We start from the raw sequence: 54,582 nt of genomic DNA on the forward strand, positions 1-54,582 counted from the left end.
TAATCTAGTCTCAAATCACTTGGCATGATCTCTTTATCCTTCATTCTTCATGCATTTCACCCATTTAGACTTAGGTTTTGGGTTTTCTTGAAATTTTTCGGGGGTTTTTGAAAATTGATAAGTATTTGATGAAATTTTTGGGTTGGGAGTTATGTTTTTGATGTAATATGATCATGCATTGCATCCCATTTGCATTTTCACAATGTTTCATTTATTTAGATGTGTTTATATGTTGTAAACTTGTGTGTTGTTAGGATTGGATTGGGTTGACCCCATGATGCAGATTTTGTTTGCACGTCATATGCTCAAGCACATTTCATGCATACGTACCTTTTCTTTTCTATCTTTTGGTACTCTCTATAATGGTGCTTTTCTATTTGTCTCTGTCTCTGTCTCTGTCTCTGTCTGTCTCTCTCTCTCTCTCTCTCTCTCTCTCTCTCTCTCTCTCTCTCTCAAATAGACTGTGTATGGCACCCTAGCGCAAATTCACTCCATCTCGGAACCCTCTTCGTTCCGGGACATCTTCTTCTAACCCCACTCCTTTTCACGTTCGGTTTCATGATGAGAAGGCCCTTCAGGACTTCTTGGAGAACTTCTCCAAACGTGGTGTTCATTCGAAATGTCGCGTGATTCTATTGGATTTTTCTGATACTACTCTACCCACTGTCATTCACAGTTGGGGATGGGAATCTCTATGTGAGATACCTGTGAGTTGTCCCATCGTGATCATACAAAAATTCTACTCTAATATGCATGGTTTTGATACCTCTATACCTCAGTTTATTACACATATTCAAGGCACAAGTATTGTAGTTATTCCAGATCTTATATCTAAGGCACTACACGTTCCACGGGTGTCGTTTCCTAACCACCCCAATTGTCCACGTCTGAGGACTGTGTCCAAGGATAAACTTCTGTCTCTCTTTTGTGAGACACCTTCTTCGTGGGGTGATCGCCAAAACACCTCATGCTCGGGCTTTGCAAAAGGTCCAAGGTTCCTTAATATGGTGATGATATTTGTTCTCCATCCCTTGTCTCACTATAACTCCATTACTGAGCCTTGTGCTCGCCTTTTGCTTTCCCTTATTGAGGACCTCTTTATAAACTTTCCCTCTTATTTTATTCTCTCTCTTATAGATGTCTAGAAGGATATGACGACATGTGATAAGCTTATATTTCCTTCCGCTATCATGAGGATCATTCACCATTCTTCTATCCCTATTCCTGATTCTCCTCTCTATACCGTCATAGGTGCCATTAGTGCAGCGTTTGTTCGATGGAGCGAGGCCCAGCTTTGACTGAAGCTGCCACAGACTGAGATGACGACTCCTCCAGCCCTTTCTATTCCATCCACCTCCGCTCCTTCTTCTTCTTCTTCTGTGGGTGGTGTGACGCTTAAGGCCTTCATGGCACAGCTTGAGCACATGGATGCTCGCCTACATACACTCACTACTGAGTTGTATCAGGTAAATACCCGTTTTAGCCGTATTGCACAATGACAGGCTTGCATGGGTGGCTTTACCGCGTCTCCATCTCCCTCTCCTTCTCCAGAGACTTCAAAGGACGAGGACGATGATGATGGCTCTGGTGATGATTATGATGATAATGATGAGGATGAGGATGAGGATGCTAGCTCTTCTAGTGATAAGGAGATGACTGCTTCTCAGTGAGTTACCCTTTGTCATTCGTGACACAAAGGGGAAGTAATTTTGGGATGAAAGTAGTCATGTACTTAGGGGTAGAGTTAGCATAGGACTTTTTGATAGGGGGAGTGTTTATATTTTGAGGGATGTAGTAAGGATTTATGTATTTTTTTCTTTTCTTTCTTTTTAGATACATTATCCTTTTTGTACATTGATCTTGTGACCATTTATTGATAGCAAACGTTGTACTTATTTATCTCATATATATGATGTTGTTATCATTTCACCTATCTCTCCACGTGTTGCTTCTTTTCTCTCTTTATACACATGTTTATTTATGTATGCAATCTTTTTATTTTTGTTTCACACTAAGATGCCTTGATAAGTTTTGTTTAAAGTGTTTCAAAAAAACAGGTTGTCAAAATCTATCATATCATGAACTCTCTTCTTGAAAAGTTTTTCAAGAGTTTGTGTTAGGATTAAATTTTATTGTACTTGATAAGTGGTTATAAGTTTAGTGATTTATGACTTATCTCATACTTTATTTGTTTGTTGTGGTTTTGTCACGGATTGCCAAATGAGGAGACTGTTAGGACATATGTGGATCTTGTTAGATCATATGTTACTGTAAATTAGCTAATCCTTTGACAAAACGCATTTTGCTTGTAATTGGGTAGATATAGGATGAGTTTAATACTTCAAGGAACAAGAGTTGAAATCTAGTATTGAAGCCATGCAAATCTATCCAAGAAACAAATGAAGAAGTGCAGTTCATTAAAGCTCGACAGATATCTCGACAGATAAATCTATCGAGGTTTAATGTTTAATTCTCGATAGCTCTCGACAGAAGTTGTATCTATCGAGAATTACGAAATTCAGATTTCCAGATTTGTTTTTCACGCATATCCAAGTTATTTGTGTAGGGTTTCTTTTCTCACAACCCTAGACATATATAAGGATTCTTTTAAAGACCCTCTCACTTGATGCAAAGGTTGTTGCAATTGTTGTTGCACTCATATTGTGACTGGAGACAAATATTGCCCTAATTCATCATCTTTCTTGTAGAAGCTGTTGTGTCTTTGTGCCAAAGGTTTTGTAACCAAGGGGCTTCTTGATCTTCATCGTCTGGATAAACTGAAGAACTTTGCAGCCAACATCTTTCTCAAGTTGGTGTGTTAGTCACGTACTTGGATCTGTGCATCGATTGGTTAGTCACGTACTTGGAGCCGTGCATTGAAAGGAGAGATTGTTACTACATTATAAGTCCAATTGTGTATTGGGGTAAGGGTTCAACTGTGGGTTGGTATTAGGTACTGAGATTCTTTTTACTTGTAACCGCTTGTTTTGATAATAGTGGATTCTTAAGAGTGGTGACCTTAAATTCACCAGGTGGAATTTTGCCTTGGTGGTTTTTCCCATTCGTAAACAAATCACCCATGTCAAATTTATTTTCCGTTGCATTTAACTTAGGAAAAATTATTAGGTACTCCCGGAGTATCATAAATGCGTACTCCCCCCTCTCACATGAATGGTGGTTCCCACCATGAATTTAATTAGTGGGACCCACCATTCATGTGAGAAGAGGGAGTACGCATTTATGGTACTCCGAGAGTACACAATAATTTTCCTTAACTTAGTTGGTTATTTGTTTATGCTACCACACTTATTACATTTAATTGAATCTAATTAATTTCACTTGGCTAATTAATTAATTAATTTACCAAATGGGTGAATACGTTCTTGGCCTATCAAGACTTATGGTAAATTGGTAGTGAGGATGTTTTTAGTAATATGTGGGTTTAATTTGTGTGTCTCTCAACTGGGTTCTTTTTAACTTTCAAAAACCAAATAAAATAGTAAAAGTTCTGGAAATTACATTACATATTGGTTCATAAAGCCCCACAACGTTTTGAACTTCATTATTTGCCATGTAAGGTGGTTGAGATGTTCACGAACGTGTGTTTTTAGTTGAGTGAGTCATAGCCTAAATGCTTGTTGAAAATAGTGATTTGAAGGAATGTGGTTGGGATTCGCTAACTTGCGATCGTTTAATTGATGGAATAGGCATCAGGGAGTTAAAACATGAAAATACTACATTGATATAAAACAGTAATCCAATTTTTACATACTTCTAATTGCAACAAAGGATAATTGAACCTAATCTACGAACTTTGACCAACTTCAAGATACTCTACTAGTTTTTTATACTGCAACAGGCACACACTTAGGCGGGTGCATGATTCCGAATATGAATGCATGAATGGAGTCTATGCTTAATCACATGAATCCAAGCATTGTCACCTACGACAATGAAGGCACATATAAGACTCACCCAGACAAAAAAACCTTAGGCTAGTGCATGATTCTGAATATGAAAAGGAAAAAGGTATTTAAGATTCAGAATCATGAATTTAAGCACTAAAGACGACGCCACAAGGCAAAAGAAAATGCTATAGGAAAGAGCCCTTCTATCTCATGCATCCAACACCATTTGAGCTAAGACTTAATTGGCTCAAGCCCTTGCAAACCATTTATCTACAAATGCTCAAACTAATTTTACAAAAACAGATTGACAATAGTGACATACTAACCAAACATTAATAAAAATAAAGGAACAATTTCTCTCCTCATTAGCTTATAACCATTGTTTTGACTTCTTGATCAAATAATAAAAGAACATAATTCGAAAAAGCTTTTTTGAAAAAGAATTATAATAAAAGACCAAAATTTTAATAACTGAAAAAAGAAGATGATAAACAAGCAAACTGAAAACCAAAATTTGGCACCATAAGAAAGCTAAGTTAGAATTACTTATAAGTGCTATAGCTTACCCCTTTTTTTCACTGCAGTGTCTCCATAGGTCATACATACGTTTAAAACCAATAATAAACAAGCAAATTAGGTAGATGATGAAGATGATAAAATGTTTCCTCCTTCATGTTTATTAAATTGAATATGAGGCTTGATTTGTTATATACAGTACTAAAGAAGATTGGGAATAATGCAAGCAACAGGTCACACCCTAAAGGTAATAATTGCACACACTTTTCCCAGTACTCTAACAGGGTCAGTGTAATTAAAGGCAGCAACTTTCATCATCAGAACTCATCCTCCCTAGTTTCTTTAACACATTAAAGAATCTGTGCAAACACTTATGCAAATATGGCAAGCAAAGTGTTCAATACACAAGAAATCATTAATTTAAGCCAGAACTAGCTGGCAATTGATAGAACTCAGAAGAAGCAAGCATGGAAGTATAGTAAAAGAATGTAGATTTGAGCTAAAGGTTAGCCAAATGGAAATGGATAAGAAGCTATGTACTGACCATCATGAAATGAAAAAAGAATGGAGTTGAAGCACAAGGCTTGAATTGAAGGTGATTATGGGCCCGTTTGTTTAGGCGTTTACATTGCACAGAACGGCAGTTTCGTAGATCGCAATTCTGGGATTGTGTTTGGCTAGGCGATATCTGTGGGATTGCGTTTTCAATTCTGCAGATTTTGGCGATTCCAAAAATGAAATTTTCTACTGCTTTTTCAGCATCGCGCGGTTGGGATGATTGGAAAAGCGCTAATTGTTTAGCGCGGTTTAGGATATTTTTACCGAAATCCCAGCGTATCCCTTCTCCATATATATGTTCTCATCAGTCTTGGTTCTCTCCTCGTCATATTCTCCTTATTCACTTCTTTCTTCTCTGTTATTGCTCAGTTGCTCTCTCCGATTGCCGTCGCTGTTCTGCATCACGATTTCCAGGTAAACATTCTCATATCTCATCAGTCTTGGTTCTCTCCTCATCAATTTCACGATATTCACTGATTTCTTCTCTGTTATTGCTCAGTTGCTCTCTCCAATTGCTGTCATTGTTCTACATCACGATTTCCAGGTAAACATTCTCCATTACCCATCTCTGAAATAATTATATTGATTTGGGTTTTGCATGTTAGTTTAGATGACTGAATAAACTCAAAATATTAGAACTTACAAGTCTAAGTGATTTGTTGTTGCTGCTGTTGTTTCTTTACTGCTTGTGACGTTTTTAAAACAATTTCAGACAGATGAGTTTGATCAAAACCATTTGGATTGGATGGGATTTGTTTTTTCTTGTTGAAAAGTATATGAGTTTGAAGAATATTACAGGTTGTTGTTGCTGCTGTTCATTTACTGGTTATGAAGAAAAAAAAATACAAATAGTTTATTGTGTGAAATTGTTTGCTTTGGGCAGCTAGTTTATCTACTTGGCACTATTGTTGCTACTGCTGTTTGCTTTGAGCAGCTAGTTTGTTGTTTTGTTGTTTCTTTTCAATTTTACGATTCAGCCAAATAAAGAATAAAAAACAAAGATTGGTTGTGAAGAAAAAAAAAACAAAGATTGTTGTTTCTTTTCCACAGCTTTTTCGTGCTAGTAAGCCTTCTCTTCTTCATTTTCATCGCCTTGCCGTTTTGTTTCTCTCAAACAAACTCTTTCTAGCTTAGTTCCTTCTTATCATTGGTTGTAGAGCTATTAATATGTTTATCATTAAATGAAACAAACTTTTGGTAATAGGAAATAGCAAATTGAAGACCAAAATATGTGAAGGATGAAACTCATATTATATATATACACTATATAGAGGACTATCACCATGATTGTCAAAACTCAAATATAGCAGAACCCTTATGAAAACATGGCTTATGTGACCAGAAATATAAAGTGGCCAATTGTATAAAATTAACTAGGATTAATTTAGAGGGGCTTTCCACTGTATATAGAATCACTGGAAATTTACTATAGGGTTGAGGCATAAAAGAATTGAAGTAAGAAAATTAACAAAGAGATAAGCTTTCTATGATACAAATGATATATTTGAAAGACTTAATTTTCAAATAGACTGTTTATACCTACTAACTGCTTAAACAAAGAGATAAGTTTATAGACTGTTTGAACAGCTTAATTTTCAGCTTTTTTGAAAACTAGGTAGCTTGAAAATTTGTACCTTGAAAAAACCAGAATTTAAAAAATTGTACTTTGAAAAAGTGTGGTTTGAAACCATTTTACCAAACGGGCAAGGGACACACAGAAAACAGCTTCACAATTAAAGGAAGTGACTATATTCATGTAAACTGTTATACTTTTCAAAAGGACTTGTATCGATAACTACTAACATTGCCATGGCATTGTTGTTTGGTTTCCCCTGAAAAACTCCCACCCCTGCCTCCTAGTCCCAAAGAAAAGTTGTACCATCAACAATAACCTCTGGTCCCAAATATTAGAGTTTGCTAAATGATGTCATTATTTGTTATTCATTATTTTTTGGTCCTTTAAATGCTTCTCTTTCATGGAATTTCAAATACAGGAGTGCTAGATAGATTTTGCACATATATGTCACTTTTTAATTCATTTGTCAATGATATTTGTATAGACACGATTCTTCTTTTTTTGTCCTTTCCATGGCTGGTACCATGTCATTCAATGTGATTTTGATTTTAGCTCAGGTGACTTAGTTTGACATCAACAAGAATGTTCCCATAAATGCTTTCCATTTTTTGTAATTTTTTTTTAAACAATTGGATTTGAACTCTAGCATCTGGTCCATAATGGCTAAAACTATCCATTCGGTCCAGGCTTTAAAATATCTAAGGTGAGTTTTAAATATGCATAGATGAGGTCATTAACAAGATTCCCTTGGAATTTGAGTTGGGTTTGATTCAGCTGCGTAAAAGCTGATTACAAAATAAACACATATTAGGAATGGAATGTGCATACATAAACATAAACCCTTCTAGAAAAAATAATAATAATAATTATTGTGTGAAATTGTTTGCTTTGGATAGCTAGTTTATTTACTTGGCACTATTGTTGCTGCTGCTGTTTGCTTTGGGTAGCTAGTTCATTGTTTTGTTGTTTCTTTTCAATTTTACGATTAAGCCAAATAAAGAATTAAAAACAAAGATTGGTTGTGAAGAAAAAAAAAAATTCAGATAGTTTATTGTGTGAAATTGTTTGCTTTGGGCAGCTAGTTTATTTACTTGGCACTATTGTTGCTGCTGCTGTTTGCTTTGGGTAGCTAGTTTATTGTTTTGTTGTTTCTTTTCAATTTTACGATTTAGACAAATAAAGAATTAAAAACAAAGATTAGTTCTGCCGTTTACTAATTCTGAACTAAAATGTATTGCTAGTTTATTATGTGTGAAATTGTTTTACCTATAACAGAGTATTGTTTTTAAGAGCATTGGAATTTTTACATATTTGGTTGAACATTGTTATTAATAAACATATATTTTGTTTAGATGGTTAAGAACAAGGATACTTCAAATCCCGACACCAAACAATCCTAAAATAGCTCAAATGTTAGAGTTCAATGGCCATCAAGAGTAACGACTATCTTTTGTGAAGCTTGTGTGGATGAGGTATTTAAGGGTAATCGATCTAATACCCACTTTAGTAAAAAGGGTTGGGCGAATATTATAGCAACTTTTGAAAAGAAAACTGGAAAGGAATATCCTAGGGCGAAGTATAAGCATAAATGGGATAGTTTGAAGAAAGTTTGGGTACTTTGGAATAAGTTGAAGGGAAGTGAAATTGGATTGGGATGGGATGCAGCCAAAGGAACAATAGCTGCAACTGATGAGTGGTGGGAGAGGAAACTAATGGTATGTTTTGTATAACCCATTGCACATATTTTGTATTAGTAGATAAACCATGCTATTTGAGTTATTAATGAAAATATTCAAAATTGTAGGAGGTTCCCGAAGCTGCAAAATTCCGAGAGAAAAGTTTGGAGAATGTTGACTTATTAGACATTATGTTTAAGGACATTGCGGCCACAGGAGATTTAGCATGGGCCCCCATTTCAGGTGTGTGACCTGATGATCTTGAGACACCTAAGGAGGGGTTAGGTGATACTTCTGCTGACTCGTTTTTTCCAAATGATGATGATAACGTTCATGAAGATGAGACTCCTAACCTCACACAACCACCTAACCCAAAACAAAACAAAGGAAAGAAGCGACTTTTACCATCATCCACATGGAGCAAAGGGAAGAAAGGAGGAACGGCATTACAGTTGACACAATAGCTTAGTCGTATCTGTGATGTTGTGGAGTTAAGGAACTCAGTTTTTTCAGTGGAGCCAAGTAGTACTATTCGTAATGTCATGGAACACGTGTGCACCTTAGATGGAATTGAGAAGGGTTCCGAACTCTACCTCATGGCAGCACGTATTTTTCAGAAACGAGAGAAGAGAGAGATGTTTGTCGTGATGGAAGAACCGTATTTACAACTTCAGTTTTTGCAAGAGGAGGCAAGATTGTTAAGAGGGCACTACTTTGGCACTTAGGGTGTTTTATGTTTTATCCTTTGAATAATGTTTTATGGAAGAGAGAAATGTTTTTCATTCTATTGTTGTTTTATCCTTTGAATAATGTGGTTGTTAGGGTGTTTTAACTTGTTGGGTTGTTAGGGTGTTTTATCACCTTATTAGGATTTTAGTTTACTAGTCTAATTAGGAGTTTGTTTACTAGTCGTAGTAGGATTCTAGTTATCTTAAAAAAAGATAAGATCTAGAGTCTTATGCATCGTATTGTACTGAGTTGATTAATAAAAATATTGAGCATTTTGAGTATTAAGGCACACTGACCTTATTGTTCATTTGCTTCTTTTCTCTTCTCTTTTCTTATTATCTTTCTTGCATTACTATTCACGAGTACTGCTGATATAGCCCTGAAGAGTATAGATTTCTCACTTTCCCTTCTTCCTTAGTAGAACATAATGTATTGGAAAAAAGTTTCGCTTAGCTTATGTCTACGGTAATCTAAGACAATGTAGTGTCATTCACAAACCAATCCCTTGGTCCAGTGAACAATTGTCATGGTTTATGCCCTATGTCAGGGTTTAAAATAACTTAAAACAAAAACCAAGCATCCTACATCTTTTGGCTTCGTTAGGGCTCATATCTTTTGGGCTGTGTTAGGAACTCAAAGCAAGCTTCCACAAAATTACTAAATTAGTGTTACTAACCAAAGGAGGACAGTCTATAGTGTACTGATTTTTGTTTTAGATTTTAATTTAAAATTTAGTACTATTTGTGTCAAGATTTTATACGATATTGATTTAAGAGTGTGCTTCACAATGGAGTGTTTCTAATAAACTCCATTTGTAATTGTGCATGTTCCTGACCATCATTTGACAATATATATACAATTTATCTTTTAAATATGTGCCTTGAGATTCATTTCTGCTAGATAAATGTGCAGCTTTCAACCATGTGCAGACATAGTCATAAATTGCCCATTAAGTAACAAGACCTCAATGCTCAATCTTTTCTTGAGTTTTTTTGTTCTGTCCTTGATTTTCATTTCTCTCATCTTCTTCGATTTATTATAAAATGTTTTGATATATTATATGAAGTAACAATACAATGACTGTATTTTTTTTATATATATATAAATTATATAGAAAATCAACAATTCAATTACCAAAATTGGTTTTGCTTACTTGATACATGATGGAATTCCATGACTGGACAGACAGTTACTAAATCCCTTCTCCTTTGATTTGCTAACCTATACCTGCTACAACAGTGGCTTCATTGCAAGCAAAGCTTCCAATAAATTCTCAATTGTTCTCAATTGTTTCAGCAATTCTCAATTGTGTGAGTAAAATATAAATTTAATGGGGATGCTTTCATGGAATGGAGATAGAGGCCATTGAAGGAGCATACTATGGACAAACACACACACACACAAAGGATGTATACTTAATCTTGTAGCTATGAGTTTCCTAGTTTCTTTTAGCTATCATTTGTGTTAGTATTCAACAGAATAGAATATTTTAACTTCCTAAGGCAAAGCATAGCAAGATGAAAGTTCTGGTGAGACACAACAGTGGCTGAAAGCCAAGATGGTATGTTTTCTAAGTGTAAGTTGTTGGCATTTTTTTTTGGTAGCAGATTTTGACTGCTGAGAAGCATTTGGGACTTGACAATGAGAATGATAAAGACTATTATGAAGAGGAGAATGTAGCATATGAGCCTATTGTATAAGGTATTATTATTGGGAGGCTCTACCTAGGGGTTTTTGTCACAGACTAACTATGGGCAGTCATGACTATTAAGTAAATATTTTTGTGGGCTTTTGTTGTATGGTAGATACTTATTTTGATTTATCCAATTACATAATTTTAAATGTTTACTCATTTTCTTTTTATTGTGATTTATCTAATTTATTGCTATAATATTTTAGGTGATATTCCTATGGATTACAATGATCATATTGATAATAATGATGAAGATTATTCTTATGATGTGGAAAACGATAAATATGATGATGAGGAATTATATGATCTTGCTGTTGCTGGATGTCATGTTGCAGTGACATATTATATGAAATATATAGATAAACAACCTTGTAGAGATTCTGAACAAACTGGCTATATGTGGTTGATGGATTGTTTGACGGGTAATGAAACGAAATGTTACGAAATGTTTAGAATGAAGCCACATGTTTTCCTTCAATTGTGTAATGTTTTACAACATACATATGGACTTCAACACACAAGGCATATTAGGCTTGAGGAGTCAGTAGGTATATGCTTAATGATACTTGGACAAGGAGCTTGTTATAGGATGGTTCAAGAAAGATTCCAACATTCTGGGGAGACTATACACTAACATTTTCATAGAGTTCTGAAACGCCTTAACATAATGTCAATGGATATCTTCAAGCCTTCTGACCCTACATTTAGTGTAGTTCCAAAACATATACAGAAGAATCCATTGTACATGCCACACTTTCAGGTATTCATTTCATAAATTCTAATTTGTTTCTAATATTTGTTAGGATTATTTTCTAAGTAACTAAAATTTATATTCTATTTTAGGACTGCATTGGTGCCATTGACGGTATACATATCCAAGTTGTTGTTGGAGACGACAAGAAAGCTCCATATTATAATAGAAAGGGTGTGACGTCTTTTAATGTGATGGCAGCATGCGATTTTGATTTACTTTTCACATTTGTTATGGCTGCATGGGAGGGTGAAGCACATGATACACATATTTTCTTAGATGCTATCAGTCGACAATCTGTCAACTTTCCAAAACCACCACCAGGTATATAAAATTTTTATATATTAAATACGTATGAAGGATATTATTTATGTACATCTTACATTTTTTTTTCTTTTACTAGGAAAATATTATTTAGTTGATACTGGATACCCTTTAAGGAAAGGATATTTGCCACCTTATAAGGGACAGAGGTATCATCTTTCAGATTTTCGACGAGCTGGTCGAGGGAATCACATAGAAGAGAGATTTAATTATGTTCACTCATTACTTAGAAGTGCAATTGAGCGAACTTTTGGAGTGTGGAAGAATAAATGGAAAATTTTGAAGCAAATGCCACCTTATGACATTAAGCACCAAAGAAACATTATAGTTGTTACTTGTGTTTTGCATAATTTTATTAGAAAACATGATAGGGAAGATGAGGGATTCAATTGGGATGAACATGACTTGGACAGACCAAGAAGCAATAGTAGTGGAGAAGGTAGTAGCAGACAGGCAAACGTTGAAAATATACAAGATGAGGAGATGAAATTTGTTCGTGACAAAATAGCTCGATCCATTTGTGGGTTGTAAACAATATTTTTATTATTTCTGTTTTGGTGTTTTGGTTTTTAATTTTTCGGATAAGAACTTTTTTATTATTATAATGGATTGTCTAGTATTGCTATTGTTGGCAATTAACATTTCAATATACTTATTTTCTTAATCATTTAATATCTTTTTCTTGATGAGTTATTTTTAATATTTTAAATTTGATAAACTTCTCTCCATGAATTTCAACAACAAAAACATCATTATTGTTGTTATTATTAATTTAATTGTTAAGCTTAATTACATATTTTCAATAATAAAAGAACATCGATCATAGGAAAAATGACAATATAACTTTCAAAAAATAGTTAAGTCCTTTTTAGGAATTTACACTCAAAACAGCTATTTTTAAAACAGCTATATTTAAAATAGCTTATCCAAACGCTTAATATGGCTTTAAAAATAGAAAACGCATATTTTCACATTTTAACCAAACACTTATCTATGGTTTTTAAAATGGAGTTTTCAAAATGCACGTTTTAAAAACGCTAATTTTTAAAACTCACCTTTTGAAACAGCTTATCCAAACAGGCCCTATGCTACAATGAAAAAAGACAATGCACAAAAACAGTTCCTTGCAATACATGCTGACTGAAAGAAGCAAATACATCAAAATTCTGATTGCAATACATATATTAGAAAAACGTTTATGAAATTAAGCTTCCAACGAAAATGAGACATCTGCACATAAACAAAGATGTTGAAGTTTTAGTTCTGATTTCTATCACAATCATGCATTGAAAATCAGAAAATGCCTTCGATTGGCTTAACAGGTTCCTACTTTCAAAGGCAGACATATTTTAGAATTAAATGCCAATCATACTATATTCTCAAGTAAGAGCATCCCATTCCCCAACAATTTCTTTATCCAATCTTTTATGCTTATTTCTAAAAGAAGTCACAAGTAGAATTTGAATTTGAACAAGCATATTCAACACATATTCCTAAAAGAATTTTTAAGTTACCAAACTAACAGCAAAATGTTCATGTAAGCAATCACTTCAATTTGAAGTCTTTGTCCAACAAATTATTTTGAATAGTAACTATAGGGAGTGGAAGAGTCCCCATCTAGGCCTAAAGCCCAAATCTCAACTAGGCCCTGTGAAGTGAATTGGGCCTAACACATATACTTATAGGAAGGCCCAATGAGTTACAGGGTATGGAAGAAAGGTAATAGGGTCAACCTGAGCACCCAGGAGGAGGAGGGGAGCTTGAGTAGATTGTTCCCATGAAGAAGGCAATAAGCTAAAAATAGCCTAGCTATACCCGAGGTGAAGTGCACGGATAATCCATATTTGATTTCTAAAAGGTACTTGGGACCTCAAGAGACTTCTAGAACACACAAGAAGGTTAAAGATTTTCAACTCCGCATTAATGAGAGGATTTCCACCTAACCCCTACCGCATCGAATGCATAAGAGACACCCTAAACAGTGCAAACGCCTCCAAAAGTCAAATTCCAAGATAAGAGAATGGAGGAAACTGATAAAAGAGAACAAAATATTCTTGAAAACTCAGCTGGTGACAGGACAGCTGTAGAGATAAGAATAAAAAGACACCTATATAAGGGGGAGGATAGAAAAAGAAAGGGGGACGGAAAAAATAGAAAAAGATAGAGAGAGAAATAGTAGGAGTAGGAGTGAAACACGAGATTACTATTGTGGTAAAACACCACAAGAAATTGAATTTTTTTCTTGTAACACAACAGTTTGACTTTATGTAAACAGAACTTCATGAAATCAATTGCTTGAGTTTTTCATTGTGAAATGTTTATTCCCTTTTTTCTCTTTCATATGTAAATTTTTGTCAATCAAACTACTTCCCGAAGAGTCATATATTATCCTCAAGCAGAGTGGTTTTTGACGCCCATAGTAACCAAGTAGAGAAAAATGATAATAATTGATTAAATTTGTATTTCATATAGGGATTTTTAATAAATTAATTTGGTAACCATTAAACATAAAAATAAAAAAATAAAAATTAAGAGAAAAATCTTTGTTTGGAGCAAGAAAGTGAGTGAATAACTCGAAGTTAGATACTCTGCTAAATTTTTTTTTTTTTGAGAAGGTGCTAAAATACAAAGTTTGATTAAGGATTTCCCATATGATTTTATTATTTTCCAAAATAGAACAAATGAACAAGAAAGATGGACAATGAATTTAAATTAAACTTAACACCTAATTGGAATTTTTTGTTTTATTTTTTATAATTTGATTATTGAGGATTTGAACTTGATTAAAAACATCATTATTATTTGTTTTTAAATTAAGGAAATTTTAGTTAAATAGTAATAAGAATATTTTTATCTAATTTTCTAAGTAATTAAGAATGTTTTGAAGTATTATCTTATATATTAAATAGAATCTTGGCCAAAAATAAAGAATAATGAAGTAGACACATAATTCTCAAAAAAAAAAAAGAAAAAAAAAAGTAGACACCATAATTGTGATATTCTATCAATTAAAAAAAAAAGAGAAAAGAAAAGAAAACCTCACTTTCTCAAAAAAAAAGAAAAGAAAAAAAGAAATCCTCTTTGGACATCAAAGCCCGTCGGACTTCTTACACTGCTGCCTGCTTGGAACTGGGTTGGCCGCTGCTGGAATGTCTCAGACTCTCATTCCACATTCACTCTCTTCTTCAACTCTCTCTGAAAAGTCTAATCTCCTAAACCCACCCTCTCCATTCTTCTCAAACCCCACCTTTCGTCACCGGTGGCACTCGCGGAATCGGGTACATATTTTTACGTACATAGAAAAAAGAAGTCTTGGAATTTATTTTCTTTTCCTCTTTGGTTTGTGAGAACTGAGAAATTAATTATATTGTGAACTAGGAATTGGGTTTTGGTTTTTCTACTTTTTAGGCATGCTATTGTGGAGGAATTGGTGGGGTTTGGAGCCACAGTGCACCCGTGCAGTCGGAATGAGAGTGAGCTTGATGGGTGTCTGAGTGAATGGGGTTATTTGGGTTTTGGGGTTACTGGGTCAGTCTGTGACGTGTCAGTTCGAGCGCAGAGAGAGGAGCTTATGAGCACTGTGTCCACTTTGTTTGATGGGAAGCTCAACATCCTCGTAAGCTTCTTCATTTCCTCATTTTTTCCATACAAAAACATCGAATTTTGTGTTTCCCTTATTGGGTTTCAAAATTTTATGTATTGTATCTGTTTGTGTTCCCGTTTTGAGTTTTAAAATGTTGAAATTTGAAGTTTTGAACTGCTTTTCTTGGCAAAATTTGCTCTATAGCACAATTTTAGAAATTTTTTAGGAGAATAGCACACAGACAAAGTTATTTAGTTCCGTAACACATTTTTGGAACTCGAGTTTCAAACTTGAGTTCCAAACAATGTTCTACATAACTAGATAACTTGTGTGCTATTCTTCTAAATTTTTTTCTAAAAACGTGCTATTTGGCAAAATTTGCCGCTTTTCTTGTTTACTGAACTGGAAGACTGGCTTGTTTTTGATCCGTAGATAAATAATGTTGGGAGAAACATATGGAAACCGGTATTGGATTTCACAGCTGCAGAACTTTCTACTCTCATGGCAACCAATTTTGAGTGTGTTTTCCATATTTCTCAACTTGCTTATCCACCTCTCAAAGCATCAGGAGTGGGAAGCATTGTATTCACCTCCTCTGTATCTTGTTTCACTGAAGTCTATGTCTGTTCAGGGAGCTACCAAAGGTAATTTACCTATCAGATGAATGTATCCATGTTCCTATTAATTTTAAACTCAACAAGCTTATAGAGAAATTTTGTTTATTTGTGATTCCAGGAGCAATTTATCAACTTACTAAAACTTTGGCTTGTGAGCGGGCAAAAGACAATATAAGAAGTAATGCAGTTGCACCTAGGTACATCAGAACCTCAATGGTGGAGCAGGTAACTCCAGATTGTTATGTGACCATTAATCGTGTGCAACATCATGTTGGCTAGGGCCGTTGCCTTAATTTCTCCATGGAAGTTATCCCCCACACTCCCACAGCCATTCACTGACTCAAACAACCCCCCTAACTACAATCATTTAAGGTGAGTAAAATATAATTGAAAAGAAGCTTTTCTTAGGTTTTCTGCCTAAGCTCTTCTGTGTTAAAGTTCTAAATTACCAAACAGAAATTGCACTGTTAGTCTCCACATTTTAAAATTATGTTCAATACTTAAGCTTCTCTGTCATCATATGCACGGCATCTGCACCATAGTAAGTTCAAAGTTTAAAACATTAGTACTTGCACTAATTGATGTCTGGAACTTATAAAGGCTTAAGTCCAGTTCTGTAAAACAATCAAAGTTGACCTTGAGTCTTTTTTTGTTTTTGGTGCTCAGCAACAAAGAATACCTAGAAGAGGTGTATTCTCGAACTCCTCTTTAGCGTCTTGGAGATCCAAAGGAGGTCTCTTCTCTTGTGGAATTCCTTTGCTTACCTGCACTATCCTACATCACTGGGCGGATTGTTTGTGTCGATGGAGGGATGTGTGTAAATGGTTTCTACCCTAGACATTCCTCATCTGCTTTTGCTATTCTTTGACCCCATTCAGTCTAACCTACACTATAAATGACATAACCTTGGCATTCCCATGCTTGTCTTTTGGAGTGCTGCACTTTAAAAGCTTTTTTTCTCTTCTGTCCTTTTAATTGCATATAAGCCAGCTGTATTACTCTTTGACCTTTCCCAGTTGTTTTATTACAATATTTTTGTAATCATGAAATGATTTGCACTGACAAGAGAGAAGAAATGGTGACGTCAGATCTGCTAGTTGAAGAATTTTTTTTGTGTATTACTATAAAGAAGATTTTATATATAGGCACATAGGAGTAGCAGAAAACTTTAAGCCCTTGAGAAGAAACTTTCTTGGTCAACAATCACTTGAAATACTTGGAGGGAAGGGAAGGTGCATTCACAATTTACATTAATACATGCCTAGCTAACTCCTTGTATATGCATGTTAGCTAGGCATATATTAATTTAAATTGTTGATGTACCTTCCCTCCAAGCGTTTCAAGTGTCACTTGAAACGCTTGGAGGGACACTTGAAACGCTTGGAGGGAAGGTACATCAATAATATAAATTAATATATATCTAGCTAACTCCTTCTGACCTTTTTTTGGCTTATGCTAAAACTTTTATATTTATTGTTTTTATCTAACTTCTTGTTTTTTCTGTTTTTAGTAATTCCAGTAGGCTGAATTTCTTAGGTATATTTCAGATCAATTGAGGGGGAGAAAACATTTCAATCATTACTATATAACTCATTTGAGCTGCTGGAAGTACATTGAAATCAATAGACCAAGGACAGATCAAGATGGAGGATAACATGATGCAGGGAGTAGTTGCAGAGATGATAGATGGTCACTTCTGGGAATGACTGCTCTTGTTAATGGTGGAACACAAGGAATTGGGTCTCTCTCTCTCTCTCTCTCTCTCTCTCTCTCTCAAGTTGCATCATGGATGTTTGTTTTTAAATAACTCTGCCTCTATGGGGCCGGTGGCTAAAGAGTTTTAATCTTATAAAACTAGTAAAGGCTTATTGCAATGTTTTGTAACTGTGTCAGGCATGCTGTTGTGGAGGAATTGGCAGGGCTAGGTGCAAAAGTACATACATGCTCAAGGAATGAAGCCCATCTCAATGCATGCTTACATGATTGGGAGATGAAGGGTTTCCAAGTCACAGGTTCAGTTTGTGATGTGATGTCTCGAGCTGAACGAGTCAAGCTGATGGACACAGTATTGTCAGTGTTTAGCAGGGTACTTAATATACTTGTAAGTCTCAATTCAGTTCAGTTTAAGTCATTTTTTTGTTGCAAGTGTTCCGTTTAATTCATCGCATTCTACATAGCAATTTTAGCATCACAAGATTGTAATGTAACAATGAATCATTACTGCTGTTGTGGGACTAGAATAGAATTCATTAAGTGCAATCATTCTTGACAACTGTGACAGACACAGATGGGATTGTGACAGAAAATGGGTTCCAGATATTGTGAGTACTATGCTACTCCTAGAATGGGCAAGACATAGGAGGAAATAATATAGTGTATCTTTTAACAGGTTGTAGTTAGTTGTGATAGTGTTGTTCTATTCGTAAGACAAAGAACCATTTGTTTTAGTGGAGAACGGTTTCTGCATATTTGGTGCTACGGAAAATCTTGTTCAAAGGAAGACATTTCGTATTTTTGCCATTCCATTGTACCCTCTCCCATTCCATTCCTTTGTGTGACCAACAAATGCATCATCACTACCATTGCCATCACACTATCGCTGTTGACACCTCTGCCACTACCATCATTGTTTCACCACCTCTTCTGCTGTCACCACCACTGTGCCTAAATGAAATATTAATAATTTTCTGTGCAAGGTAAATGACATAAAATAATATATGGATCATTTTAAGAGTTGCAACAACACAAGAAAACAAGTCATTTTGTGATGAAACAAATGATGTGCCAGACTTGATGAATTTGAAGTGAGTAGATAATTCTGGCAGCTGATTATAGAGAGGGATTCACAGATCATAATGAAGCTACTTTTCTGAAAGATGAGAAGCTCTTTTCCTGTATCTTTCTTTCTTGAACTTAGCAGCTTCTTATGTACAATAAAACCTAATCTTCAGCCAAAAAAAACCAATGAAATGACCTTATCTATATATAACAATTTTCAAAGATTGTAACTGGAAATGAGCTCTAGGGAGCAGATAATTCTTGGATCTGGTTGAATAGATGGAGTTGCAGATCATAAGGAAGTTACTTTCTGAAAGATTGGAAACTTTTTTTCCTGTAGCTTTCTAGATTGAACTGAGCAGCTTTTTAGGTGAAATAAAACCCAATATTCAGCCACCAAAAAAAAAAAAAACTGAGCTTATCTAATAACAATATTTAAAGATAGTTAGGACATCAAAATCATCACTTGCCACATTAGAACACAGTGGAGTCTAATGTGAAGTAGCATCAAATTGTATTTTCTTGTGTTATGTACTTGCTCAAATTGGGGGTAAAGTTGCCTACCATTGACCTTCTTAGACCTCACAAAGGTGGGAGCTTGGTGCGCTGTGTGTGACCTTTATGTATTTACTAAAATAATTGTTCCATGTTATGTTATTTGGGCTTCCTGGAATTTGTAGCTTGTATATGGCTTTGGGTATTCTGACCATCATATTTATAAATAATTGTTTCACCAGCCTCTACTATGCCATCGCCAATGAACTGTAGCTCAACTGGCAGTTCCTCCCATTGTAAGTGCCAGGGGGAGGGTAAGGTCATGGGTTCAAGACTCATCGTCATTGAGTACATGTATAACTTACCAATAAAATAAAAGCATTTACTATACTATCAACATCATTGCTTTTAGTTTGAGAAGAAAATAGAAGGATCTTTTGGGGTTCTGGTATAAACAAATTGCAATTGCATATCTTCAATCATTCTTTCCATCCTGATTTTGGTATCCTGGACCCAGGAGCAGGATAGTTTCTTGTTTAGCTAGTTGCATAAATTAAATTTGGAAAAATTCATATATGTGAATCTTTCAAAGGAGTTCCTCATACCAATGTTTCTTATAGAAATGTTCACAGTTACTATTTTTCATACTCTTGGAAATGGCTTTTTTTTACTTGTAAACCTTTAAAATCCTATTCTTACTAATTTTTGTTCCTAGATAAACAATGTGGGGACAAACATCTGGAAACGGACTGTAGATTACACAGCTGAAGAATTCTCTACTGTTATGACTACCAATCTTGAATCTGCTTACCATTTATGCCAGCTGGCACATCCTCTTTTGAAAGCATCAGGAGTAGGAAGTATTGTTTGTATTTCTTCTATTGCTGGGGTGGTGGCACTAAATGTTGGATCTATTTATGGTGCAAGTAAAGGTAATTTACTTGTGCAATTTAAATTTTATTTTTTCGATTTGATCCGTTTCCACAACGTGCATCTTATCAAACCTTATAGATTTGTAAACTTTTAAATAATGACTCTAGTCTCTTTTTCTCTCTCAATGCAGGAGCAATAAACCAACTAACTAAAGATTTGGCATGTGAGTGGGCGAAAGACAATATTAGGAGTGATTGTGTAGCACCTTGGTTTATCAGAACCCCCTTGGTTGAAGCTGTAAGGCTGTAGCACCCTTTCACCATGCTTGTGCATTCATTGAATGTATTTTTCACTGTTCTGTGTGCAACTAATCTTTATACGTAGAGTTGAAAAGATAACAGAAATGTGTGGGTGTTCGTGTGCATGCACGACATTTTCACCTGAAATAGAAATTGAACTCCTAGGCTTTAATTCTCAAAAACATTTTTTGAACAAGTTAGGATGTTGCTGAGACTTGGACAGCTCACTAAGTTAAAAATAATTCTGTATTCATATACATGATATGAAATAAGTCCTTTATGTGACTTCTTGTTACTATTGCAGTTTCTCAATGACGAGCAATTTTTGAAATCGGTAAACGCAAGAACTCCTCTTGGACGCCCTGGAGAGCCAAAGGAAGTTTCGTCCCTTGTGGCATTCCTTTGCCTACCTGCATCCTCTTACATAACTGGGCAGGTTATTTGTGTGGATGGAGGGGTGACAGTTAGTGGCGTCCTCCCAAATATGACTGACGATAAACGTCAATCTCCTTATAATTTTTAAATGAGACATTTCCATCTCTTATCTTCTTTGTTGTGTGTTACTGCTTTTGATTTTTAAATGAGATTGCCATATGTTGTCTTCTTTGTTGTGTGTTCTTGCTTCTGGTTTGTAAAAGTGGCATTTTAAATTCCATCCAATGTGAACTGGATGAGGATAATAGCTAAATTTGTAACGCTCCTGACCTAATTATCTTGTCAATGGGAAAAAAGAAGAAGGATAAAATGCAAAATTTTCCTTCAATGTGGTTTTGTGAGTTTTATAGGGTCCTCTAACAGCACGTCTTAAAGTGAGTTTGGTTCAGCTTTTTGTAATTGTTAATTTTGAAAGAAAAAAAGGCTGAACCAAAAACTTCTTCTGTGGACCTATAGTCCTAAAATGCAATTAGATGAATTTCAAAATCTAACACTCTCACACACACATATATAGACATATACATGTACGTGTAGGTATATATGCATTTGCTAAAAAATTTCGTACTTTGCGAAAGATGACTAAACTATTATTATAGGGAAATTCTTGATTCAATTTCTTAGATTTTTTATACTATATTCCATATAAAAATGAGAATTCATAGTTCATCTCAAAATATATGGACTAAGATTTTGTTTAATTGACCCTTGATCAACATCTTGGAGCATCCACAGCAGTGGAGCTAAATTTTTAGCAATTTAGCTTCACAAAAAGTTACTTTATTTATTTTACCTATTCACTTTACAAAACATGCTACAGCAGTGGATCTATTTTAGCTTTCAACACAATAAAATAACATAAACATCACAATAAAATAATATTTCTACTACAATAAAATAATACATCTCACAAAACAAAAAAACACCACAAACCGATCCACCACCACTGCCAGCCAACCAAGATCAACCGCCCACAACCATCCACTGCCAACCAACCACTACACAAATTACAAAGAAACCCACACCAACAAACTCACACAAATTACAGAGAAAAACCACCACACCAACACAGCCACAGAAAAACCCACGAACAGGTCGGCGGTGAGACGGACTGGGCGAGATGGGTTGGCGGCGTGGGACAGTGACGTGGGCGATGAGAATGAGGATCAGCGGCAAAATGGAGGACTGGGCGAGATGGGTCGGCGATGAGGCTCGACGATCCAGACCTTATTGGCGGCGAGGCTCGACGATCCAGACCTTATCGGCGGCGAAACTCGACGATTCAGCAAGAATCGGAGGCGAAGCTCGATGATTCAGCAAGAATCATCGAGCTTGAGAGAGTTGAGACGGCATTGGCGTGGGTCTCAGCTGATCGGCGTGGGTCTCAGCTGACGTTGAAGACGGCGTCGACGGCGGTGGCGGTGAGCTTCAGAGAGTGACCGTGAAGAGAAAGAGAAGGAGAGAGTTCCGGAGTGAATGACCGTGAAGAGAAAGAGAAGGAGAGAGTTCCGGAGTGAATGAAGAGAAAAGAGAGGGTAGAGTGAAATGGGTTCAGCTGATCTATTGTTTTTTAATCCCCTGTCCGAATAAAAAACTATTTTTTTTTATAACTTTCAGCTACAGTGCTCATGTATTGATACATGAGCACTGTAGCGCAAAGCTAAAAATTTTTAGCTTTGCCTCCACTGCTGCAGGAGGGTTTTTGTGGTTTGAGTGGTGCTAAAATAGCAATATAGCTATTTAGCTCCACTGCTGTGAATGCTCTTAGCTCAGGTTATATTAATAATATTATGTATATGCATTCCCTCTTATAGTATATGAGCTTTCTAATCATTTAAGACCTATACTCTTCGAGAGAGAATACAAGATATGCATTGTAGTTATAAATTCAAGTACTTCTAAATTTAAGAATCCAAGATAACCATACACTAATTTTAGAAAATGCCAAGGAGAGTGGTTTGTGCATCCCACTTACTACAATACTTTCTTTTCTTTTATTTTCCTTTTTTTTTTTTAAATTACGGAAAGCACTAATTAACTATATTTATTTATTTTTCCTTGCATAAAAATAGTTGTCGTCATGCCAATATTCATGGATATACAAACATGCCTTGTTGCAGTACCAACAACATATTCCAACAACGTGTGTTGGAACATCATTTTCTGCTGCTCATGGTAAGCTGAAGCCATTTACAGTTATCCCTCCATCAACACAAATAGTCTGACCGGTTATGTAAGAAGCAGCAGGTAGGCATAGGAATGCCACCAAGGAAGAAACTTCCTTTGGCTCTCCGACACGTCCAAGAGGGGTTTGAGAAATAACAGCCTCCAAAAAATTTGCATTTCTCACCGAAAACTGCAAAAAGAAGAAAATATAAATTGTCATGGTTATCATGATTCATGTTAATTATTATTATTTTAAAATTCTAAGTTGGAACCTAACTCAGATAATGACCTCTTTGAAGGAGCCAAGGTATTAGAATGCTGCAGTAAGGTTAAATTCAGTAAATTGTTCACATTTCTTAGCACATGAAAAATTCAAACTTACAAATGTTTGTTTATTGAGAGTGTGCATTGTACAACTTGTTTGGGAGGGGGGAAAGAAATGAAATGGAAATGAATGAAAAAAAAAAAAAAAAAATTCTAGAATATATTTCCCTTTTCCTGTTTATGAGTTTTAATGAAGTCCATTATCTTATTTGAGAGTTTAAGTGGAAGAGAACAGAATGAATAGAAGGGAACACTCATTCATCTCTAATCCCTCAAATCCCAAATTTTCATTTCTCTCAAAATTGGGAGAAATTTGAGTAAATAAAATTAGATTTAATGAATTTTTTATTAAAATTCTTAAAATACACATATTTAGTCATTTATTTTAAAATAAGAGTCTAATAGGAATTTTAGCATAATTTATTTTCCTGTTTGTTACTACCAAACAATATTAGTTAAAGTGTTAAACACGGTTACATAACAATCTTTAAATACAGTGGGTTTCAGTTAGCTCAACTGGTAAAGTTTCTAATGGTTGTATAAGAGATTTATGGTTCAATTCCCATTTACACCAAAAACTTATTGATATCTTGGTCTGATGACAAACAGTTATCATCAAGAGCAGACGCCATAAGTTGAAACTTTCTAAAAAAAAAAAATCTTCAACACTAGCACACTTACAGTTTCAGCTAGGGGAGTTTTGATATACCATGGTGCAATAGAGTTAGTCCTTATGTTATCCTTTGCCCACTCACATGCCAAATTTTTTGCGAGTTGATTCAGCGCTCCTTCAAATGAATATCAGACAAAAGCTGATCGCATTATTTGATGTCACAGCTAAAATTTGTAACCCATAAGCTTGCAGTAAAAAGTCAATTATAGTACAAAGAAATTACCTTTAGTTGCACCATATATAGTTGCTCCCATATTTACGGCTACTACAACAGCAACAGAAGAAACGAAAACAATGCTTCCGGCTCCTGAAGCTTTCAGAAGAGGATAAGCAAGTTGGTTCAAGTGATAAGCATATTCAAGATTGGTAGACATGAGAAATGAGAAATCTTCAGCTGTGTACTCCAAGGTTGGTTTCGCTCTAGTCGTTCCCACATTGTTTATCTAAAACCGGGTGACATTAACTATTAATTGAATGTATTAATTGCAAAGGCACTAATGAAGTGGCTCTGACTAAGTAATATTCCAATGCCATTTAAATTGTTGATCAAGATTGATCTTCAAAAACTGAAGCCAAATATTTTAGAATAGAAAAGAAGGTAAAATGATGATTTACACTTCATCAACTTAGGAGTATGCTCTAAAATCTATGCCATGTAAAATGCAGTGATGTTGAGGAAATAAAGGACTCACAAGGATGTCGAGTTTTCCATTAAACATAGACGAGACTATGCTCATTAGCTCCTCTCGTTGGGTTCGAGACGCTACATCACAGACTGAACCAGAGACTCGAAATCCCTTCATCTTCCACTCATGTAAACATTCATTGAGTTGAGCTTCGTTTCGAGAGCATGTATGTACAATGACCCCCAAGCCTACCAATTCCTCAACAACAGCATACCTAGCTAGTCACAACACATAGTAGCAAATAACAACAAATAAAAAGAATAACTGAATAATGTATATTCGATTGTATTTAGCGATTAAACTTTACAAGGACATCATAAGTATTACTAAATCTATGGTCTACTACAACATAGACATACTAATACTCTAACACTTTACCAAAAAAATGAGAAATATATATATACACACGCACATACACAATAGTGATAGTAAGATTGGCCTGAGACCACTTATATATGGATTTGGGTCGATATAACTCTGTTAGCAGAATTTCACAAAACAAAAGTTAAAACAGGAGGTTATATTATTTATTAAGTGTAGATACAGGGATTAAACTCTGGAAACAAACCTTACAAAGAGGGATGAATGCTATTATGTCATTAAATTATTGGTAAAACAGAAGGTTATATTTCATTTCAATATATATATGAACTGACTAGTTTAGAATGATTACGACAACATGAGTAGAGTTTTAAATGATTCATTTATTTCTGATAAGAAAATAAATAAATCTTTTTCGGATTAAAGTCATACCGTAGAGATAAAATATAATCAATAGAAAGATCCTTCCTAATAACAGGTTGGATATTTTAGCCAAATAAATAAACAGATTTTACAAGGGCTACCCCATCTAACATGGACGAGTAGCAACCATCTTTGAAGTCAAATAATAAATAAATAAACAAGCATTAAAGCTATGAAATCATTTAAGAGAAGGTAAACTAAGTTATACTACACACAACACACTCTCTTAAACAATGTGAGATAATTAACCATTTTTTTTATTTATTTATTTAGAAACAAATACACACAAGGGAGAGAGAAAAGAGTTCTAAACTTCTAATATAAAGGCACAACACAACTTCACTTAAAAACCATGGTAATTTACCCCATCCTCCTTTAAAAGTTACTATGGCTTTTGATGAAGTTATGGTGTGCTTTGTATTAGAACTCATTTCCTTTTTTTTTGTGCGTGTGTTTGTTTCTCCAAAAAAAAAAAAAAAGTGCTACAAAACCAAATGTACAAACATAAAAAATCCAACCAAATTAAATAGTGAGGTGGCCTTTTGCCTCTCTTGCGTTTTTATCCCATCAACTTAAGAAAAAAAAAATTGCTATAAATTAATGTCACTTCACATGGCCACGCATTTATTTATCTATACTTAGAACTATTCAATAAGAACGCATTTCATTAGGAAAAAAAAAAAGTTTTAGGCAGAGAAAGAACCCGATTCCTTTGGTTCCACCGGTAACAAGAGCGGTCATTCCTTGAAGGGACCACCTGCTTTCTCTGTTACCCACTTCTTGCCCTGCCATTTGTATCTCTTAATTTGTTGCTACAATGTTTGCTGTGTAACTAGTAGTGTTTTCTACTTCTCCGAATGGGTTCTATTTATATTGGCCGTAGAGAGAAAATTTACTAAGCATGATGCATGTGTCCCAACATTTTTTTTTGACGAACACATGTATCCAACATTTGAGACTTACGGGATCCACCCTACGTGATAAGGCGAAGATAGTCAATAGATGATAAGGCGGCATTAATGGCCTGTTTGGAAGTTTAGAGAGGGAGGAGAGTAGAGGGGAGTAGAGGGGAGGGAAGTAGTGGGGAGTAGAGGGGAGGAGAATGATTACCCTCCACCTTGTTTGGATGTTTTTATAATTAGTAAGGGGGAAGGGAGTAATTAGCCCTTCCCCTTGTTTTTAACATTGTAATTTTATAAATATAATAAGGGTAAATTAGGTAATTTACTTTATCAATAATTTTATGTGCTCTACTCTCCCTCTAAATCTCTCCAATTTGGGGGAATTAAAAATGAGGGGGTTGGAGGTAGTTGAAATCCCTTCAAACCCCTCCAAACCCCTCCCCCTCATTTCTTAAAAAACTCTCAAACAAGGTAATTGAATTACTCCCCTTCCCTCTACTTTACTCTCCCTCCTTTTTTAAACATCCAAACAGGCCATAAGGTTGTCTTAACTACTGACATCACACATGACATCTCTTTGTCCACAGTTTTTTTCCCAAAGAAGTTTACGTTTACGAATTCTCATCAGAAACAAAGTTTAGAAATTAGTTTTAAAAGAAACTTTTCAAACTCTCGTAGTAATAATAATGATAATGATAATAATAACAATAATAATAATAATACCTATTTTAAAAATTGGACAATTTAATTGCATATTTTTCATGTTTTTAAGAAACATGTTAAGTTTTATTCAAATCGGATGTTATTTACTATTTATTTTTTATGTGACTTATAAATTTCTTTTTTATGCCTAAGTTAAGATTACAAAAATTAAAAAATGAAACATTTGATTAATGACATAATTATTGATTTTTGATCTTTTTAAAATTTTATAAACATAAAGGACATATAATAAAATAAAAATGTAATTGAATATTGGATTTATCAAAATTCATATTTAATAATAAAAAAAATATAACAAAAACTGGATAATTTGAAGAAAACTTTATCTTTCGATCCATGGGATCTTTCAAATGAATCATTCAAAATTGGAAATTAAATATTATTAAACATCGGACTTTTATATCTCTGCTCAATGATGGTAAAGAAGTTGGATTTGGCTTTTTACCAGAAAAAAGAAAAGAAAAGAAAAGAAAAAAAGAAGTTGGCCTTGGCTTGGGAACTGGATCTTTGTAATGGCGACACGTGACATCTTGCCATCACAACGGTCCATTGCATGCATTTGACTAGTTTTGCCTAAAGAAGTTTACGACGCGATTGGGATCTCACATTCTTTCAGGGCTGCGACTTTAATATTTGTTCCATCCACAGCATGAAAGGGCCATGTATCAGTAGAATGTACTGCCAAAATGAGCAAATACCTATTTCGCGTAAAAAAAAAAAAAAAGGTAAATGTCCCATTTCTTAAACTAATCAGGAAAATGTTTCTATTTTGAAACTTGATTGTCTCAAAATCGAGTTAAAAAAAAATTATGGAGCCCTATAGCGACGTTTAAGGAGTCTATAGTGACGTTTTAAAGACTTATAGTGACGTTTTGTAACTCGAGCGGAACTTGAGTTACAAAACGTCGCTATAGATCCTTAAAAACGTCACTATAGGCTCCTTAAAATGTTGTTATAGGGCTTAACTCGATTTTGAGAAAATCGAGTTTTAAAAGAGGGGCGTGACATTTCCCTAATTAGTTTGGTAAAGGGGGCATAATGCTTTTTTTTTTTTTTTTTGCGCGGGAAGGGTATTTGCCTATTTTGACCTAGAATATGCAGAGGGCCAAACATATGTTCTATCTACAAAATTGAGTAATGCTAAGGGCAAGAATATTTAATTGTATATATATGGTCCATCATAATTGGAGTAACATTACTTCTAATTATTTGATGAATTAATTTGCAGTTTCTACGTGTTCACTATTGCAATAGATAATCAAATATATATATATATATATATATATATATATATATAAACTAACATTAAATCATGGTTTTAACTTTTAATTGAAAAAAATAATGAATTGAAGGTATTTGTTTATTTCCCAAACATAAAAGAAAAAATTGGTTGGTTTCAAAGATAAATGAGAAATGGTGAAATTTCTTATCCTTCATTAAGCAAAATATACAAAAAGAATAATGAAAAATTTTATGAAGTTTATTCTCTTCTATTGTTTTGTAAAATCAATATTGTGATATGATATGAACAATGAAAATCAACCAATCCAATCTTTGAACGGAAATTCTCTACCAAAAAAAAAAACTGAGAAAAAAGTGTGAACATTGCTCATCTCCATTGTCTAGTGGGATATAGAAGAGGCTAGGGCAAATTTAGTAGAAGCTACAACCTGGAGACATAAACAACATTTCCATCACAATATGTGGGTCAGATTTGTAAGACTTATATATTGCGAGAAGAATGCTACATTTACCAAATGTGTAAGATTTGTTATAATTTGACTGTAGCTCTAAATTTTCTTGTCATTGGTTGAGACCTTACAAACCAGTTTGTTTGTTTCGTCCGTCGTACAATAATTTTGTCTCATCACCTACGGTTATTCTAGGAAATTTGTACCATTAAATAAACCACTCAGAGAAGTGGTAATATTAGTTACAACTTACAGCAAGCATTATAGTGATTAAGAGAGAGAAATGGCAGGGGCAGAAATTAATAACAGAGAAAGTAGGTGGTCCCTTCAAGGAATGACCGCTCTTATTGCTGGTGCAACCAAAGGAAATGGGTTATTTCTCTTCCTAATACTCTTCCTAGTTTCTGGTTGTTGGGTTTAGACTTTATCAAAAACAGTAATTAACTAGTTTTTAGACTGAATTGATTATTAGATCTATTATAAAAGCCATGGTTAATCAAACAATTACTAATATTGTGCAGAATAGTAAAAACAGTAAAAATAATAGAACACACAGATATGATGACCTAGGAAAACTTGTGAAATAAATTAGTTATATAAAAAAAAGTGAATAGATCCACTATCAAATAGAAGTTTACAGAATAAATAACCTTATTCTTTGTAAATTTAACTATAGTTACCCAACTTAGCTCTAAGATTTACAGACATCTCTGATATGAATGTATTTCAAACGTGAACCTCTAGTCCACAACTCCAAAACCGCTCTTGAACGTTTAGATCTTCAACACCTTTGATGGCTAGGGGAAGTGTCATTTTTATACTACAAATGTCTGAGAAAATGTCATTTCAATATACCTCAAAGGAAGCATGGTTTACCCCTTCAACTCCCAGATTTTTTTTTTACCTTTTCATCATAAAATAAAAAGAAATACTCTCTTGGTGGTTGTTCTATAGAAAGAAATCATTTAAACACTTTGTTTGTTGTTATAATCATTCTATGTTAGGAATTATTGTTCTGCAATGAAATATATAATTATGTTTTTACTTTTGATCTATGAAATAATAATTTACTAGTAAATTACAACAATACATGTTGTGATTAGGAATGCTGTTGTTGAGGAATTGGCAAGCCTGGGGGCTACCGTGCATACATGCTCTCGAAACGAGGCCCAACTTAATGAATGCTTACATTAATGGGAGATGAAAAGTGATTTCAAGCTTAGTTGTCAAAACGTGAATTATATCGTGAATCGATTTTTTATTTTTTTGTATCGTGCATTGTATCATATCATATATCGTAAGATATACAAACACTTAATAAAATTTATAAAAAATTATAGACATACATACATAAAAAGTATATTCATTACACATTTTGAATATATTCAGCTAATAACTAATTTATTCATCACTTATGTAACAATATTTAACAAGCTAACTGAAAAAATTAAACTAGTACGTGTTTATAGCATACACATTCAAATTGCTTAAATTCAGAAGTGATAATATATTAAAAATGACTCAAAAATTATTTTATTTTCATCATATTTATCATATTGGCTAATCAACCCCATCTAAGTCAATGCTATCATCACGTTTATCATTTTGTAAATTTATTTATTTTCAATAAAAGTTTCTTCATTGTCGTTACATTTACTATCTCTTCTTGTTCTTTTTATTTAAATAATTAAAAAAAAATTCTTCTTGGCATTCTAGTTCCTTGGACTTATAACAATAATGAAAAAAATAAAAAATAATTATATTTTCAATTAATATCTTATTCATAGTATAGAAAATAAATTTGTAAATATTAAAGTGAAGTGTAAGTGTATACCGTGTAGTCCAAATTTTGTAGAAAAAAGTGAGGGAAAAAAACTTATGAATACGTTATTTTATCAGGTTAAATTAAGTAACTTAATAATTTTGTGTTTAAAACAAGTCTAACAACTTTTTAGATTCAAATAAAAGTACATATTTTAACAAAAAATATCATTTTAAAGCATTTGTTAATATATTGTATGATTAGGATACACATATTATATTGTACGATTCATAAGCACTTATGATACGCCTATACAATACAAAAAATTTTATACACGATACAATACATATCGTATGATAGTACTGACGTATCGTGCGCATTGACAACTATGATTTCAAGTTACTGATTCAGTCTTTGATGTAGTGTCTTGAGCCCATCGAGAGAAGCAAATGAGCATAGTCTCCTCTCTGTTTAATTGCAAACTCAACATCCTTGTAAGTCTTCTATTTTCTCATTTTTGTATTTGCATGTCATTTTAGAGAATACCCAAAAGTTGGTATAGTCTAAGGGATCATCCTATATTCTGGCACTTAATAAACTGTGAAAATTTTCAATAAGGGATTAAGCATTCAATTCTATACTTAAATCTTTGACTTCCATTTGATTAAGAAAAGAAATCATTTTTTTTTTGGAAGATCCATTATGAAAAAACTTAATTAATTGATGTATTTGAAAAAACATTTAGCGGAAGCTACTTCTTTTTTTCTTTTGCAGTTAACAATCCATTTATATGTATGTTCACAAAGCTTTTAGTTAGTAGTTACTATAACTTGATCAAGCTGTTGTGCCCTTATTAATGTCTGGTTTTAGATAAACAAAATGGAAATCAACATATTAAAACCAACGCCAGAGTACACAGTTGAAGATTTCTCATTTCTCATGTCTACCAATCTTGAATTTTCTTATCTCATATGGCAACTTGTGTATCCTCTTCTGAAAATAGTTCTCATTATAAAAAGAAGTTTTAATGATACTTATACTAAACTCACAACAAATGAGACATGGCGTTAATATAGACCATCACCTAAAAGGCAAAAGAAAGCTATACTAAAGTTCAAATTGTTGAATTCAAAGGAAAAAGAGTCAACAAAAGCAACTCTTCTTCCTTTAGAACTCTATCTCACGTTGTTAGTTTTCTTAACATATATATATATATATATATATATATATATATATATATATATATATATATATATATATTTTTTTTTTTTTTTTTTTTTTTTTTTGGGTGTGAAAGAAAAGCTAACAACATATGCAAAAAGCACACTTAATATACTTTTAACACAAATCCTTATGTAAAGAAAAGCTAACAACATGCAAAAAGCACATGTAATTATATGTACTTTGAACAAAAAGATATTTTTAATTAAAAATTAAATATTGACTCTTTGTTTAATTTAGTTAAGTATTTCAAGACATTTCTAATTAAAAAATAAATATTCTTTGTATCATTTTGTTCAATATTTCAAGACTTTTCATCCCTCACACATACATACAAAACCCTTTGCATTTTAATTCACTATTTTTACCTCTTACACTTCTACCCCTTTATATATACCTACCCATAGCCTTTTATGTCATCCTATTTCAAATACACAAAAACTAAAAATGATGTCATTTATCTTCAATCTTTCGATGACACCTACTTAGCTCTAACATTGTTGTCTCATCTAATCATAATCTATATGAGTTGGCCATAATCAAGGAGTGGTTGCATTTTATATTGAATGACAATAGCAATTACGATTTTGATGTTAAGGTAGAATGTTGTAGATTTGTGGGTTTTGTAAATGATGTGGTTGACTGTAGATGTTTGGAATGTGTGTTTTGTTTTAGAATTAAGGAGAAAGAGAAAGACATATTCTATATCAACTTTTATTCTACAATATTCCCCCAATTTTTTTTTAATTTCTCATTACTTCAATTGAATAATTATAATGGATATGTATATGCAATTTATATTTGTAACTTTTTATGATGAACTCACTGGTAATAAAGTTCAATAACAATTATGTTATAATACATATACAACATTCTTCTAAACCATCTTATATAAAATATTACAACATTATTCGTGCATCATATGGGTAACTTACTAGTTACTCAAATTGATTAATTACTTAAATTATGCAAAGGTCCAATTTAATATGTGATGGATACAACAATATCACAATAATAAAGTGCAATAAAAATTAAATAAATTTGAGCACATGATATTACGATGGGAAACCCTAACGGTAAAAAAATGGGTGGTTTGAAGCTTACCACTAACTTGAAGAATTCATTATGTAAAATGAAAATTGTTAAAATACGAGAATATACTTATCTTAGTGTTATTACCTACAATAATAACTTACGTGACAAGATGAAGTTCCAACCCAATTGGACTTTTCTATTTCATGGTCTCTTCAGTGCATGGATATCCAATCTGTTTGTAACTCATCACAACAACTCTATGATGAAATAGTCTTGGTGTGATGTCTTCACAAGAACACTCTAGTTCTTGATCAATGGAAACTGAAGATGCAACTTGGTATAAAAACCTTTGTACAAAGTCATCGTAGTAGTTTTTCCAATTTTAACAATGTTCTCTCTTACGTTATGATGACCTAAAATTGATTTTTGTGCATCCTGAAACTTTAGTGCACGTATTCCTAAGTCACTTGGACATCATAGGCTGCATCCTTAAAAGTTAGTATCTTTGAAACTCTGACTGGTCGACTAGAGTCGAGCTTTAATGAACTTCAATTTATCAAGTTACAATCGAGGCAACAATACCTTCACTTTCTAGGCAGTTTCTTGAGTGTTGTCTTGTGTCTTCAACGTAAATCTTTAATTACTATCTAGAAATTTAAAAACTTATAACTCAACTACATGAAAAAGATTTTTTTTATTACAGATCTGTCAACATCAACATAATTGACCCTAACAGAAAAAATTTTGCTTTTCTTTTTTATTTAATATCCTACTCCGATATTCTAATATCTTCCTCTAGAGATATAATTTTTCTAAGTAAGATACCAACTTAAACGAAAAATTTAGAAGGAAAAAAAATTATAGTTATAATGTGTAATGGTTAAATGATTGAATTCACTATTTCATAATACATTTGCAAAAATCAGTATATATCAAACCAAATGATCTTTAGTATAGTTGTCAGTATCGTACGATATGCGATACGTATTGTACCGTGTACATAAAGTTTCTTATCGTAAGGGCTTATCATAAGTACTCATGAATTGTCCGATACATAAGTGCGTATTGTATGAATTGTATCGTGTTGGTGAATCATACGTATCATATAATATGTTAGGGATATATTTTATGTAATTGACTAATCCTTTGACAAAATGCACTTTACTTATAATTGAGTAGATCTAGGATGGGTTTAGTACTTCAAGAAACAAGAGTTCAAGTCAAGTATTAAAGTCATGAAGATCTTACCAAGAAACAAGTGAAGAAGAGTTGTTCATTAAAGCTCGACAGCAATTTCGACAAAAAGACTTCTATCAAGATTTAATGTTGAAGCTCGACAGTAGCTTGACACAAGCTATTTCTGCCGAGACTTATGAAATTAGAAATTCTAGATCAGATTTTCGGCCCATGCTTGTATATTTGTATAGGGTATCTTTTCTCACAACCCTAGACATATATAAGGCTTATTTTAAAGGCTGTCGCGCATGCAAAAAGGTACCCTAGTTCATTATTCTCTCTGAAAAAGCTACTGCATCTTTACGCCAAGGGTTTTGTGATCAAGGAGCTTCCTGATCTTCATTGTTGATGAACTGAAGAACTTTGCAGCCAACAATCTTCTTCAAGTTGGTGAGTTAGTCACGTACTGGGATCTGTGATCATTAGTTAGTCACATACTGGGATTCGTGCATTGAACGAAGAGATTGCCGCTACATTACAAGTCAAATTAGGTATTGAGATAAGGGTTCAACTGTAGATTGGTATTTCGGGATAGGCCAAAGGGTTTGATAAGATTCCTTATACTTGTAACCGCTTGTGATTGATAATAGTGGATTCTTGGGAGTGATGACCTTAAAATCACCTGGTGGGGTTTTGCCTTGATGGTTTTACCCATTCGTAAACAAATCACATGTGTCAAATTTATTTTCTGCTTCATTTAGCATAATTAGTGATTTGTTTATACTGCCACGCTATTGCATGAGATTTGATCTAATTAATTAACTTAGGTAATTAATTAATTAATTGCAAGGGGTTAATTCATTTTAACCCAACAAGTGATATCAGAGTAGACACACTTTGATTAGATTTTTAATTTTTACTGTGTGATCCATTGACCCCTGTTTGTCATGGATAGAGGACAGTCTCTTATTATACCTCTTTGATTTGATAGCACTAACTATGCATACTGGAAAGTACACAGGAGAGCTTTCTTGCAATCTTTAGATGAGAAGGTCTGGCAAACTGTGGAAATTGATTAGGTGATGCCAAAGGAAGCGTCGGTTGATTGGGATAAGGCCAAGATCAAAACGGCAAACTTCAAAAGCAAAGCATTGAATGCCCTGTTTAGTGTGGTGACTAATGAGGAGTTCAAGAAAATATCCTCAACTGAAACTGTGAAGGAAGCATGGACCATCCTCCAGACAACCTATGAAGGGACTAAGACTGTCAAGGATTCAAAGCTCCAAAGGCTCACAACTAGCTTTAAGGAGATAAAGATGGAGGAGGATGAGACATTCAATGAGTTCTATGCCAAGATGAAGGACATAGTGAACTCAGCATTCAATCTTGGTGATCATATTCTCGAGCCCAAGATTGTGAGAAAGGTACTCAGATCTCTCCTTGGGAGATTTCATGCCAAGATAACGACGATTGAAGAATCAAAGGACATTGACACCATTCCTTTGACGGAGCTGATTGGCAACTAGCAAACCTATGAATTTAGTTTGACTAGACTTGGGAAAGGATCCAAAAGTAAGAATATGGAATTGAAGGCCAAAAGTAATGAGACTAATGAGTCTTCAGATGATGAAGATTCCAAGATGAAGTCCTATATCACTAGGCAGTTTAAGAAGTTCATGAAGAATGCCAATGTGAAAGGTTTTGACAAGGACCGTAAACAATCCAGTTCTTCTCAATTCAAAAGTCAAGACAGAGGGAAGAATGATGCTAAGGATGGCAGTCAATATACTACTCCATCTACCCCAAAGTGCATTGGATGTCAAGGTTTTAGACACATGAAATAAGAATGTCCAACATATCTCAAGTCAATTGGGAAAAGTAAGGCTCTTTCTGCTACCTTAAGTGATACTAAACCTAAGACTGAGTCAAATGACAGTGATGACGAGGGAATCTTGAGTGCTTTCACTACCATAGTGGATCCTACTGAGGAAATTGTAGAAGCAGTGGATAAAGAAGAGGACTTGATGGAATCCAAGTTCAAGAAAATGGATGAACAGGATGACATCCATACAGCTTATGCAAAGTTATACAAGGTATTTGAAAAGCATGAGAAGTTGTATAGACTATCTACTAAGAAGTTTAGTGAAGTGGAGCTAGAATGAGAGGAGCTATCCACAAAGGTTGATGAAGCCAATCAAACCATTGGAGCATTGAGGTTCGAGAACAATTTCTTGGCTAAAAGAACCAAGAAGCTTGAAGCAGAATTGTTCCAAGTTCGAGCTTAGTTGGAGAGGACTAGCTGGATGAAATGCTGAACCTCCATAAATCAGCTTCTGACAGAACTTGCTTAGGGTATGATCTCTCTAACTCTTCTCATATTGCCTCCTCTAGTAGGACTGTTTTTGTCTCACTTGCTAGTAATGAAAATCTTAAGAAAAAAAAAAAACTAAAACTGAGATAGCTAGTGAGAACAATCTAGACAAAGACAAATCTATTCTAGGAGCACCTCCTAAGATAGAGAAGAAAGAGACTAGAAATCCTAAGAGTAATAAGGCTAAAAAAAAGAAGTCTCAACCAAAGAAGCTGCATTTCTGTCATCACTAAGTTTCAGGACACACTCGTCCAAATTGCTATAAGTGGTTAGCCATTCAACAAAGCAATAGTGTGTTATCATCTAGTGGTTAAGGTTAGATTCCACCATCTTTAGGTCCTCTTGGAGATCTTCTCAAGGCCCTCATATTCCTTTCAAACTTGAACGGTTTCAATTCTTTCCCCACACCTCCGAAACAAAGGTTTAACTCTAGGAAAGGATCTTCCTCCAAAACCAGTGTGTGTTGTGTATATTGGTACTTGTGTACCCTAGATGGCCATTGAAACAAAATTTTTTAAACTTTGTATCTCTTGTAACTTAGAAGAGCATTTTAATGCACAACTAAGTAGCTAAGCAAGTAAGCTTTATGACTCATGTTGGTGATGAGTACAATTAAGTAATATTTTATACTTAATACTCATATCACTCTTTTTGACGAGAAGGAATAGAAAATCCTAAGAGAAATGAATAAATAACCATCTCACCACTAAAGCTCGCCAATCATGTATGATATTTGTGTGCTTTGGCATAGCAAAATTGTGATGTTTTGGCTTACATAATTGGGTATTTCTTTTCTCTCTTATATGCCCATGCATGATATGTTTAAAAAGAAAATATGTAAAGAATATAAAAGCAAAAAGACTCAAAATGCTTTTAAAATGATTGTAAACATGTTTCTAGAAGATGTGGGAGTTATATGATATACCTCAAAGGTGATAGTCCCCATCAAACAGTTATAATTGTGTGTGAGTGTATTAGATGTTCTCATATCTCAAATCGTCATAATATGAGAAACTTGTGCACACTTGTTATGTTTCACACACAACACACAAACTCTTTACTACTTTTGATACATGTGCAGGTACAATGTGATTTAGCCATCACAAGGAATATATGTGTTAATATATGCTAACTAAACTGTCTTAACTTGTTTTTGAAATATAAAATTGGTTAGATTTGTTTAGTGTATGTGTGTGTGTGGATCTATGGATGCTATGCTTCTGTGTTGAGATATGTTTTTAGGAGCTTAATATGTTGCTTGGATCTTTGTTTTAGTAGCTTCCTTATTGCATTCATCTTTATGTGTTTTTCCTCCATTGAAAAACTTCTTTTCTACAAGCTTGACAGCTTCTCGACAGATCCTCAACAGATTTTCTTTCTATCGAGCCTTCTTTCTCTTTTCTTAATAGATCCTTGACAGATTCTTGATCCAACGAGATTTTTGGGTTTCTTCTCAATAGAATCTCGACAACTTCTTTGATCTATCAAGCCAAACTTCTGTGCATTCTGTCTGCTCGATAGATCCTCGATCCATCGAGACACTTATCGTCGACAAATCCTCAATAGCACCTCGACAAATTAATTTCTATCGAGATTTAGTGCTCGACAGGTTCTCAATAGATATCTCAATCCATCGAGCTGTGATTCTTATTTAAAGGACAGGCGCGATTCAGATTTCTTTTTTTATTCTCTCTCGATAGAAATCTTTCTCTCTCGACCCAAACAATCTCTTCCCACTCAAAACACTCTTCCCACTCAAGATTTGGCCTTGTTCAAGCCTCAATCTCTTGGTAAGTGTTCTTAATCACTTATTTTTCATGCATTCATGCATTTTTTGACCTAGGTTTTGGGGTTTTGAATTTTTTTGGGGTTTTTGAGATTTTTGTGAAATTTTTGGGTTGGGTTGTATTGATTTGTTGTTAAATGCTCATGCATTGCATCCTCATTGCATTATGACAATGTTTCATGCATATTTAGATGTGTGTGATTGATTATTGTTGTTGAGTGCTTTTAGGTTTGGATTGGGTGACCTCTATGATGCTTTTAAATTCTCATGTCACATGTTCATGCATTTTTCATGCATACGTTCTTTTCCTTCTTTTTATTCTGAACTTGTGTTATGTTTCTTTTCTCTCTCTCTCTCTCTCTCTCTCTCTCTCTCTCTCTCTCTCTCTCTCTCTCTCTCTCTCGGATAGACTATGTCATGGCACCTAAACAGTGCAAATCTACTCCAGCTCGGAACCCTCGTCAAGGTTCCGGGTCTTCTTCTTCTTCTTCTTGGGAAATTTAGACCCCAGTTGATAGAATTAACAAGTTTTAAATCCAAGTTGTTAATTAGATTTATTATGTATAAAACTTGTTAAAACAAACAAACATCAATATCATGTCAAAATCAGGCACAACTAAAAATTAAATAAGACAAGATATGATAACTCAGGAAAACCAATAAAACAAACTAGTTTCATAATGAAAAGCAAGAAAATTTTCTGATTTAGTACAAAACCTTTGTCCCCAGACTCTACAATCCCCGTAGATGAACTTACAGCAAAAATCTTCTACCGCTTTAGAACCTTTGAACTCTTCAATATATGAACGTCATCATTTTGATGCACGGATTCCAGTACGTGACTAACTCCTTTGCATGAATCCTAGTACGTGACTCACTCACCAACTTGAGGAAGAAGAATGTTGGCTACAAAGTTCTTCACTTCATCAACAATGAAGATTAAAAAGCACTTGGTCACAAAACCCTAAGGCATAAAAACGCAGTAGATTCTTTTAGAGAGAATAAGCACTTGGTCACCTTTTGCATATGTTCTCTTTGTATTCTCATATGTGACGGCCTTTAAAATACGTCTTATATATGTTTAGGGTTGTGAGAAAAGAAACCTTACGCATACATGTCAGCATAGGCTGAAGGTCAGATCTGAAAATTCTGATTTCGTAATTCTCGATAGATAGTATCTACCAAGCAGCTGTCAAGACCTCAATAGATAGCTATCTGTCAAAACCTGTTGAGCTTTAATGAATCAGCACTTCTTCACTTGTTTCTTGGACAGATTTGCATGGCTTCAATACTTTGACTTGAACTCTTGTTCCTTGAAGTATTAAACACATTCTAAATCTACCCAATTACAAGTAAAGTGCGTTTTGTCAAAGGATTAGCCAATTCTAAATGACATATGTTCCTAACATGATTCACATATATCCTAACACTTTTGATCCTCTCGTATCCTTTCACATTCGGTTCCGTGATGAGAAGGCCTAGATGGACTTCTTTGAGAACTTCCAAAAACGTGGTATTCATTTGGAATGCCAAGTTATTTTGTTGGATTTTGCCGACACTCTTCTGCCCGAAGTCATTCGAACTCGGGTTTAGGCTTCTCTACTTGAGAAACCCTTAAGTTGTCCCGTCATGTTTATACAGGAGTTTTACTCTAACATACACAGCATCGATACCTCTGTGCCTCAGTTTGTTACCACATTCTGAGGTACACGTATCGTAGTTACTCTGGATCTTATATCTGAGGTACTACGCGTCCCTAGGGTAGTGCATTCTAACTACCCTGGCTATGAGCATCTTCGGACTGTGTTTAGAAACGACCTTGCTTGGGCTTTGCTAAAGGCCCTCGCTTTCTTAATATGGTGATGACTTTTGATCTTACTCCATTGTCTCACTATAACTTTATCACTGTGCCTCGTGCTTTTCTGTTTTCGTTGATGAAGGATCTTTCCATCGACTTTCCTTCTCACTTCATCACATCTATTCTAGATGTGTATTAAGATATTACTACCGTGATAAGCTCATCTTCCATTCGGCTATCACGCATATCCTCACACACTTTCACATTCCCATTCCTCTCTCTCCTCTTTTCACCATCATGGGTGCCATTTGCGCTGGTTCTATTCGGTGGAGTCAGGCCTAGCTTTGACCGAAGCGGTCATAAGTGGAGACATCTGATCTTGTAGCTTCTACTGTTCCACCTTTTTTGGCTTCGTCTTCTTCCGCTCCTTCTACCTTTGCAGCTGGTGGTGTGACCCTCAAGGCCATCATGACGTAGCTTCTGCGGATGGAGGCTGACTTTGGTTGTCATCTTGACTATCTCACAGATGAGATGTGTCAAATGAACACCCAAGTCGGTTGCATTGCTTGTAGATAGTCTCACATGGCTACCTTTGCTCCCTTTTTAGAGCATCTCACGGCCTCTCCTTCTATAAATGATGAGGATGATGCTGACTCTTCTAGTGATGACTAGATGACGACCTTTTAGTGACTTGTCCTTTGTTATTCATGACAAGAAGGGGGGTAGTTTTGGGTTTGAGAGTAGTCTTGTACTTAGGGGGAAAGTCAGTATATGACATTTTTGTTAAGGGGTGTATATCTTTTTGAGGGATGTAGTGAGGACTTTATGTATTTTCTTTTCTTCTTTATTTACATTTGCCTCTTGTATACCAGTTTTGTGACCATTTTACTACATACATTGTACTTCATTTTCATATATGATGATGATGTATGTTTTTCTTCACCTACCTCTACATGTGTTGTTTATTTTCTATCTTTATACACATGTTTCTTTATGTACGCAATCTTTACTTTTGTTTCACATATGATGCCTTGATAGTCTTGTTTAAGTGTTTTAGAAAGACAGGTTGTGAAATTCTACCGTGCCATGAACTCTTTTCTCGCAAAGTTTTTCAAGAGTTTATGTTAGGGCTAGATTTGTTTTTTAATCCAACAAGTGGTTATGAGTTTAGTGATTTAAAACTTCTCTCATGATTATTTGTTTTGTTGTGGTTTTATCACGGATTGTCAAAGGGAGAGATTGTTAGGGACATATCTAATCTAATACTACGTATAAAAGCAGAAGTCTTTTAACGAGGTGCTGACACGTATACAACTCTAAGATAAAAGACACGCATGGTGCAACGTTTCGAGAGAGCCTTATAAAAACCCATCCCGCTTATTAAAAAAAAAAAAAAAACATAAAAACCCAAAACAGACATACGCTGCAGAAAGAAAAGGAGAAAGAAATGGAGGGAGGCGATGAGTATACGAAGAAGCTTGGGACACGGAGAGAAATAGAGAATAGAGGAGGCTACGGTGGTGTTTCTCTCTCAAAATCCTGCTTCCCTCAACTGGTAGTACTCTGTTACAGGGTGAGTTTTCTTTTTTTGCTTTCTTTGATTTTTAATTTTTTTTAATAAACAAAATCTGAAACACTAATATGATTCAAACAAAACACTGATATACTCCAAAACACGGTTCAAAACAGAAAACACGGTTAGATAAACAGAGAGAGAGAGAGTCTGATAAACAGAGAGAGAGAATGAGTCGATTAGGCACAGAGAGTGGAGAGAGAGTAAAAAAAAACTGAGAAATCTGCCCTCAACTGTGTCAAGCGACAGTTCAGGCCTCTGCCATCATCAAACCCATTTCTACCGGTTAGTCTCTGTTTTTTGGTGTTTTGGTTTTTTTTTTTTTTTATAATTTTTTTAAAAAAATTTGGGATCAAATCTGATTTAGGTCTGGGTATTTTGACGGGATTGGATTACATTAAGTTGTTTGTTTTAGATTTGGTTTTGAATAAGGAATTTGGATTAAGAATGGTTTTTAATATTCGTTATTTGTGTTGGATTTGGTTTTCCTTTGGGATATTTGGGTTTAATTTGTTTTGAGTATATAGCTTTCATTTTATTTATTCTGTTTAAAACTTTTTGTTTAAACGTTTTTTCCGTTTATAATTTTGTTTCCCATGTTTCTTTTCTAGCATTGTTATCAAGTTTTCCCAGTATATACTTCTCTGTATTAGATTTTTTCCCCATAGAGTTCATATATCGCAGTGATTGTGTCAATTTTATTTTTAAATTGTATTTCGTTGGTATATACACACTTTGTAATGTAGAATGAGGTTGGCCATATTTGATCAATAGGGCTAAGATTGCAGACTTTGCATCTGAATTGGATTTTCGTTCCTATTTATTGATAACTGATGAAAACAAATACATATAAGACAACCCTGAAATCCAAATATAGAGGAAACAAGAAGTTGAAAACAGGAAGAACAAGAAGCTGAATACAGTAGAGAAGTACAGACCATATCAGACTGTTCTCTCTCGTTTTTTCTCAGGTTTTCCTTTATTGGTGTTTTTTATTGGCTTTACTTTTGTATGCAATTTTGTTAATCAAATGGTTTGATAAAAGCATGTGTTCATAGTGGGTTTGTGTAATTGTGTCTGAAATTGTAATTTTAAGATGGATTTGCTTGATTTTCATTGCTTGAATTTATTTGTTAAAAAGAGTTTTCCACAATGATACTTTTTGGGGTTAGTTTTATTACTTCTATTTAAACTAAGTGATATTTGAATTCTGGTAGAATTTCATAGTGAGGTTGTGTTTGAAATTGTAATTTTCAATTTGGCTTGCTTGATTTTGATTGCTTGAACTTTCTTTCTTCTCTACATTCCCCCTCTCTCCCCCCCTCTCTGTACTTTATTTCCTGCAACAACAATTTTTACATACAAGTTTTACCCTATTTGCAAGCAAAGCCCCAAAGCAATAAAAACATCTGTAAGGCACATCGAAAAGAAAGAGAGATAAGTCTGAGGGCTGCCAGCATAGTTAGGCCAGCAACCACCTTCAGGCAGCATCCCACCACCGTAATACCACGTACCACAATAGTAAAGGCATTTTCTTATAAACAAAATTTTGGTATTAAATTTGATTTAGGTTTGGTTGTTATGGACTACTTAGTTTTGATAAAGGTTTATGTGTTGTGGCCTATTAGAGAAGAACCGGTTATGAGGAGATGTAAGGAATATAGAGATTGTGGCTCATGTTGATCCTAGAAAGATGTCTTTTGTTGATTCTTTTTTAAACAAGCAAAGCTAATAATTCCTTAATGATTTTCCTGTGCATAATTTGCCACATTGATTGGTTATACTGAAATTTTTCTAAGAAAATTGATTTCCATCTAGACTAGAGGGTGTCAATCAATCATAGTGTTACAAAGTATAACCAAAGTATCCAACTACAAGTTGTCTCTGTTACTCTTTGTTCATTATTGTGAACCCTATGTATTTTTCCTGCTATTCATTTTTTAATAATATTTTCTTTCTTACCTATCAAACAAAAAGAAAGAAAGTGGTCTCTGTTACCCCCAAACTGAAAGCCTAATAAAGACCCACGATACACAGGAAAATCTTACAATTCAATTGCTTCCTTCTCTACCAGATCGCTTGCTATTAGGTAAGTTTCTTCTCCTCCTCCTCTTTTATCTGAATTTATTTATTTATTTAGTTTTGTTTTACCACTGATTCAAGATCAGGTATTAAGTTTAAGGATCTCTTGCTTCTATTTTTTCCCTTTTTGATTGATTTTACATAGTCCCAAAAAACTTCCAACAAAATCCCCTAAGCAGAAGCCAAGGGCTGTCTTTTTCAAGTGGGTATGTATTTCTTATTTGAATATCAATTGTGGGAATTATTGTTGGTTGAAGATTGGTCATAAGCATTGGTTTCTAGGATCATTTATGAGAAACCCAAATAGATTTTTTGTTGTGTTTTGTTTGATTTGTGTTGAGTTAAGGAATTATTTTAGTTTCCATATTAATGCTTTGGGATATCATATAAACTTCAGTTTCTTTTTTTTCTTTTTTTTTCTTTTTTTTTTTTTGGCTTATGAATATTGATACAGGAAAAAACTGCTAATTAAATGAGGAAAAACAAGGCAAAGGTGATGTAGTAAGAAAATGTGGGTGAGGTCGTAAGAAAATGTTTGCTCTACTCTTTGCCCTCTTCTACTACACTCCAATATCTAACCCAAGTATAGTTTTTTTGTTATCTTTTTTATTACCCGATTTGTTTTTAAAAAAATTTCCGGAAGTAGTTTAGGTAGTCTAATGTTGGTTCCTTAAATTTTACTTGATGTATCAATATGTTTTTGAATTGTGAATTCCATTATTCTAAATATGTCTTAGATACTGGAAATTATGGTTCCTCAATTTTCAACACCTGTAGACTAACCAAGTTCTATTGGGTAAAGTGAGCTTGTAATTGGGAACAAGTTCATATGGGAGGGTCCACGTTTTTCTTTGTTGAGTCCACAACTTTTGATTTTTCTGTCAAAGAAGGTGGTACTTTTTATTCATTACGTATTCTTGAAAAAGGTCGAGATTCTTCACGCTTTGTCACTTTGGGGAAGGAGAGTGCCAAGAGGCTGTTGTTTAACGTGGAAGAGTTGGCTTCTAAGCAATCTCCTGTGCAGTTCTCTAGAATGTTTAGGGAAGGAAATAAGATTTTTATTATTCAGTTGGGGTCCAATGCTCGTGGAAATTTTTTGCTTATCTCTGAACTCATTCATGGACGATGTAGAGGGTCCATAGTGGTACCGGAAGGAAAATTGGGGAGAGGGTGGGGCGGTTTTGGTCTTCACCTAAGGAAGACATTAGAAGATTCCCTTCTCCGGTAGGGAAATTCCAGGATTAGAAACGGTGAACCTAAGTAGCCTGCTGTGGTGGTACAGGAGGGGCGGCAGAAAAAACTTGGAATCATTGGAATCAGAAACAGTGACCACAAGCTTCCTGCTGTGGTGGTGTCGGAGGGGTGGCAGAGGAACAATGTTGTTGTGAATAAAGGGAAGGAGATAATTCCGAAATTTCAAATTTTGAAAATCCCATTTCCAGTGGTAATCTCTGTGATCTCAGCAATGATCTTCTTGGAAAAGAAACTGCCGGGTTTGGGGCAGAAGTCACGTCAGTTATAAATGGCATCGTTACCAATGGTATCAAAGGGAAGCTGACCTTAGATATTTGCTTCCGGGTGGAACGTGGGTCTGAGGGGAAGTGGGGTGTTATTTTTTCTGAGGTCAAGGAAGTGGGCTTAAAGCCCAGTGGTCTGCCAGCTCTTTCTAAAAAGCCAGCCCCTGCTAGAGAGAACAGGCCCATCTTTAAGCCTACTTAGAAGCCTCGTGGCAGCTTCATGGGCCAGTTTGGGTCTTTCCAAAAGCCTAAAGCCCAGCAACCAGCCTCTTCTTTAAAATAGAATCACGTGAGAAGTTCTTCAGTAGTGCTTCCTTTTGTGCTGTGTCTCTTCTCTTTCCCAAGCTGACCCCAAGTCTCATACCCCTGCCGAGGTGGTGCCGGTGAACACGGTGGTGACATATTCCGATGCCGATGATGTTGCATGCTCTGATTTTGGCAAATCTGAGTCTGCAATCCACAACCCAAAGGTTAGTTCTGTTTTTCTAGAACCACTGGTGCTGAATCCAGCCCCCACCCCTTTTTCGGAACTAGTCCCGGTCAAAGAGGTACGTATGTTTGAAAATATAGAGAACCCACATGCTGATTTAGTCTCCACTCCACATATATGCTCCGGTATGGTGGTTACAGAGTCTAATTCTGTTGTTGATAATGCACTGGTTCAGCAACAGATCAAACACCTCTTACTTGATAATGTTATGGACTCAAATATATTAAGGGGCTTCTTGGACAAGTGGGCTCTAGAACTTGGTGATGGGAAGAGAGTGGTGGTGCCTATGAGGATCGAGAGACAACCTTCAGGCTTTTTTAAGGGCTTTGTTTTGGATGAGCTTAATGCCATGGATATTTCAGGAATTTCTTCGAGGCCTTCAGAGGTTCAATCCGAGTGGGATGGGGTGGGGGTGGAGGAGTAGATTCTGAGAGTTGGTCAAAAGGTGGTGAGATGGTCGAATTTGGTTAACAAGGTTCGGATTTTCCTGAACCCGTAAATGTGACTCTGTTAGCTATATCAAAGTCTGTTGAGACCCAAGAAGTCGATAACGTATCTAGATTTTTGGAAGATGGTCAGCCTAGAACTCATTCTAGTATGTCACCATGGTTTCAAAAAAAGTTTCAAGAGTTTAGCTCTTCTTTGGAGACCCTAGTTGAAGGTTTGGAAGAACTTGCATCTAATTTCCTCTTGGCGGTTGAGGAGAAAATTAGACAAACGGCTGATGCAAATGCTTTGAGTAAGAAAACAAAGGGTAGAGGTAAGGGTTTAACGGAGTTGAGGAGCTTGGTGAGCTCTATTAATCATGATTCTGCTTCTGGTAAAGCAAGAGGTTCCAATAGGGAAAGGGCTCTGACTGTGTCCCGATGAATTTAAAGATAATCTCTTGGAATGTGAGGGGGCTGAATGAGAAGGATAAAAGACTCCAAATTAGGAACCTTATTAGAATTTGGAGAGCTGATGTCATTTGCTTGCAGGAGACTAAGATGGAGCTTATCACTAGGGGATTTATTAAAAGTATTTGGGGCTGTCATCATGTTGATTGGGTTTACTTGAGCTCAATAGGCGCATCAGGTGGGATTTTGGTCATGTGGGATAGGAGGGTGGTGGAGAAGTTGGAAGAAGCTGTGGGTGATTTTTCGGTGTCTTGTAGATTTAGGAATGTTGGTGATAATTTTGAATGGGCATTCACTGGTGTATATGATCCTAATGATGATAGGGAGAAGAGGTTGATGTGGGAGGAGTTAGCGGGTCTTTATAGTTGGTGGAATTTGCCTTGGTGTGTGGGTGGCGATTTCAATGCAATTCGTTTTCCTTCCGATCATTTGGGGGCAGAGAACTTCACTCAGGGTATGTATAATTTTTCTGATTTCATCTCTCTTAATGGGTTAATTGATATCCCTTTGGAGGGTGGTAGTTTCACTTGGTCAAACTCTCAGGCTGGCTCCAGGATAGATCGCTTCCTCTTTTCTTTAGAATGGGAGGAAAATTATCCAAATACTCATCAAAGTAGGTTGGTTAAAGTTCTATCAGACCACTTCCCCATTTCTTTGGAGGGCGGGGTTATTTGTAAGGGTCGTAGGCCTTTTCGTTTTGAGAACATGTGGCTCCAAGTGGATGATTTTGTGGAGAAGGTGAAAATTTGGTGGGATTCGTATGATTGTGTTGGAACTCCAAGTTACAGGTTTGCCATGAAATTGAAAGCTTTAAAGGGAGATTTAGAAAAGTGGAATGAGTCCGAGTTTGGCAATGTCACTGTTAAGAGAATTAAGCTATGGAATGATCTTAACACCCTGGATCCTAAAGAGGAGAGGGTGTCTCTCTCTGATGATGAGAAGCACGATAAAGAGAGAATTCGCTTGGAGATTGAGAGGATTGCTTTGTTGGAGGAGATTAGTTGGAGACAAAAATCGAGGGTGCTATGGTTAAGGGAGGGGGATAGCAATACGAAATTTTTTCACTAGATGGCTAATTCTAATAGGAGTAACAGTATTGGCAGTTTAAATATTGGTGGAGTGTTGACATCAGATCAGGAAGATATTGAAGAGGGTATTGTTCAGTTCTATAAAAGTCTTTACTCAGAAGATAAGCCCATTTGTCCTCATCCGGATGTGCTGAATTTTTCGGAGATTTCTGAAGAGAAGGCTGACTGGTTGGAAAGACCCTTTGAGGAAGCTGAGATTTTTGGAGTGGTTATGGATTTTGATGGTGATAAAGCTCCTGGTCCTGATGGATTCCCTATGGCGTTTTTTCAGGCTTGTTGGGCCATTATCAAAACTGATCTGTTGGAGGTTTTTCAGTATTTTTTTTGATAATGCTCAGTTTGAGAAAAGCCTGAATGCTACTTTCATCTCTTTAATTCCTAAAAATTCTGATTTAGTGGAGGTAAGGGATTTTCGGTCTATTAGTCTAATTGGAGGGGTGTACAAAATTATTGCTAAAGTTTTAGCTAACAGGCTAAAAATGGTGCTTGGGGATATTGTTCACGAATCTCAAAATGCTTTTGTCAAAGGAAGACAAATTTTAGATTATGTTCTTATTGCCAATGAATGCTTGGGTAGTAGGCTAAAATCCGGAGTTCCTGGGGTGTTGTGTAAGTTGGATGTAGAGAAGGTTTATGATCATGTGAATTGGGACTTTCTAATTTATATGTTGGATCGATGTGGTTTTCATGAAAAATGGAGAAGATGGGTTTTCTTTTGCATCTCTACTGTTAAATTCTCCATTCTCATTAATGGAACTCCATGTGGTTTCTTTGAAAGCTCTAGAAGTATAAGACAAGGTGATCCATTGTCCCCTTTATTGTTTGTCATTGTTATGAATACTTTTAGTAAAATGTTGGATAAGGCAGTGAGGGAAGGGCTCATGTCGGGTTTTAGGGTGGGTCCTACAGGTAACTCTTTGCAGGTGACCCATCTTCTCTTCGCTGATGATACCCTGGTCTTATGTGATGCTGATCTTGGTCAGATTCTGTTTCTCCAGCTAATGCTGTTTTGGTTTGAAGCAGTTTCTGGGCTGAAAATTAATATGGATAAGTTTGAATTGGTCCCTGTGGGTGTGGTTCCAAATATAGTAGATATGGTGGATGTGCTAGGGTGCAAGCAAGGCTCCTTTCCAATGAAGTATCTAGGTCTTCCATTGGGTGCTAAGGTCAGAGATAGATCTATTTCGAATCCTATTATTGAGAAGGTGGAGAGGGGGTTAGCAGGTTGGAAACGACTGTATCTCTCCAAAGGAGGTAAAGTTACTCTTATTAAGAGTACTTTGTCCAATCTTCCAACTTATTTTCTCTCTTTTTCCTATCCCGGTGGCGGTTGCAAACCGTATTGAGCAACTTCAACGGAATTTTCTCTGGAGTGGTATTGGGGATGTTAAAAAAACTCACCTTGTGAAATGGGCCACGGTTTGCACTCCTCTTCATTTTGGAGGTTTAGCTATTAGAAGCCTAAGAAGTTTTAATAAAGCCTTGTTTGGGAAGTGGTTATGGAAATTTGGGAATGAGCGTCAGGCCTTGTGGAGGAGAGTGATAGGGACTAAATATGGTTGTGAAGGGGGAGGCTGGTGCTCTCTTCCCGTTCTTGGCCCTCATGGTGTTAGGTTGTGGAAGTCTATTAGTGTGGCTGGCCTTCCTTTGTTCGTCACATCCAATTTGAGGTTGGGGTTGGGTTTACTATTAGATTTTGGCAGGATATTTGGTGTGGGGACTCTTCTTTGTGTGTGCTCTATCCAAGACTTTTTTCTTCAAGTCGAAATAAGGAGGCCTCGGTGGCTAAGTTGATGAAGTTCCCAAATGGTGTTCTCTTTTGGGATCTATCTTTTAGAAGAGACAGGGAAGATTGGGATTTGGAATCCTTCTACAATTTAATGTCTAGAATTTATGGAGCTTCTTTGAAAGGAGTTGGGGACGATAAGATGTGTTGGAAACCTGCTATGGGAAAAGGTTTTGCTGTTCGTTCTAACTACCAAGTGCTGACAAGAAGTTTCGATCAGTCCTTCCCTTGGAAGACTGTTTGGAAGTCTAAGGTCCCCTCTAGAGGTACTTTTTTTGTGTGGACTGTAGCTTTGGGGAATATCTTGACTATTGATAATCTTAGGAAGCGGTAGATTTTGATTTTGGATTGGTGTTGTATGTGTAAAAGAAATGGGGAATCGGTTGACCACCTCCTCATCCATTGCTCTATTGCTTTTGGTTTATGGTCAATGGTGTTTACTTTGTTTGGCATTCAATGGGTTATGTCAAGAACAATGGTGGAGCTGTTGGCTTGTTGGCAAGGAAAGTTTGGGAGGCATCGGAATTCTGCTATTTGGATGGCTGTGCCCCATTGTTTGATGTGGAGCATTTGGAGGGAGAGGAACAACTGGCATTTTGAGGATTTAGAGAGATCAGTTTCAGATCTTAAACTCTTCTTCCTTAAGTCTCTTCTGGATTGGGTTACAATGTTTGGCTTTCATTCTTTTTCTTCAGTCCATGGTTTCATGGACTTTTGTATTTTATGCACTTGATTTGTTTTTGTCCTTGATGTATACCTCCGGTATACTCAGGTGACACCCCTCTTCTTTTAATATATTTTTATTACTTATCAACAACAAAAAAATGCCTCTAAGAGCAGCTGGTATTACTTGGTATTTTTGCATCTACGTAAGTTAAAAGCCTGTACATGTGTTGGGATAATAGTATAGATGAACTGTCATAAACTATTTGATGATTACCCACTAAGTTCTATATTTATGTTTAATATCTTAGACATTACATTCTGCTTTATGCTGATTGGGGATGTGCTGACTTGGGTTTGAAAACTGGAAATTTAATTGTTTGGACTATTTGATGTGCTTATTCCCACTCCTTTTGATTTATTTTAGGATTGTGCATTTTTTATTTTATGCTATTTTTTAATGTTGAAATTTTCTTTATAAATAGATATAAATCATGTCAGATGTCAAAACTCATGCGCACATTAGTCCTCAAACCTCGGTTGCAGCTTAACTGTAATGAGGAGGTGGCAAGTCAGTTGGTTTACATGGTTTTTCTGCAATTGATAGATCATGACCCAATTTGCATATAAGCATGCAACAATGGCCTTAGGATTTCACCTGAGGCAGTTCGGTTTATTAATATAGCACTTCATTGCAACATATTTGGATTTAGAAAAACGCAAGGGTGTTTAGTGGCAAAGTATTATAAGAGGAGGCTATGCTGTATTTGTTCAATTGTAACGTGTTTAGTTTGTCATGGGCATAATTTTTGGGTGGATTCGTGTTATAGTCATTTTAATACTATTTTATCAAAAAGTTTTCCTCTTTCGAAGTTTCTGTTTTCTTTTCATATTAAGTCATGTTTTCTCTTTATAATGTTAGGTATAAAGAAAAAGGCAAGTTAAATTCTACTACAAGTCTCTAATATGATGGATAAGATTTAAAACTGTAGCGGTCATTGATCTAGGCATAGAACAGATGCTTGAAGTTGAGTAGTTATTATATGTCTTCAATTAGGTTTTCTATCAATTTATGGATTTCAATTCCTAACCCTTTTTCCTCTCTATTTTTTTTGTTGAAGTCAAGGAAACACTCATAGAAAATCCAATTCTACAGGTTTTGTAAGAAAATATTGTAGATATGGATGGGTTTCGTAGTGGAGATAGTATCGATCTAATGTTTGTGTGTGTGTGTGTGTGTGTTTTTGAAAGGCCTAAGAGTCGGCCTGGTGGTTAATTTATTTGGCTGAAAAATTAATTTATATTGATGTAGAATGTGGTTTCAGAATTTTCAGTGATATATGAGCTGTTTGTTGCAGATAGTTTTGTTTATGGGGTTCAATAAAAATTTTAGGCACAGTTGATTTGATGCTAAATAGTTATTGGGTTTTGTTTTAGAAAATCTTTAGATTTTTTGTTGTTATTGTGATTGACTTCTTTTTTCTTTTCTTTTTTTTTAAATCTTTTCTTTCGGTGGTTGGTAATTACTATCTTGATTTAATTGATGAAGTCTTGAAACATATATTTTTACCCAGTGAGGTGTTATACTGATAGCATATTTTATTGATAAAGCACTGGAGCTTGCAGCATGATCTAGAGATAGTAATGGTCAATGGGTTAATGTTGTGGTGTAATTGCTAAAACTCCCACTTGGATCTTTAAGGGAGTCTTTGAGTTGACTGCACTGAAACAGGCAGATGTTGCTGTCATCGATAATGCAGATTTGGTATGCAACATGACTGACCTTTTTTAGTTTCCCCTTTTAATTTTGCTTCAATGGACATTACACATTTTGATCAGCATGTATCAGCATGTTTCACTATTTCAGTGTTGTGTATGTGTTATACTCAATTTTCTTTACTAAATTTGCTGTGAAAAAAATGTTTAAAAAAAAAAAACTTATATTGACATTGACTTGACTTAATTTCAATTCAATATATTTTTCATTTTTATAATTATTCAATCTTTGCTGTGAAGTGTCATAGTCATTGGGGTTTCCCCCCATTAATTTACATGTAAGGGTTTGCTATGGCTTGAGCCACATTGTCTAAGGAAGTTAAAACACTTTAGTGAGAGTTCTATTTTTGTTTATGTGTCCGCATGTATGTTTTATTCATTGGTTGATTTATTAATTATTTCCCTTAATGTGCTATATCATAATAGGCTGACCTGCTATATCATAACAGGTTGTTGGTGGTTGCTTTTTCATCATGATCAGAAGGTGAAGATAGAAATTACCCTTATCAATACCTACTGTGTCATCATCATTATCACAAGATATAGATAGATTTCTATTTTTTTCCAAACCTCATCTTGCTTGACAAACCTTATATTTATCCATTTGTACCACTTATATTTATCTATTGATTTTTTTATGTATATAATTTTTATGTTACGTTGTTCTATACAGCTATTTTAGAATTGTTATGAAATATTGTTTCCATAATTAAAGTTTTATAGTTTAACATTGGTTTATTTTAACAATCAGTTAGCTTATACAACATGCCCTAGAAGAATTTTAATGTATTTCATTGTCTTCTAATAAGTAAAATGTGGGATAAATTATTGTATTAGTCACATAACTATTATTGTATAAATTTGTTACAGGCATAGCCAGTTTTGTAGAAATTATTGTCCTGCTACTAAAAGATTTCTTAAAAAATTAGTTTACTCAAACATATAAATTTCAGCTGCTTCATAAAATAAATAAATAAATAAATTCACAACTCCAAGAAAAGCTCAGTGATGACACAATTTTTGCTCTAAGTAAACTGTCTAACTAAAATTCTACTACTATGCTATTTGAGAATGCTGAAATCAATCTAAACCACTGAAGTAAAAAATGAAAGAAGAGACAAAAGAGGGAAAAGAAAAATTCAAGTGCTCACACAAATGAGTTCTATTGAAACTCTCTACTACTCTACTAACAAATAGATGAAAAGGAATTAGAATCAATGTGTTTAGAAAATGCAACTATAGCTAAAAGGCAAACCAGAGAAAAAAAAAAAAAGACATTATTTTAAACAAGGAGATGTCAATATTGTTTAACATGAGTTAACTAATTACATATTTTGGACCTCAAGCGCACTAATATGTGTATGTTAGATTACACGTACATAATATAAACGATGTTTTGAATTATATAAAAACACTTTATAGCAACAATATATATTTTTCAATATTCTTTATATTAGACTTTAACTATGAAGATTAATGAAAAGGTTGGGTAATCGAGTTATCTTTAGAAAAATCATGTAAATGAGCAGTTTATCTGTATGTTTAGCTATCTGTTTTCATGAAATTTCAAGCCAATTGAGTCACAAGTGAAAGGAAAAGAGTTGAAAATATATATGATAAATTTAAGAAACAAAGAAGACGAGAAAAAAAAAAAAATACCTCCGATTGGAAGCATTTCATCTTTTTGGTTAAAATTAGAGTGACAATTTCTTGAATACGATAATTTTTTTCATAATAGCTCCTATTTAAGGATCTATTTTTCATTTTCTCATACATGTGGTGTGTACGTGGGAAAAAGGGATTTACTATAACTGTGATATCAAATACATCAGCTTCTTTCTTTTTCAGGTTTGTTTTCTTTTACGAAATTTTTTTTCCTGTTTTTATTTTATTTTTTTCATTCTTTTGCCAGCATTGTATATGATTGTCATTTTTAACATGATGAAGCATCGTATTGAGGTTATCTAATGTATGCGTTAGACGAAAATGACATTACCACTTTTATTTTTGTGGAGCAATCGGTTATATGAGTTTATTCTAAGGTCATAATAAAATTTCATGCCTTTGATCATTAATAAAGTGAAATTTTGCCCAAAAAATATGAAATAAAGGCAAAATAAAGGAAAGTCAAAGAAATTTTTTACAAAAAATTAGACAAAATAATAGTTGTTATAGCAATTGCAAAAAAGATGATGAGTTAGTACTATAGGTTAAAAATGTGACAACATGAATGTGTAGAACTTTTGAACATTTAGATTTCTATATTAAAACCATGCAACTTTAATAAGTCTTTGAAATTTACAAGAGATGTGAAATGATTCCTCTTTTTCTTTCTAAACATTGTATAATACATTTGATTAAATCAAATTTATTATTATTCTCTTTTTTCTTTTTTTTTTAGGAAAACTTTTAAAGATGAAAAGTAACAAAAAAAAAAAAAATTGAAAGTGCAATATAAGTTGCTTTGTAAGGAATGTAAAGATAAAACATAACAAATAAATAAAATAAAAAATTCATGTGCATTGCGCAGGTTAAAAACTAGTTTTATGCAATTGACTAATCCTTTGACAAAATGCACTTGTAATTGGGTAGATGTAGGATGAGTTTAGTACTTCAAGAAACAAGAGTTCAAGTCAAGTGTTAAAGCCATGAAGATTTAACCAAGAAACAAGTGAAGAAGAGTTGTTCATTAAGGCTCGACAACAATCTCTACAGAAAGACTTATATCAAGATTTAATGTTGAAGCTTGACGGAAGCTCGACAAAAGCTATTTTTGTCGAGACTCACAAAATAAAAAATTCCAGATCTAATCATCGGCCCATGCTTGTATATTTGTATAGGGTTT

General features: G+C 34.7%; 3 protein-coding genes and 2 pseudogenes across 6 annotated transcripts; 4 read left to right on the forward strand and 1 right to left on the reverse strand.

Moving 5' to 3' along the window:
* Nucleotides 1-7,958: 7,958 nt before the first annotated feature.
* Nucleotides 7,959-8,959, forward strand: LOC142606142 (L10-interacting MYB domain-containing protein-like; annotated as a pseudogene).
* A 6,145-nt stretch (nt 8,960-15,104) lies between these two features.
* LOC142606143 (tropinone reductase homolog At2g29260, chloroplastic-like) lies at nt 15,105-16,210 on the forward strand (annotated as a pseudogene).
* Nucleotides 16,211-17,418: 1,208 nt separating this feature from the next.
* LOC142607294 (tropinone reductase homolog At5g06060-like) lies at nt 17,419-21,139 on the forward strand. Its single transcript, XM_075778740.1, has 5 exons — nt 17,419-17,671; nt 17,825-18,032; nt 19,920-20,136; nt 20,268-20,374; nt 20,681-21,139. The coding sequence occupies exons 1-5, from the start codon at nt 17,634-17,636 to the stop codon at nt 20,897-20,899; spliced, it is 789 nt and encodes a 262-aa protein (XP_075634855.1). The 5' UTR covers nt 17,419-17,633; the 3' UTR covers nt 20,900-21,139.
* A 1,548-nt stretch (nt 21,140-22,687) lies between these two features.
* On the reverse strand, nt 22,688-26,337 carry LOC142607299 (tropinone reductase homolog At1g07440-like). The gene is made up of 5 exons (XM_075778741.1): nt 26,105-26,337; nt 24,664-24,871; nt 24,195-24,414; nt 23,980-24,086; nt 22,688-23,164 (listed from the first exon to the last, which is right to left on the reverse strand). Exons 1-5 carry the CDS (start codon nt 26,191-26,193, stop codon nt 22,979-22,981), a joined length of 810 nt encoding a protein of 269 aa, XP_075634856.1. The 5' UTR covers nt 26,194-26,337; the 3' UTR covers nt 22,688-22,978.
* Nucleotides 26,338-41,269: 14,932 nt separating this feature from the next.
* Nucleotides 41,270-52,484, forward strand: LOC142607564 (uncharacterized). Of its 4 annotated transcripts, XR_012839349.1 has the most exons (5): nt 41,270-41,439; nt 41,556-41,724; nt 43,477-43,528; nt 51,573-51,726; nt 52,187-52,484. XR_012839349.1 is itself a non-coding variant. In XM_075779098.1 (2 exons), exon 1 carries the CDS (start codon nt 46,395-46,397, stop codon nt 47,490-47,492), a length of 1,098 nt encoding a protein of 365 aa, XP_075635213.1. In that variant the 5' UTR covers nt 43,538-46,394; the 3' UTR covers nt 47,493-51,726; nt 52,187-52,484. The 4 variants fall into 4 exon arrangements, 1 of the variants encoding a protein (XP_075635213.1); XR_012839347.1 differs by lacking the exon at nt 41,556-41,724 and having other exon boundaries at nt 43,417-43,528; XR_012839348.1 differs by lacking the exon at nt 41,556-41,724.
* The last annotated feature ends 2,098 nt before the right edge of the window (nt 52,485-54,582 follow it).

Source organism: Castanea sativa, chromosome 8 (genome assembly GCF_040712315.1).
Source record: "Castanea sativa cultivar Marrone di Chiusa Pesio chromosome 8, ASM4071231v1".
Lineage (NCBI taxonomy): Eukaryota > Viridiplantae > Streptophyta > Magnoliopsida > Fagales > Fagaceae > Castanea > Castanea sativa.

Coding starts and splice junctions, on each gene's coding strand:
- LOC142607299 (XM_075778741.1), bottom strand. CDS start 26,193: ATGGCAGGGCAAGAAGTGGGTAACAGAGAAAGCAGGTGGTCCCTTCAA. Junction 24,872..26,104: donor GGTGGAACCAAAGGAATCGG/GTTCTTTCTCTG, acceptor GTGACTAGCTAG/GTATGCTGTTGTTGAGGAAT. Junction 24,415..24,663: donor ATGGAAAACTCGACATCCTT/GTGAGTCCTTTA, acceptor ACCCGGTTTTAG/ATAAACAATGTGGGAACGAC.
- LOC142607564 (XM_075779098.1), top strand. CDS start 46,395: ATGAATTTAAAGATAATCTCTTGGAATGTGAGGGGGCTGAATGAGAAG.
- LOC142607294 (XM_075778740.1), top strand. CDS start 17,634: ATGACTGCTCTTGTTAATGGTGGAACACAAGGAATTGG. Junction 17,672..17,824: donor GGTGGAACACAAGGAATTGG/GTCTCTCTCTCT, acceptor TAACTGTGTCAG/GCATGCTGTTGTGGAGGAAT. Junction 20,375..20,680: donor GAACCCCCTTGGTTGAAGCT/GTAAGGCTGTAG, acceptor TTACTATTGCAG/TTTCTCAATGACGAGCAATT.